Here is a 70,851-nt window from a genome sequence, read left to right as displayed (position 1 = left end):
TATACTATGAATTGCATCCACTACATTTTTTTAGTCGGCTTCGAAAATGACATTTCTAAAGCCTCTTTGACTGAATTCCTTGATAGCCTCTAGCACAACTACTGCTTGTCCTTCTATGACAGCACATACCTTGAATCCAAGAGCTTGTTCACATTGCAAAATAGTCTCTAACCGCCCCAAAATAGTCTCTAACGCACCCGACACTTGTTTTCCCAACCTCACTATGAAAGGTTGTGTTTACATTGCACTTGTACCACCCGAATTGCCACTCTACTGCTGTTGTTCGGTACTATTGTTGTTGTACGCACAACCTGCATTGTTTCCCATTCATGCCACACAGTTTTAAGGCCTAGTTGCTGGCCGGGTTCCCGCGCTTGATTCCACGCAATATTATTCCGATTGTTCCATAGTACCCAAATCAACATAGCAAATTGTTCCACCTATTTTACCATATTTAGTTCTTTAACTAGCTAGTACCTCTGAGACACTAGTTAGCATTTTTCTTAACTAATTTTGCAGTGTGTTATATTGTGTGTTCCATACTAAATTCGTTGAGGGTGTTACCATATTATAATTATAACTATCATACACAAAATAACAATCTTCTACCAACGAATAATTTTATAGTAACACTAATTTTGCACTATACAATATTCGTCTTACAATAATGAAAAAGATCGTGGCAACGCCGAGACCCATGCATGTGCACGGGTATTATACTATAATCATATCAAAGTAGCATTTTTGTTTTTGACAAAAAGTAGCAAATTTTATTGATTTCCTTCGTTTGCGTAAATAATATTAAAATGATAGTAAAAAAATAATATTAAAAAGACAAAAAGGTAATATTTCTTAATATTTATCTCTTTTGACCTGTTTCTTAATTTTGAAATCATATTATTAATTGATTTTATAAAAAAAAAAGGCATTTTAACAACTTCAACCATTTTCTTTTCCTTTCACCATCAGTTTAATCTGATTCGGGATTCAATTATAATATCAAATGATTTCAGACCCTCCCAATCACAGTTGTGAAACATTCATTTCATTTGTTGATGGACTTTCTAACCATCTTTTTTTTTACGCAGACTTCTAACCATCTTAAATAGTCTTTCTCTAAGCAAATTAAATGTTTGTCACCCATATATTGCCTTTGCAATTCTCTGCAATGCTTTGGTATTATCTTCGGATTTGAATTCTCTTAAAAAAATTGTGTTATTTTCTATTTTTTTAATTTAATGGCTGATAAATTACAAAGAATGAAAAAACACTTGAGAGGAGAAAGAATAAAAGTGAATAAATGATTAAAATTACAACAACTTATTTCGTGAGCTTAGCTCAGTTGACAGAGACATTGCATTATATATGCAGGTGACCGAGATTCGAACCCCGGTCATCCAACTTATCTACCTTGAAGGTAGAATTTATAATTATTAGACTACTTGATAAAAAAAAAAAATTACTACAACTTAATTAACACGAATTTTTTTTGGGAGAATCCAAATCAGATATCAATCTAATTTCATTCAATTTTGTTTTTTTATTAATGCTCACAAACAAAATTGAACCGCATAAAACGGGCTTAGGCCCTCATCATTATAAATAAATAAAAGGAAAATTACATTGACTTCTGTTGAAGTCTTCTTAACACAAACACCCCCTCTAATTTTTTTTGCATGACACTCACCTCCCCTCACATTGACACTGTTTAACTGTTAAGGAAAGAACATAAAATTTTGTTATTCGCTGTGATATTAAAAATACTAATTAATAAGAGACCTCGACAATTTTGATGCGATAACCAATTGACATGTTTTTCTGGTGGACTTTGTTAAAGTGGATATATTAAAAGTTTTCGATATCGACTTTTCATAATACCAACAATACCCTTTAATTCAATTTAAGAAAATCGGTTACCATACTATTTAGATAAACCAAAATCGGTTACCATACTATTTAGATAAACCATCACAAAACATTATGCACTTCGCGGATCACACAAACGGTTTGGCCGCTAGTCATCATTATCATTATCATTATAAAAGAAAAACAAAGTTGAACTACTGCTTTTAGCGCGAGTTTATTTTTAATCTACTTTTTTTTTTTATTAAGTAGAGGGCTAAAGCCCATTTTTATTATACTGTTTTCTTTTTTTGTTTTAATTTTTAATCTACTTTTAGCTTACAATAGCTTACAATTTAATCTACTTTTAGTTTTTGTTATAATTAATAGGAGAAATATGGTTTGACTAATTCAATAAATGATTGCATCAAGCTTGGGCCGTGTGATTCTATGCATTGGTGTTCCTTTTACTGTTGCATCATATGGACGATCCAATGCCAAGTGTAAGAAAAATTATCTTTACACCCCAAAATTCTTTTTTTTTTTTCCTTTAGAATTATTTGAAATCTCGTTGAGAGTGACTCAAAACTCTTGATTGACATGATTACCGGAAACTGCAATATTGGAGGGGTGACTCCAATTTTGACTTTGGATTGGCATGTCCAAGTTCGTCATACATGGCGGGAGGGAAACAGAAGTGCTGACTGACTTGCTAATTATAGCATTTCAATGAGTTCTTTTAGTTGTTCGATAGTGAAGTCTCCTACGAGTCAACTCCGTAGTTTGTTTTTTGATGATTTATCTGGGGCTTGTATGGCTAAAAATGTTAGGCTAGCTCTTTAGCTTTGTTTTTTGTTGGGCTTAGGCCCTATTTTGTACCAAGAAAAAAGAAAGAATTATTTGAAATCTAATTTTTGAAGTAAATTTTGTTAAAAAAAATTCAGATTCTAGAATCCCATTATTTTAATATTCTTAATGGGGTTAAAAATATATTTGCTGCATCGTAAAATGTTTATTAAATTATTGAATTTTCTGACATGTATGTTGTTAATTATCGGTGACTGCTCGATTGCAAGATTAGACGATCTTGATTTAAGCTTAGCATTTTAAAAATTATGAAATCTACTTTTGAAACATCATATCAAGATTGAAAGACCATTAATGTCCTAACTGTATGAATACGGAAAAATGCGACAACAGGAGATTTAGTTTCACAAACAGAACCTGACTTGAGAAGAGAAGCTCATTGATTATTAGAAGTATTTAACTCCAAATACAATTTGAAAATAGTAGCTTCATTAAAATCTCTCAAAGACCTAATACAGAGGCCCTCCTCCTTAATAGGAATGCAAACTTTGCGCAATGCCACGGTGCAAATTTTACATTGATTCACGTCCCTCACCCAAATAAAATTTCTTATCCATTTGTCAAAAAAAAATTATGAGACAAACCAAAAAAATATAAGGAAGTTGTATATCAACATTCCATGAATAACACTTTTCACAAGCTGCACTCTACCAACAATAAATAATAACGACACTCTCTAAAACCGACCCTTCTTCCAACCAAGGATCATCCCAAAAAAGAGAATGATCCCCATCACCCACTCGCCTAAATAAAATATTCTGAAATCATCCCGCAAAACTATTAAACACCCTAGCGCCTAACTATGTTTTTCCACCACTCTGATGCCTATCTCCCACCTTCACTAATCTCCCCATACTAATCTCCCCACACCCTTCCGTCCTCACTTTCAAATACCATTTGCCCAAAACACAATATTAAAATCTCTCATCCTCCTAATTCCCAAATTTCCAAGACTTTGATCTAAGTAAATTGTTAACCCATTTAATCTAGTGAACCTTTTGAGCCTCCCCATCCCCACCCCACAAAAAAGATTTAAAAAGAGATTTAATAATACCTTAGGGAGCCTTAAAAAGGAAATAAAATAAATCGGAAGAAATGACAAGCTAAGCAACTTTTAGAAGAACCAAGCGACCACCCATTGATAGATTATGACATTTCCAAGCTAACAACCGAGATTTAATTTTCTCAATAATCTCTAAAAAGAAAGTTTTCTAGAATTACCTCCAACAAACAACCCAAGATAAGTAAACATAACCTTTCCAATCTTGAAATGTAAAACATTTGACGCCTCCATTAACCAAGATTCCGACACATGCACTCCAACCAACAAATTTTTGTCAAAGTTAACTTTTAATACTGACATCATTTCAAATAACAACAAGATGAATTTGATAGCTCAAATATTCTACTAACTCTTTTATGCTACAATTAGAGTATCGTTGACAAACTGAAGATGAGATATCTTAAAAGACAAATCTTCCCCAATCGAAAAACCAGAGAAAAGGTCAGCCTACATAGAAGCCTTAACCATAACAGTCAATCCTTCTGCCGCAATAAGAAATAGAAAAGGCGAGAAAGGATCGTCTTGCCTCACACCCTCTCAAATTGAAATTCATCGGTTAGGCACCCATTAACTAAAGCCGGCGTTGAGGTTGTCCGAACATTTTGCAGGGATATCACACTATTTGTGCAGGAATCGATGTTCGAATCACGGACAATACACTTATTCACTTTAAGGTGAATTTTTTTTAGCCACTCAATTACTTGATAAAAAAAATATATATAAAGTTGTTACCAAGCCTTAATTAATTGTTCTTGTTGGAGAGAAGTAGGTTAGGTAATTTTAATTCCGTGTCTACTATGCAAAGATGTCGATTGAAGTTAACTATCATTCATTAGTGTCTAAAATTATCTTGCTATTTTTAATCTACCCCCTCAATTATAACCTGTTTCCATTAAGGGAAAACAAAATTAGTCAATAATCATTAAGAATTGCAAAATCTAAGTGGCCCCTAGCTCGTATATACATTTATAGCTACTACTTGAAAACTTGAGACTAATACAAAGGCATCCAATAAATGGAGCCATATACCACTTTGCAGCCCATAGCATTTTCTCAAATAATACTCAAGGAAAACTAATCTGATCAACATATAATTTGACATTGATGTTTGTTGTTTTTTCTAAAGTCAATTGTCATTTTTCCATAAACACTAACACGTGTACAAGTCATTGACAAAGTGAACTTTCTCTCTCTTTAAAATGGCTATAATACAACCTAATCTTTTGTTTTAATATCCTCTGTATATTTTTTATAATATACTCCCTCTCCTATTTAATATAAGAAATATTTTATTTTTTATTTTATAGAATAATTGATGTATTTAGTTCATATCATGCATAGATCAGATACATATCATTCAATATATTTTCAAAATAAGTTTCTTTTTTCATAAAAAATAATAATAATTTTTTATATTAAAAATTAACTAGAGAGAGTATATATTTGTGATCTATTAAACTATGATTAATAAATTTCAATTAAAGAAAAAAAAATTAGAGAAACTTGAATTATAATTTTAAATGGACTAATTTTTTATCAGATTTTATTTATCTTTAAATTATCATAACTCACTATTAGAGTTAAGAAAAATATATATACATATGAAAACTTTAAGTTCCTAATAGTTCCAATTTTCTTCTTTTCTTACTTATAAAGATCATTGACCTACTTTTCTATTAACCTTGCCTTATAAGAACTTGTTTCATTCTTTTAAGTTTTCTCTTGTTTTGTGTCTGCATCAGCATCTAAATCAATATTTTCTATCTTCTCAACAACTACTTAATTAGATAAAACAATCACCAAGCATGTTTGGATGTCCAGAGACAGGTAAATATTATTAGCAAACAAACATAATCTCCTAATTTCCTTTTCATTTCTTAGATAATTAAAAACAATTTATTCATGAGATGAAATATATATGATTTTCTATGTTCTTGGTCTCAATCGATTACTCGTGTAAACACGTGCTTTTTTCACAGCAGGAAATCCTGATCCCATGAAATAGATTTAGTTAAGGACAAGAGTACTATTTAACTTTTTTTTTCTTTTTGTCAAAGAAAGACTAGATGAAATAGGAAAAATCAATTCAGAGGGAGAAACATCATCTCAAATGGGAAGGAAGCATTTTCATGGCCAAGTTATTGGAACAACCTTAAACACAGTAACTCCTTGTGCTGCATGTAAGCTATTGAGAAGAAGGTGTGCTGAGGAATGCCCTTTCTCTCCTTACTTTTCACCACATGAGCCTCATAAATTTGCAGTTGTTCATAAAGTGTTTGGTGCAAGCAATGTCTCCAAATTGCTATTGGTTTGTTCCTAATTCATACCTCAAATTAGTTACTTTTATTTTTTCTTCAATATGACTAACAAATAATTATCTAATTTAATTTTGATAAACTTTTGGTTTAAAAATTTACACCGCAAACAAATCATAATCGATCATGTTTTTTTAACCTTCTCGTTTTTACAAAAAGTGGCTCTAGTAATCTGAAATTTAGCTGAGGGGTAATTAGTAAAGTTTGACTAAAAGTTTTTCAAACAATTTGTTCTTAACTGGAGCCCTTAAGTCTGATCACTTCGTTAATCGATCATATACGAGACATTAGAAATAGTTAGAATAAAGGTTAGTTTTTTTTTTTTTACAATAAAGCAGATGATCGAACTCATGACCTTATGCATACTACATAAACTCTTCACTACTAGATCAAATCTAGCGATTTTAAAAGTCAGATTTTTTAATGAAATGACGATAAAGATTTGTTGGCATGACTTGACTATGTAAAATATATTTACATGATATGGTGTATAAATTAAATTTCATAAGTAATAACTATTGTTAATTTGTTGTCAAATTTAAATTTTTTATATTTATTTTTAGGAGGTACCTGAAGGACAAAGAGCAGATGCAGCAAATAGTATGGTTTATGAAGCAAATTTAAGGTTAAGAGATCCTGTTTATGGATGCATGGGTGCAATATCAACATTACAACAACAAGTTCAATCTTTACAAGCAGAACTTCATGCAATTAGAGCTGAAATACTAAAATATAAATATAGAGAAGCAGCTTCTTTTATTTCTTCTCAACAAGTATCAATCCCTACAAATGCAAACTCACAAGGTCTTTCTCAACCTCTTGTTCTTCCTACTTTAGATCCTCCATCTCCTTCTCTTCCTCCACCACAAAAAGTATTAGCTTCTCAATCCATTATCCTTTCGTCGTTGTCTTCGTCTTCGGGTTCCTCTGTCTACACTACATCTAAGAGTACAATGAGTCATGGATCTATTTCTAGTGAAAATATTCCATATTTTATTTAGGTTTATTTGAATATTATTATTCATTTTATGTAGGAACAATATTATGCTTAATTTCTTAGAAGAGTTTCATGTATAACTTGACTCATCTTTTTGGTCATTTTTCTTTTTCTTCTCTTTTGTTTAGTTGAGAGTTTATTGAGAAGGGAAAGAAATTAGTCCTACTACATTGATATGCTTTTTAGTAGTATATTTTGTACTACTTTTATACTATTTCAATTTTACCTGATTTGTCTTTATTTGTAAGAATAATAATGCATTTTGAATAGCATAACTTTTTTTTTTTTTGATAAGCTTGAATAGCATAACTTCATTTATTTTCAATTATGCAAGATTTATGTTATGCAACTTCAAAAGGTTCTTTAAAGGGTGGGTTTTGTTATACAGAAAGATTTAGCAGCGTAATTTATTATCTGTCTACCTTTCGTTCATGTGTAATTATTTTATTTATTTATTTATATATATATATATATATATATATATATAACACAAAGGATTTTCTTTAAAAAAAATAATTGAAGTTGTGAAACATCAGAAGTCTTGTTATCAAAGTCTTGTTAACAAAAGGATTTTATTTAAATTTGCAGTTGTAGTGATGAGACATTTTTTTTATAAAAAAAAAACATGTTGAAATCTACATAAAATACGCCATGGATTCAAAAACGGATCTGGATTTCTGAAATTATTTATAGTTGATTTTATTAATATGAGCCGTCAATTATAAATAAACTATCAGGATTCAGACAGTGTGAAATTATATGTTTTTGTCACAGCAAATAATCACGATCCATTCGAAAACCAACCCTAATTAAAAATGAGGCATCCATCGCTAAGCTTCTTGATAGAGTACTTTTTTTATTGTGGTCCTAAGTGATTTAAGATATTACAAAAAATACACAAAATGGAAAGAAAAAAAACTAAGGTAAAAAAGTCAACTGAAAAATCTATAAATTGGTAAAAGAAGGTAGCTAGGAAGATCATAAATAAAAATAATACTCCGTGAGAAACGCATACAATGAGGAAGTACGATTTTATTATAGATATTGGCACAGAAGATCACATGAATAAAGTGATGAACAATTAACCATTGCACGTGGAGGGAATATTAATCTCAATTTGACTGAAACTTATATATTTGAGTTAATGAGTCTGTGCCAGCTGAAATATATATTTGAAGACAAAGTACGGTTGCATTGACGTGTAGATGTAGTTTCTGTTCCCTTGTGATTATAGTATATGTTCATATTTAGATCTAACTTATTTCAATCCTTAATATTAATTGCATGTTCATGATCAAATGTGGCTGATCTAGTTTCAATTGTGGTTACATTGAAATCGAAGCAAAAATTTCAAAAAAAAAAAAAAATTGATTTTGTTTTTAAGTGCATATTTCATATCATGATTAATTTTGATCAAATTGATGCCAAACATACAAGTGGAGAACTTTTTTTTTTAAATAAATGAATTCTTACTTTATTTCCAAAAATTAATGCTCTGTTTGTCTGTCCAAACATATACTTTAGAGTTTATAGCAAACTAGTAATAGACTTGTACTATCGTAGGGTCGTAACGTTACGACGATATATTTTTAAGTTATAGTTTGGTAATCAAAATTGGAAACAAATGTTTTTAAAATTCAGATGTAGTTAATAAGTATTTAGAATTTTGTTGGAAATATGCAAACAAATATATTTTTTGCAAAGTGTTAATTATGAATTTTGATTAGTTTTGTTGGTGTTTTTGTATGTTGGCCCAATTTTGCTAAAACAAATATACTAGCAAGATGTTGGATTGAATGCTTAACCATTGAATACAACATCCAGTATGCGATGCTTTCGCATTTTTAATCTCGTGTGGCATTCTATTTATGGAATCTCGCCTTTTTACTTGTGCACCAGGCAGTGAGCCTTGTTTTAGAAGGCGGTCGTGACCTAGTTTGGTTTCAGAATGCATCAACTATTTTAGAAAACAAAACATTTGATTCAAGAATATTCCTTGATGGTTCTTTCGGACCTGCTGCGTTTTTTGAAGCTCAATTCAAGATCTAGCTCGTGCTAGCTCAGGCTTTTTAAAGGAGGACTGAAACCTTGTGCAAATAACCGAAACTATTGTTCATCAAGATGTAGTCTTTAGGGTTTCGTGTCTTGTAGCCATTCTCTAGGAGAGTTGAATATTGTACTTGGAGGAAGCTTGTAAGCAACTCCAAATTGTGAACTTAGTCAAGGGTGTTGGCTAGGTATTAGTTTTATGGGAGTGTGTCTCCTTGTAGATTGTTATCGATTGTAAACACAAGTTGTGTTGATTGAGGGAAGTGAGCGGAGGTTCTCATATCTAGGAGTTCCTAGGTAGAATTTGTACGGGTAGTGTCTAGGTGATAAGTCATAAACGGGGCGTTTATTGAGGGCTTTGAACTGGAACTATTATAGTGGATTTTCTTCCTGGATCGGTATCCTCCCGATTAGGTGACGTTCTGCACCGAACTGGGTTAACAACTCAACTGGAATTTATCATGTAAAGATAGTTAATTTGGAATTTATATAAGTTAGAACTTATCTCGTATAAAACAAGTTTTGTGAAATTTTTATAATTTAGAAATTGTCTCACATATGATAATTAGTTTAAAATCTTTATAAGTTAGAATTTGTCCCGTATATGATAATTAATTTGAAATTTATATAAGTTAGAACTTATCCCGTATAAAAGTTTTTTTTTTTTTTAAATTTTTATAATTTAGAACTTGTCTCACGTTTGATAATTTTTATTCTCCCAATTTTTATAATTTTTTATAGAAGTTAATGAAAAATAAGTGATGAGGGGGAAAAAATTTGAATTTGAAATTTGTTGAGACATTGAGATAAGTGAAAAGATGTCACATGTATTTGTAGCTTAGATGACTTAGTTTTATTCAAACTGAAAAAGACATAAATGACTTACTGACTTGGTTAGAATGGAAAATATGGTTTGATAAAACACTTTTCCACTCACAAATGCCCCAAATGGCTCATATGGCTTGGTTTCATTTAAAAAGGAGTGTACTTTAAATTCAACCATCAAATTTTTGGACATCAATTATCCTCATTTGAGACACATGGCAACACCTTAAACAATGGTAGTTTAGACTTATCCAAAACAGTTAACTTTCTTATATAGATTAGATAATTTATATAATTAATATAAATCGATCTGCTTGGTGGAACTTTTTCTCATGAAATTTTTTTTTTACTAATTTGTAATTTTTTCTTATAAATTATTTTAAGTAGCATTTGAATTTATAACTTTTTTTTTCATCTTACGGTATGGGTTTGAGGTTATCATTTTTATCCCTGCTCAAATTTGGGATGAATTTGGGGAAACCCGAACTTTATGGATTTAGATTTGGGGAGGGCAAAATCCGTCCCCTCCCCGCCCCATTGTCATGCTTAATCTTATCGATCATTTTGTATCTTATTGAGGAAAATAAAAACTACACATAAAGATAACTAGACTAAAAAAAAAGAAATATTTCACTTCAAATTCATGAGCTAGATAGCCAGTCACCCGTTACTTTTATCGATCCTTTCATTTGCTATATTAACTAACTCATAGATGTATGTAATTTATCGAGGCGTGGGCCTGCTCCTCAATTTCCATTGTTGGTTAATTGCGGTTTTCAATTACATGAACTTCTCCAAGATCTGTTGGGTCACTCGTTATTGGGTTATCCACGATATATATTTATTCACCAAGCTCAATAGTACTAGACGCGAAGGGCTGTGTTAAGAAGTAGACGCAATTCTCACCTTACAAGCCGGTTTATAAGGTGATGATTGCCTCTACTTCTTAACAAATACTTTTTTTTATAATCGATCCGAGGCTTGGGTTTCAAATTAAATTTTGAAGCTCTAAAAATTCAGCAATCGAGTTTCGAATAGGACAGATAAAAAAACTAAATCGTGATTTTATTCTCTTAAACACACATTCTTGTTTTTGTTTTTATTTTATATTTTTGAGGGAAAATATTGAATCCTAGCTAGTTTATTTTAATGTATATACCAAGTTAAAGATATTTAGTGAACTTATACTTTTTTATTCTTGATAATAGATGCGAGACTTAAGGTTAATAGATAAATATGATATGATAAAATAAAATAACATATTTAACTTGCAAGCATAAAGTAAAAGATTTGGAAATACGTTCTCATTACTAAACTGAAGATATTTATAATACGCTCAAATAAGTATCACATAATAAGACAATCAATATTACATTTGCTTTCATTAAAACTAGTAAACATTATTTTGCTAGCAAATCAACATTAGCTATTTGTAGGTTGGCTAAGTAGAGATGAACTAGGTGTTTCAGTAGATGAAATGGGTGATTCAGAAGGAGAATTTGACGATTCAAAAGGTGAACTTGATGATTCAGGAGGCGAACTTGGTGAATTAGAAGGTGAACTTGGTGATTCAGGAGACGAACTGGGTGAATCAGAAGGTGAACTTGGTGATTCAAAAGGCAAATTAGGTGATTCTGTTGGTGAGTTGGGTGATTCTGAAGGTGAACTTGGTGATTCAGGAGGCGAACTAGGAGATTCAGAAGGTGGAAGTAATAGAGGTACACATGGCCATGGTATATCTGGAAATATTGGTATGCATGAAATTGGTGGTATGTCTGGGAATGGAATTTTCGGTTTGCATAGAATGCCAGGTATTAAACATTCAGAACTTTCACCGTCCATATTATTTTTCTTTGCAGCAACCTCAACTGCAAAAAACATAAACCACAAACAACGTCTCAACTTATGCGTATCTTCCATAAAATTTACAATTAAAATAGTAATTTATGAATAATAAATACAATTTTCACAAATTTTGTTAATCAGAGTTTGAATTTAAAGAATTAAATAAAAAAACTCATTTTAGAGATTAGAAAATCTTACCCAATTTCCTAGCTTCCCCGATGGAGGCGATCAAAACAACCATGACCAAGAGGCCTTGGATGAGCAAAGCTAGTTTAGAAACCATTTTTATGAATTGTAATTAAAACTATAATAAAATAAAGTTTGCTGATAATAATTTGAGTCAGAAGGTACTATATATATATACATGATAGAAGATTAAAAAAATTAAATTTGGTTATGTTTGATTACTAAAGATTAAATTTGATCTTATGCTAGAATTGTAAATTATTTTTTATTTATAAAACATTATTTCTAAGTTATAGTTATAAACCTATAAGCATAAAAGGTAAGATATAAAAATATTTTTGACCTTTGAAAAAGATAATTATTATGTTTGACTAAAAACTTAAAATCATTTCCAATCTTTTTTTTGTTTATATTTCCATAAAAACTTATATTGTATATTTATTTTTGACATATTTTATATTCTATATTAAAATGTCCTTATAAAAATTATCACAAAAAAAATGTCTATATAAAATAATCATACTTTTTAGTTTTGCTAAGTTATAATTTTATACCTATAAGAGTAAAAGGTAGATATAAAAATACTTTTGACCATTGAAAAACATAATTATTCTGTTTGACTCATTATAAACCTAAAAAAAAATTATGTTTTGGATTGGGCCAAAGGCCTAACATACGTGGTCCTAATGTTCTGGATTCAGTCCAAACAACTCCTTCATGGAAGCTCTCATGAAAGCCAACGGTGATGGATACGTTAAGTATATAGTACACCTCCTGTGGTGAAGACTCATCCTTCCATGCTCATCCGACCGTTAAATTCATCTCAACGACCATCATCATCCCTAACGACCGATGTTGTCAGTTGGCACATACGGTTATAACCGTCTTCAACTATCGAAAGGCAAGTTTTGGTAACAAGGTACACAATTCAATCACTTTTCATTTTCATTCCTCCTTGATCATATACTAACTTGAACAATAGAATACTAACATGTTTTGTAGGTATCTTTCCCGCCGTGACGCAGCGTACATGAATGCTATCACATTCAGAGTCATCTACTTTTGCCTTGCACATATCAATTTCCAATCCTTTTTTTGGTAGAATTTTTTTTCCAATCATTATATATCCATAAAAATTTATATTGCATATTTATTTTTGACACATTTTTTATTGGATATTAAAATGTCATTATAAGATAGTAATATTGTTTTATTAAAAACAACAGTAATATTATATTCAAATAAATATTTTAAGTCATAGTTCGACTAGCAAAAAAATGTCGAAATTGTTAGGTTGAACGTTATGACCAGAGTTCGAACCTCCGCTCCCTTACTTGTGTGTGTGAAAATTTATATTGGCTTTGTCATTTTGTCTATAAAAAAAAAATAAAAAATTCATTGTATACTTTATATATGAATGGAAATGATAAGAAGTGGAAGCAATCCTCACCTTGAGGGGTTGAGTTAAGTTCAACTCTCAATTTTAAAATGCTATGATAGTCTCCTTCATGATTCGCTAGGTCGCCTTCTACCTGCAGGTTTCTGAACGGGTCATCCATTATTTATATATGCGCCTTAAGCCAAAAATGTTGGCCGCGAGGGGGTGTGGTAAGAAGTCTCACATCGATTGCGAGATAGTCTGAATATATGTTTATAAATTAAAGGAAATCATCACCTTACAAACCAGTTTTGTAGGGTTGAGTTAGATGCAATAATTAATTCTAATACGGTATCAGAGTCTATCGAACCACCCACAATTTAAATCACGTATTATTTAAAAATAAGACCTGACTGAGTTTTTAAGTAAAGACAATCACCACCTTACAAGTCGGTTTTGTAAAAATGAGTTAGATTCAATATCAAATTCTAATATTTGTATTTATATATACATATTTCCCATTAAAACAAATTACGTAATTTATCAGCAAAATGTGATTATTTAATGTAAAAAAGAAAAAGAAAAAAAAATGATTTGAATTGATGGTGGTACTCCCTCCGTCCCAAATTATAAGGGAAAAATCTCATTTTCTTTGTCCCAAATTATAAGAGAAAAATCATTTTCAAGAATTTTTTTTCCTTAATCTCATAAAATTAAATGCAAATTGCATTTAATTTTTTCTCTCTCCCCTTTTCTTAATAAACAACAACAAATAAAAATTATTTTTACATCTTCTCATGCAACTTATTCTAAGAAAAACCCACAAAAACATATTTCAAATTATTATGTTTTATACTTTTTCTTAATAAGTGTGATTTTTGTTTTTTTTTCTTTATAATTTGGAACGGGGATGGAGTAGCTTGGAAGTGCAATCTAGAATAAACTAGATTTTTTTTTTTTTGAATAACCAGCTCTCGTTTAGTGGCAAAAGAAACAAAGCAGCCCCAATAGTCAAAGCTACATACCACGTACATACATACATGACATTACAATTCAATCCTAATATATAAAATTTAACTACAACAAAATCATTGATTCAACAACGAAAATTAGAGTTTAAAAAGAATGAAATTTGTCTCTAATTACTACAACATTATCAAACTTAGTGACAAAATCAAAATTAACAATATGGTTCCATTTTTATATAGTATAGCTTTCATTGCCAATTCAATTTTTATAATACTTGGATAGCTATATTTTTTTTTCTCACTTTGATGCAGTCTTAGTCCTATAGCTATTTCCTAGCTAGCTATTAGGAATTCAAAAGGCTTTGAGAACCCCATTGTTCTTGGGCAATAGAATAAAATAAAAAATTAAATACCATATGGTTGAATCCTTTTCTTGCAAAATTGCTCTATGTAAATAAAGGTGAGCAATCTAAGTCAATCATTTTACCAACAAAATCTCTCAAGATTCTTTGACGTATAAATCTCATAAATATGTCAATTTTGAAAGAATATATAAATATATATAGATGCTCCATTTGTATTGTTTAGTCTTTTCATCCATTTTTTATCATTTGGTGTGGTGGTGATGTATAAATATGACATATATAGATTGAACTTGGTTTTGTCACCATTTGCACAAAATATATTCGCATCTTTGTCTCAACGCTGCAATTAGTGATTAACTCATTTTACTACTTTCTATGTTGAAACTCGATATGTCATGGTACATTTTTTTTACTAAAACTTGATATTTGATATGTCATTTTAAATATGTGCATATATGTTGAAAAATGTTGTAAATAAATACAAAAATGTAACAACTTGTAAAATTATCTTTATAAGTTATTGAAAGTTAATTGTTTTCATAATGTGGAATATATCGTTAACTTATGGATGATGCGCAGAATATTAATTAATTTGTGGAAAAAATTGAAATACAATAATACATTAAAAAAATATAGGCTTAAATGCAGTTTTACCCCCCCTATTTTGAAAAATGCAGAATTTTACCCCCCCTATTTTAAAATGCGGAATTTTACCCCCCCTATTTTATAATTTGTTGGATTTTGCCCCCCCAATAAAATTTTGCACAAAATCTGCTTCTAAGCCTCAAGTTCAAAGCTACGCACATAACTCAATTTGGATCAATAATTCACCAAACTGGTACCGAAACGACCGCAATCGAGTTAGTTTTTCAAAGAATCAAACTCCACTAAATTTGGAGTTACAGAGAGAGATTAATTACTGTTTTAGTGAAGGTCTGTTCAAATTAATTATCGTATGAAACTACTACTGGTATTCTCGTCATTCCTCCCACCCTGTAGCTCATTTTTTAATACTATTTACATGTATGGAAATCTAACTAAATCACCCTTGTTGGCATTTCAATTTTGTCGAATTTGGAGTTACGATGTGTTCGGTAGACGATGTTGAATTTGAAGATCACAAGTAGATTTCTGCAGAATTAATAATTGGACAGACCTTCACTAAAACGGTAATTAATATCTCTCTATAACTCCAAATTTAGTGGGGTTTGATTCTGTGGAAAGTTAACTCGATTACGGTCATTTCGGTAGCCATTTGGTGAATTATGGATCCAAATTGAGTTGTATGCGAAGCTTTGAAGTTGTGACTCGAAAGCAGATTTTTTGCAGAATTTTGGGGACATACCTTCACTAAAACGGTAATTAATCTCTCTTTGTAACTCCAAATTCAGTGGGGTTTGATTATGTGGAAAGATAACTCGATTACGGTCATTTCGGTAGCCGTTTGGTGAATTATGGATCCAAATTGAGTTGTATGCGAAACTTTGAAGTTGTGACTCGAAAGCAAATTTTTTGCAGAATTTTGGGGGACATACCTTCACTAAAACGGTAATTAATCTCTCTTTGTAACTCCAAATTCAGTGGGGTTTGATTATGTGGAAAGATAACTCGATTACGGTCATTTCGGTAGCCGTTTGGTGAATTATGGATCCAAATTGAGTTGTATGCGAAACTTTGAAGTTGTGACTCGAAAGCAAATTTTTTGCAGAATTTTGGGGGACATACCTTCACTAAAACGGTAATTAATCTCTCTTTGTAACTCCAAATTCAGTGGGGTTTGATTATGTGGAAAGATAACTCGATTACGGTCATTTCGGTATCCTTTTGGTAAATTATTGATCAAAATTGAGTTGTGTACGAAGCTTTAAAGTTGTGACTCGAAAGCAAATTTTTTGCAGAATTTTGGGGGACATACCTTCACTAAAACGGTAATTAATCTCTCTTTGTAACTCCAAATTCAGTGGGGTTTGATTATGTGGAAAGATAACTCGATTACGGTCATTTCGGTATCCTTTTGGTAAATTATTGATCAAAATTGAGTTGTGTACGAAGCTTTAAAGTTGTGACTCGAAAGCAGAATTTTAGGGGGGGCAAAATCCAACAAATTATAAAACAGGAGGGGTAAAAGTCCGCGTTTTAAAACAGGGGGGGTAAAATTCCGATCTAATCAAAACAGGGGGGGCAAAACTGCATTTAAGCCAAAAATATATAGAGTGAAACTTATTTTAGCACATTAATTTTTCTTTTACTATTGTGATACTTGTTATAAGAAGCACGAGCTAGGTATTATAAGAGTTTAAGCATATTTAATAGTTGAATTCACAAACATCGGTATTATTAGGATGAACATTTTTATTTAGATTTGAATTGGAATATCGTGGTTGCACGTGTGAACTTTTTTATAGTGATTGTCAATTATCATCTAAATTACGGGACAAATCGTCTAAAAAAACTTGAGAAACTTCATCTTTCCAACAAAACATTGTCTTTCTTCTGTAAAAAAAAAAACATTGTCTATTTAATGTCAAACAAGCATCCATCAAGCATGAAGTTTTCATTTTTTATTTTATGTTGTTTGTGAAGAGAGAGCAAGAAATAATGTTACAATACGCAATTCAAACTAGTTGGACAAGTTGGTGGAAATAATGTCATATTTTAACCAATAATATTCAATAAAATAAATAATGAACTGATATCGCATTTATGTGAGGTTGACAAGTTCTAATATGTGATATTTAACACCAAAAATGAGTAAAATATGTTCTTGTGAGGATTTCCATATACATGTATATAAATAATGATATATAGGCCTTTGGATCTATATGTGATTAAAATATGAATTGATTTGTTTAGTCAAAGATGCATATCTATTAAAGCATTCACATGGATATATATTAGGTACATTAATTAAAATTAATCAAATTGTGTCACTGTAGTTAATCAGAATACAACTCCCCAATTTCATCGTAAACCAAAAAAAAAATACAACTCAATTGGGTAAGATGAATAGCTCAACTGGTTAAACTAGTTCAGCTAAAGGTTAAGGAGCAGGAAGTTCAGGGTTTAAGTCATTGACAAAGAAGAAAAAAAACTAACATTATAATATTAACAACTAACATTATTTATATAAAAAATACAATTAACATTGTAATATTAAATAAAATAAAAAAAATACAACTCAATTGTTTGTTTGTATTAATGGGTCTTCACATGGAGTCATCACTACAAGCAAACAACTAGGATGGCAAAGCGGATTGAATTTGTTGTCCAGAGGTTTTTTTAACCTGTTGTTATTTTAAAAGGGTTTAATATCATTTTTGGGTAATAGTACACCACTTACTTACTTGATATTGTGACCGATGTTTGACAATGGGAGCAAAAGTCGGGTAACCTACGAATTTTCACATAAATCTTTCTTCTTTTCTTAATATTTATGTTATTTTGGTTTATATCAACCGAATTTTTTTTCCATGTTTAAAAATTTCGGTTTGTATAAACCGAAATAAATTGGCCAAATTTTTTCAAACCACAAAGGGCAAAATAGGATTTTTGGAAGGTATAAAAGAAAGGCGGGGAGTCGGGAGAGAAAACATCATTTTCTTTCTAACAAACTCTCTAAAAGTTTAGTCGACCCTAAAACCTTTCAAGCCTAAATGGCCAAACCTTTTGACTAGTAATATGGGCCCAATCATGTTAACAAACCAACAATATATAATCGATATTTTCTCTTTAGGCCCCCCACGTTTCTTTTATACCCCCCTTACTTACGTTTTTGCCCCTGCACGGTGTTTCGGGTTATACGAATCGAACTTTAAAAAAATTCGGTTAATAGAAATCGTTCGCTTTTCCCTTCGAGTTTTGTTAACCGAAGTTAACTGATATAGAAACAGAAGCTTAACTTCTCCTCTCAGTTACGTTTTTTCTTCTAAACACCAACAACACCACTCCTTCTTCTTCTTGAGAGCGATTTTGTGGAAAACTTCAACATCCTACCTCAAACCATTCTTAATCAAGTAAGTTTCATGCATTTACATTCACTCTTTTCTCATTCCATGTTTTTCTTATCACATTCACTCTTTTCTACGTTTTTTTCCCTCCCTGAGTAATTTTCTATCTCAAAATTCTATGTTTGAATTGTTGAATTAATGATTAGTTGTTAGTTTAGTTAGATGTTAACATGAACAGGTAACATATTCAAATTTTCTATATATAATCATATTCAAATTTTCCTCAAAACAGAACAGGTAACAACAACATTGCTCCGGCATCCTCTCTGCTGACAACAACTTTTTTTTTTTTTGGTAGTTTTTTAAGCAATGTTGAACTAAACATGGTTTTTAACTAGAAATAAATAAAAAATAATAGTAGAGTATTTAAAAGATAGTAAAAGCTAATTGAACAAATATATATGTATTCATTTTAACTATTGTGATTATACAATAGACACATCCTTAAGGTGACAATTTTTGTCACAACATTGCTTTGCAATTTAACTTACATTGAACTTGAATAATATTTAAATTAAACTTAGCAACAAGATAATTTTCCAAGACACAAGAAAACACTATAAAACAAATAGATTAACTAAAGAATACCACCACTTTTGGGGTATATATGCACTTATAAACACAAACATGACTTGATTAATTAATTTATATCCTTCTATGAAACACTAACATCCGACATCGATACTGACACATAAACACGATCTATGTATCGGTGTCGGACACCAGAAATATCTTTAATCTGAAATGTCAGTGTTTCTTAGATCGATCCCCTTTAATTGGCTCTCCTGCATTGCTTCCTAATCTCCCCTTTTGATCCAGTAAGAGGCTTAATATTTCCCATCTTAATTATGGCATTAACAAAATCATATTCAAAGGCTTTTGGATTATTGCTATAAGCTTTAACCAATGAATCAGTAGATCCTCCATTGTAAAGTACTTGATCAGAATGGAAAAGTCCCTTTTTGTTAATGAGATTCTTGTAGTACACGTTATCAAAATGGTTTGGAGTTTTGAAATCTAGAACAGCTACATTGTTGTCTTTTATTGTACCACTTGTTCTTGGACAGTTTCTTTGTCTTGACTTTGCAAATAAACTATCAATGTTTGTATCATTGTAAATGTGATCTTTGTAAGTAATACACCTTGCCTTCCCAATTGTGTGTGCTCCTGAAAATTAGAAAGAAAACATTATATTAATACAACTATTCTAGTTAATGTGAGTTATTACATTTGTGACAAGCTAACTAGCTAGTAGGAGTATATAAATCCGTGCACGAGACTAAAATCAAGCGTTATAATTAGTGTATTTGACACTTCGGCGACTTCACTAAAGTATTTGCATAGTTTTATCGTTTAAATCGAGTGCGATCCTATAATATCTACTATCTAGTTTTAAGTTGCCATATGCAACCGTAATTATGGTTTCAATATGTATATTAGGAACTATAATTGCGATTGCAACAAATCTCGTTTGTTTGCATTTTGCAGCAATATCAAGCTTCCCGACATAAACACAAATATGATTGCAACTGCAATTTAGAGTAATTCGTACTAAATGCAGAAATATTATAGATTTTGATCTGCACGTCAACAGATAATCAAAAGTTCGTGTATAGTCTTCTATTATCTTACACACTTTGCATGACAAATTAGTTTCATATGTATTCACTTGAATTTCACTTGTAAAATAATAATTATATTTTTTTACGAAATAATAATTATATTTATTAACCTATAGTATTTAAACATAACCAACCAATTATATGATGTATAATTTTCTAGGTTGGTTAAACATGTTCTTTTTTGTTTTCTTTGTGAAGTCAAAATTAGAACAAAACGAAAAGTAAGCATAACATGCAGTGTACGTGGTTGTTTAAACATCACATCCAAGTCCACCAAATGTGTCATCTCAATTCTCAAGTAAAATAAAATAACAGAAAAGACATTGTGTTATAATAATAATAATAAATTAATAATGGAAGATATATAGAAGAAAAATGTGCAAATTAGATATAATAAGAAAAGGACATGTACCAGATAAGGCCACCATGTCCTTAGTAGAGAGTCCTTGGGCTTTAAACCTATTGATAAGGTTACTAAGGGTAGAAAAGGGAGGTGGAATAACACCACTACTTGCATCGCTAAAGCTGGCTGTCTTTGAATCCCTTCTTCCAAGTTTAACCTTCCAAAGAGGTCCTCCAAGCTGCATTTAATCATGTTAGATATACAACATATAAGTATCTTAAATAGTAAGTTTTTGTTAAAATTTTATGAAAATGTGTGAAGTCAACTTATTGGAAATTGAAATTTTCACTTTTTGGATAAATTATTTCTTTAAATTAAATGCTTAAAGAATGTCTCGGGAGCACTGTTTAGCCAGACCCATTATATATTATACATTTTTTTTAAATTAATATTTTAATTGGAGAACAAGTCTCTTGTGCAATCATAAAATAAAGGCAAAATTACACTGCAGGTCCTTTATCTTATTTTTTTGTAACGCTTTGGTCATTTATTTTTTTTTTGTAACACTTTGGTCCTTTATCTTTTTTTTTTGTAACACTATGGTCCTTTATTATTTTTTATTTGTAACATTTAGGTCCTTTATTTTTTATAAATAAATAAGATAAGGACCAAAGTGTTATAAAAAAAAGATTAAAGTGTTACAAATAAAAAAGATAAAAGACAAAAGTATTACAAATAAAAGATAAAGGACCAAAATGTTACAAAAAAAAATAAAGGACCAAAGTGTTACAAAAAATAAGATAAAGGATCTGCAGTATAATTTTGCCTAAAATAAACTAAAATGTGTATATAACTTTGGAGTGTTTGTAACCATAGAGCTAGTCAAAACTTTTTGGATATTATAATATACATGACACCTCACAAACTTGACTACATCCTAGTTTAGTAGTCTCTACTCTCTAGTCTCTACATTGAGGCTGCTCTGAATTTCGATATTTTATACTTATTTTGTGGATATATAATTTTGTAGGTATCTTTAAAACATTGAGCAATCATTCTGTAATCACAAGAATTTGGTTACTTACTTACTTTTATGTCACACATTCAAAAAAAAATCACATAATATTATATCTTATTTAATTATTATTTTTTCCAGTTTTTTTATGCGCGGCAAAAAAACGTAACTAAATTTTTATGACCATCTAAAAATTATCTTAAAACATACGGTAACAAGACTTGCAAAATATTTTTGCATTTATTTTGAACAAATAATTCTAAGAAAATTTAAAAAATTTCTTAAAAAATTGAAGTATAGAAAAGAAAAGAAAATATAAAACATGTGTCTAATTGATATTGATCAACTCACATTTGCAACAGAGTCGCGAGCAGCAATGGCTAGAATATCAGCACATGAGACCACACCAGGGCATAATGACTCCACCTTAGACTTTATGGCATCAATCACTTCAAAACCTCTCAATGAATTATTGTTGGGGGGTGCAGTCTTCTCTCCTTTTGTGGAGGAGGTGTCATCAAGTAACACCGATCCATCACAACCCTGTTTTCAATAAGCAATAAGTGATTAATAGAGAAGCATTTTAATTGCAAAACTTTATATAGTCAATAAATTCATCAAATTAATCTTATGTTTACTATGTTTTAGAGCAATAGTAGATAAATAGAAATTTGGATTGCATGCAGAAAAAATCTAATGACTGCATGCAATTGGTTATTTTTAAATCGTTTGATTAAAATAATTAGATAATTCCAAAAAATTTAATAAAGTTTGATGTTTTAAATGGGTCAGGATTGAGTGCAGTCAGTGATTTTTTACTGTACTACATTCGGGCACGTCTGAATTGTTCAATGTCAGATTCGGACAATTAGATTTAAAATTCAATTTTAATTTTAAAAAGTAATTAAAAATTAAACTTAAAACTCAATGTACCAACTGTATATAATTGACTGCAGTGAATCTATTTCCCTTTTAAATAGATGACTACATGCACTCACAAACACACATCCATAAAGTAGTTACTTGTAAGCAATATGGGGTGTATATTTAAAGAGTCTAAAGTTGAATATAATTGTTAGTTAGTACACTTACAAACAATAAACAAGTTTAAACATCAAGCCTCAAAAAGGCATTTTGGAATTTACTGTTTGTTTGGAATATGCTTATTCTATTCCAATGAAAGATTAAATGAATGGTTAAAACTTATGAATTGACATAGTTGAAAAGTTGAACTCCTGCACTATATCAAGCTACACAAATTTGGTAATTTTTTTATTGGAATAAGCATATTCCCAACAAACACAAACAAACAGTAAAACATAAAATTGACATAGTTGAAAATTGAACTCCTACACTATATCAAGCTACACAAATTTGGTAATTTTTCTCTTTCTTTTTGTTTTACAAAAATTTGGTTTTATTTTTTTAGCCTAGTAATTAGAATTGCATTTTTAAGATGAATAAATGAAATTTTTGGAGTTCGAACTCCAACCTCTATGTATAAAATATAATGACTCCATCAACTAAATTAAATTAATTGAAATAATTTCATTATTTTTCTAGATAGATACATCCAACCTAATGTTGGGATGTGGAAAATTGCATAATCATGTAGGCATTAGAGTAAGGTCATTTTTTTATTAGAGCACGGTCATTTTTTTTTTTTGTCAAGAAAGTTATTTTACTTCAATTTTTAATATGCTTGAAATGTTTCATTATTGGTACCATAAAGTCAATCACTAAGGCTCCTTGAAAGAGATAGGAACAGAATAAAAATTATATAAATAGTCAATTAGCTTAACGACATGAAAATAGTATATAACTCCTATATTATTAATTTATTATGCAACAACTAAGATTATCTCACTATTAGTCAAAAGAAGAAAAAAAAAACTAAGATTATCTCACTAATCATATTTACTCCAAATATCAAACTACTAAAAAATAATATATTAGTGTCCTCATGACCTTAGCTCGGTTGGTAGGGACGTCGTACTATATATACAGGAGTCGAGGTTCGAATCCCGGACACTCCACTTATTCACATTTAAGGTGAAATTTCTAACCACTAGACTACTTTAACCAAAAATAATAATATATTAGTACTTCAATTGTTGAGTAGCCTCGCTCAAAATTGTTACTCAATGTGTTGATCAAATTCTGTGAGGTTTCCACCTCTTGGCCCTACAATTGTTGCTCAATTCTCTCACTAAATTTAACCGTCCTCAAAATTGTTGTACCATACAGGTCCCATAAAATTATTTAACGAAAAAATATACTCATTTTATAAACATTTTTTCCATATAATAAAAAAAAATAAAAATTATGTGAATAACAAGTACTTCTTACAAACTTTGGGCGCTCTTAAGGGAAATAATATATGTATTCATCCATTAAAAATAAATGAATATGATATGAGCAATTGGTGATCACATGGTTCATATTAATATTAATGATATATAACTATAAAAATTTATAAAAAAAAATGGAAAAAGAGTTAGTTTGAAGAGTAAGTTACATTGACAAAGCAATCATGAAAATGAAGGCGGAGAAGAGATCCTCCCATGCGAGGTTCTTTAGCGACAGCGGAGTGAACAACGGAGTTGACAACATTGAAAAGATTTGGACATTTCTTAGCATAGAAGTTTTCAGAAAGTTGAGCTGAAGAACTTCCTAAAAGCAAAAACATGAACAAAACAAAGCAAAACTGTAGTAAAGCTTTAGAAGAAAAAGAAAGTGCCATATTGATATGTAGTATAAGGCTTTAGAGTTTAGAAGATGGATGGCTTTGGTCTAAGAGAGTGAGTGACAATATATAGAGATATGAGATGTCAAGTTGGCAACTCTTACCTTCACCTAATCCTAAAGACTCGACAAATAATTAGTGCATGCATGGCATAGAACATTTCTAATTATAATTATTAAGTTAGGAATGCATGTGGATTGAATTGACCAATTGATAAGGATGAAAGTTAACAACTTTTTTTACTTTTGTAATTTGGGAAACATGTTCCGGTGAAATGAACTTTGTCCTTAATCATTACATTTGTTGGCTATTTTGATTAATAGAATATATGCCAATATTGACAATTTCAAAAGTTGCAAAATAAAGCCCCCAATAATCCATGTTGTATAGTATTTAATATTTATTAAAAAATAAAGTACTATTCAAAGAGAAATGCTTTTCTTTTTTAAGCAAACAAAGAGAAATGCTATTTGTATTGCGCTTAGAATCAAAGCTAAAACAGCTAAGATCTATTATATACCCTACATATAGGTGATGATCGTGAAGATACCATGCATGCTCCGAAGGACGGGCACCAGTTTGCGTAGGACATCCTATATGATCGATGACATTGTGCAGTCGCATATTTCTGATAGTTATCGGACAGTCCGTAATAAAAGTATATTTTTATTTTATAAAAAGTAAAGTTTTAATATCTAAATTTTGAATCATTTGATCTCAAAATTGTATGACTGGTCAAAGACTTCACCTAGGATTTAAACTCTATTTTGTACGGATTTTTCTACACTACCCCTTGAAACCACTAAATGAATTTGGGTGAGGGTATAGTCCGAATTCATTCATTGATTTTCGTATTTTTCTCTCTTCTCTTTTTTTTTTATCTCAAACCAAACACACCTTTAAAGTCGTTAACCAATTCCAAATTATTTTTTTAAAAAAAAATCCAAGCATTAACACACAAAAATATGTGTGTAGTGATTCGGATATACTTGGTTTATTATACCATGACAAAAATCATGTGTTGTCGCGGATACTTTCAAGACTTTGTGTGGCTATAATCACACCAACCTAACCCATATTATGTTTTTATAGTAAAAATATATTTTATAAATAATTTTAAGTCATTCTGTATACATATTTGTATAATATATTAATGTAAGTATTAGTTTAGAGTTTATTATTGATGACGGTAAGTCTCTTGTACATATAATGGTTTAAGTATTAGTGCAAATAATAGTTTATAGTCTATTATTGATTATTTCAAGTCGTTCGTTATACATAGATTATTATTTTAAGTCATATAATTTAATTTTATAATAATCAACTTTGACTTTGTCAAAAATTGTGGAACTAATTAAATTAGCTTATCAAAATAAATTATAAGCTAGTATAATTTTGGGTTTTATATATCTTGTGAAACATCGAACAATAGTAATATGCATGATTTAACAAATATTCCCTCCGACCTTAGTTATAAGCAAAAGTTACTTTTTAGTTTTTAGATTCATTGAACAATTGATGTTTCTAGTCTATATTTAAGCTAGATACATTAGTTGTTCAATAAATCTAAAAAGTAACATTTGCTTATAAATAAGGCTGAAGTGAGTATTAATTCAATAAGCTATAGTTATTTATTTTATATTTTTCGAATAGAAATTTTGTGGTTTTTTGAATATAGTTTGTTGATTTTTTTTTTAATAAAAATTTTCTCGTTTGTTGGTTTGTTGTTCTTTTTTTATGGATATACATGTTGTATTATAGTAGTAATCTTATATATTGTTTTGTTTTACTAAATTATCAGGATGGAGATTTTTTTCTTCAGTAATACCTAAAATTTATAGCCCCACTGATTATTCGTGTCTGGGTCTCCTCCTGCTGTCAATTTGTAATTGTGAAAAACATGTCACCTCCAATCCACGATCCATTTACTTAGTTGTATCATTCTCATTGTTTTTTTCCCAAGTTTGTATTGGTTCCTTTTTTTATAAATATCATATCAACAAAAGATACTAAAATATACACAAGCCAACATTGACTAAATTTGAAATTTAGATAGGCTGTTTAGTCAACAAAACGAAAATACAAAAACGAACAACCATGCATTATGCATATATTATTTTACATTTGTATAACCATGTTTATCCATAACTCAAGTGGCTACCCTAAAATTAAATAGTTTGATTGAATTTTGTTCACCTTTTCCTTACCACACACTAACCATGAAACATTAATCTTATTTGTTTTTCATTGAAAATTTATCACTAATAGTCAACAAAATTAAATTAACCTACTCAAAGATATATATATTTTTAAGTAAAAAAAAGTAAGCAATTAGCAACTAATTACAATAATAATTAACTACTCAAGTGACCAAAGAATACATTCATTATATGATGTACACAATGAAAATGATGTTGTTACTGCAATTGTTTCTGATCGTCCGATCATAAATGAATGGCTAAGATTAAATTTTATATAAAATTAGTCAAGTTAAGTATATAGATTAAAACGGTCCAATTTATTTTAGGTGATTGTGATTGTCTACTGCGCGTATCAGTTGCAGAGGAGATCCAAATTTTGTACACAAGGATGATTGATTACACCAATTTCCCTTTGTACTGTAGCTTACTATATGCCAAATGATTGCATGACGGCTGAAAAAATTACACCATTCAGAAAGCCTTATTCAAAGGTTGAATTCAACTGCCAGTTGGGATTCATCACCCTCTGCTTTTTTCTTATATTAATTATATGATGTAAGTAAAAGATATGATATAATGGGAGCTTCTAATTAAGGTTAGATAGTTTAGAAAAGTCATATATTCCTTCTGGTCTTTAATATAAGAAAATTTTCACTTTTTAAGTTTATAGAATGATTGATGTATTTGGTCTAAAAAATGACTAGATACATCAATCATTTCATGTATCTAGAAAACAAAAATTTTCTTATATAAAGGAATAGAGGGAGTAGAAAATTAAGATTTTCACATTGTCCTTTAATTGTACCAACTCTACTGTCTCTTAACCTACTCTGCTTGATTGGAGGAGAATGCAACGGAGGGTCGAGGGATAGAGGAATCGTTTAAAATTTAGTTGTTTGAAATAAATTTGTGGAGTTTAGGTAGGGAACCGGTGGATTTTGATTTCCTAAAGCCATATTTTTTTATATTTTCTACATCTAGATAAAATGTTAGGGTATATTTACCAACATAGTGTAACACAAGTAGTAGATATTTGGGTCCTTAATAATTTGGTCTCGGATTCGATCTCTGGCCGGTGTGTATGAAAAAATGTTAGGGTATATTTTTTCTTTACAGCAAATACAATATTAATGTTGATCATATCCTTATTTAATTTAAAATAGGCTTAAATGCACTTTTGATCCCCTTATTTTCAAAAAAATGAAGTTTTGGTCCCCCTATTTTAAAAACCAACTTTTTAGTCCCCCAATTTTAATTTTTTTTTAGTTTTGATCCTGTTAAGAAGTCCCACATCGGTTGAGAGATGGCCTGACTAAGTGTTTATATACTAGAGGCAATCCTCACCTTACAAGCCGGTTTTGTAAGATGAGTTAGACCCAATACTCAAATTTTAAGATGGTATCAGAGCCTCTCCACGATCCGTTGGACCACCCGATATCGGGCCACCTACCATTTATATCCGCGTACCAAGCCCAATAGCGCTGGACGCGAGGGGGTGTGTTAAGAAGTCCCACATCGGTTGAGAGATGGCCTGACTAAGTGTTTATATACTAGAGGCAATCCTCACCTTACAAGCCGGTTTTGTAAGATGAGTTAGGCCCAATACTCAAATTTTAAGAGATCCCCCATTCCATTTTAAGGCTAATTTTGTTGATGTGGCATTGCCACTAATGCATATCATCATCCAACTTTATATAAAACCAATCTAGAATTCAACTTCAAACTTAAAACAATTTCTGGATTTTCATTCAAACTCATCCAAAGTCATAATTAGTTTGAAGAGTATGAGTAATTTCTATTGAAACACAAAATCATCTCTAATTTCTTTTCGTTTTTAAAAATCCAGAAATTGTTGAGTTTGAACGGAAACCATAGGATTGATGAAATCCATACGGAAGGATTCTCTCTGACGGTGAATAAAATTCTAGTAATTGAAGGTTTGATAATTAAGGTTTCAAATTTCATATATTTTATAAGATTTAACAATTATTATTTCAGTTGAATATATAATTCTAATAATTAAAATATTTTATAAATAAAGTTTTATTGAATTTAAAAATATATAATAATCACATGGATATTAAATTTGTCCACATGAATGTTGGCATATCATTAGTTACAAGGCCACACCAACAAAATTAACCCCAAAATAGAATGGGGGATCAAAACTAAAAAAAAATGAAAATAGGGGACTAAAAAACTGATTTTTAAAATTGGGGGACCAAAACTTCATTTTTTTGAAAATAGGGGGACCAAAAGTGCATTTAAGCCTTTAAAATATAATACTAATACTATATTTGGAAGACCATGCATCTTTGAAGTTTGAACATTAATAGAATGTTGGTCAACATTGGTTTGTCTTTAAATTCTAATACTTGATTGAACTCTCCTCCCCTTCAGGTAGTTGGTACTTTTGCTAGGAACAAATTAGGGTTTCCTAATTTTAGATTTTGCTTAGGCTTGAAGGTTTAGACTTTATGTCACCTTCACTTTTGTAGTTGTTTTTTTTCTTCTTTCTTTTATTAATATATATTATAAAGGAGGGATCTGTTGACGTCAAGAGTAAGTGTATAAAGTTACTCCAAATCTTAACCATTAATTTTATTTAATCGGACTGTTTCACTCTATTATTACACAGCTGTCGGCGAGAAAGAGTAACACCGCCGCTCCAAGTTGAACATAACCTCAATAAAATGCATCGTTTATATAGTTTTTCTTTTAGATTTTAATCCACTTCTCTATGGAATTTTCATCTATGTGGATAACAGGGAATTTCTAGAAAACGTCAATGAAGAGATAGATGAGAGTCGTGAGGTGCTTGAAGACCCGTGTCACAGGTAAATTGAATTTGCATATATCTAAATTGCAGTGTTTTTTGTGGTATAAACACAATGAAATTGCACTGTTTTTGGTATAAAAAAATAAAACATGGGAATTCAATGTTATCCGATGAGAAAAGGATCAAAATTGTTGAAATGTAAAAGAAAAAACGATGTAAAAAATGCATCGAATCCAGAATTTCATCAAAGAAAATGGATCAGAGGTAGAATGGGGTTGTGTTGTACGGGTAGTAATTAATTAGGACAGTTAGATCAAATAAAATTAATGGTTAAGATTTGGAGCAGCTTTATATACTTACTCTTTGAATCAACGATTCCCTCCTCTATATTATATAGTATATATTAGGGTTTGCAGATAAACACTACAAAATTTTAGAGTTTCACAATATAATTTTTTAACTTAAAATTATCAAACTAATGATATCTAAAGATCATACTAATGAATGTGTCAAAAAAAAAATCATAATAATGATGTCATAATTTTTTTTTCTTTTTTTTTTTTGGTATACTGATGTCATAATTTTTTTAAAAAAATATGTGACGTTAACTTTTATAAAAAAATAAGACTAAATTATTATTCATACATAATATAAAGATAATAAGGAGAAATATCTTATTCATATATATATTTTAAAAGATTAAATATAATTGTGGTCACTTTTTTTGTTGTTGTTTACAACGGAGTAAATGATTGAACTCATGACTTCATGCATACAATTCCTTCGGTTCTTATTATAAGAAGAAGTTTACTTTTTAGATTCATAGAATGTTGGAGGTATCTGATCCATATTATTGCCTAGATACATTTAACATTCCATGAATCTAAAAAGTAGATTTTTTCTTATAATAAAAGACCGGAGGGAGTATACTATCCAAGACCATCACCATTAGACTTAGTAGTTTACAATTTAGTCTGATTTTTGACTTTTGTAGTTTTTTTTTAAAATTAAATTATGGAAAATACTAACTAGTGCCCCTGAGTACTAGTTAAGGAGCTAAATAAGGTATGAATGTATTGAAAATTGTGTAATTTACTTTTTATACGTATAAAAAATGTTTTTTTCAATGAAAAAATTACTCCTTTTGGTATCCTTAACTAGTGCCCCGGGGGCACTGGTTAGCATGACCCTTGAATTATTAAACTAACGATTAAATAGTTATGTTATTAAATTAATGATGTTTTGAATACCAAAAAAAAAATTAACGATGTTTTAAGGAATTAACAATTTAATGGGAATGGGAGTAATTAAGGGTGTTTCAAAGGAAAAAAACGAAAAACGCGTTTATATTTAAGGCAAAAAAATTCGAAAAACGCGTTTCGAAATATTTATTTAAGTGTAAAAACGAAAATTCAGGGTGAAGAAAAGATTCGTGTGGATGAGAATTTTTCTTTTTTTTTTTTTGTGGTAATTTTCCAGTTATAGTGAATGAGAGCCCATCAACGAAAATACATATGTTCTTAACACAAGGAGATTTACTAGCTCCTCTTGTTTTTGTTGGTTGCGAAGGGTTTTGGTGGTTTGATGTGAAGAACAGGAGATTTAAAATATTTTTAATCTTCAATATGCGGATGACAATTTGTGTATAAGAGAGACATTCATGGCAAATCATTGGACCATTAAAGCCAGACTCCGTGGTTTTGAAATGAGCTCTGATTTGAAAGTTAGTTTTGTGTATTTGAATTTCGATAGTCCTTAGTAGTTTGTTATCTATATCTATAATATATAATATATATAAAGATGATAGAAATATTTTTGGTGTCGATTTTTCATAATACCAACAATACCCATTATTTTTTTTATCAGCAAAAATATTTTATTAACAAACTCACTGTAATATTCGTAACATGACATTTTTTTTCTTTTTTACATAAGTTAGACGCGTTGAATGTAAAAAATAAACACAAAAATGAAATAAAATGAAAAATAATACAGGAAAAGCAAAACTGAAACAAAGTCACACTAAGTTGCATAATCCTCTAAAAATTGAAACAAAGAAGTGAATGGAAGAACGCAATGTTACTATGGACAACACAGAATCAAAGGGATTGGAAGCTTCTTTACAAAATCTAATTCATCTTCACCATCACAAATCTCTCATACTCGCCAATCAATCCGGTCAATTTCCCTTTTCATCATTCAAAAATTCAATTTTTCATTCATTCCAATCCCTAATATTAAGAAAGTGTTCATTTTTTCATTTGGGTATTATGTGTTGTTAAAAGCAGAGAAATCGAAGAAAGATGCAATTAGAAAAGCAGAACGAGTTTCTGATCTGTTGGTTGAAGCTGTGAATGGTGGTGTTCAAGATTCATTCATTTATCAGAAACGAATTGAGCTTGAAATTCGTGCTCTTTCTGCTACTATTACTAGCTTTACTAAACAAACGGATCAGTGGCTTAATGCTACTCATTCTCTTAACACAGCTCTCAAGGTACTTTCTTTTTTTTGAATTTTTTGGCGTTTTGTATATTTCCTCAGTTTTGTGTTTTTTCATTGTTTTTTTTAATGGATTCATTGTTGTGTTGAACATTGAAAGAAAAAAAAAAACTGATTTTGCATAAAATTTGGATTGAGGCCAACTCAACGTTATAAACCAGCTTGTAGTCTCCTCTAGTTTATAAACACAATTTTAGGACACACCCGTCATGCCAAAGACTGGATGTTTGGAGCGTGACCTGATTTTAGGACACATTTTTAGGTCATATATCATGTAATGCGAGACTTTCTGTTGAGATATATCAAGTGTGAGTTAAGCCCCGCATTAGACGGAAGAATTGAGATTAAGCAATATATAAGTGAGAGGCCCATAAACCTAATGGCTTAAGGTTTTGGGTGAAAGTGTGGTGTCAAAAGTCACTTGTTTGGTTGCTCTTGGCCCAATGCGTTGATCCAACCTAGTGAGGCTCACCTTACGTTCCAACACTTTCAACCCCTTTACGCCCAGGACATGGCATCTAGAGCATGACACACTAGCGGATGACCTAACTTATATTGGATAAAGTGATAAACTCTTATACCATCTTAAAATTGGATTTAGACTTAACTCAACACTACAAAACCAATTTGTAAGGTGATGGATGATTTCCATATACAAACACATCTAATGTGAGATTCTTAACAAATAATCGAGTTCAATCATGTTAAACTATAATAGTCGTGTGGATAACCTAATGTTGTTGCCTAGTAAAAATAAGTTTTAAATAGCTGTTGTGGTAATGATCAGGGTTGCAATCTTTGACATTCTGGATTCTTTCTCTTCCAAAAAGGTAACAACTTTGGCGATGTATATATAAGGGCTCTGTCAATCATATGCATTTCTTTTAGCAAAATGAAAGTAGAAAGAAATATAGGTATCCTTGGAAGACAAAAACTTGCATTTTCATTTAGAACCATCAACGTTGAAGAAGATTTTCAGTTTGATAATTTAACTGCAAGAGTTGAAGAAAGAATGCATGACTAAAATTAACTATTGAACATTTATGACAAAATAAAGGAAACTGTATGCAAGAAAGCAGAAATACATCTAGTTATGAAAAGATCATCCCAATGGCTATTGGATAAGGTATTAAAGTTTTAGAAACTCATCTAATGAATTGCAAGGTAAAATATATATTGAGAGTGATAATTTAAGACTACATCTAAATATCACATTGGTCAGCAATCAGGACTGATCAATAGCAGTTACGCAATCAAATGCAGCTGATGCGATCTCAATCAAAGTTGCAAAGAGACATCACATATTATGATGTCGCAACCCTATCACGGTCACAAACCTATATTTTAAAACCATGAATGGATTATGGAAGCATGTTAGGTCCGAGAATATGTTTAGAGATATTCTTTACTGAGAGGTCCCTACTTAGATGCCTTCTCCAAAATAAATTGCTTGAGGAGAGGTTCTACTGCAGTTGGTTTGTTGGCCTCGAACATGGTTGCTCTGATAGGAAAGTACATGTGAATTTCATCTAGAAAGATAGTTGTGTGGATCAAAAGACTAAATCTATTTTGGTTGATATTGTTGGTGTGGCACTTTTGGGTTATTCTAGAATATATGATTTGTAAATGATTATCGTTGTCATTTGTTCCAAATTATGGTGCATCGCACATTAAAAACTGTGATTTATATGCCTGCTTTCTCCGTTGATTTACTTTTCAGCAAAGGCATTTCTTCTCGTCAAACTTTCATTGTGCTTTTGTTCGTCTCTTTTATAACATTGACAGAAGAAAAACTTGTGTGTTTTAGTTCTATTGCTTGTACATGTTCCTAGTAAGGTTGTTGAAGTTTCAAGGATGATGTAGGAGTTTGATTATAGAAATAGGTGGCACCATTACCAATCTTGTTCCACAGAAACAGAGATAAATTGAAACAAGATAAATGGTTTATTACCAAGAATCTTTTCTTTTTTAGAGATTCCTTGTGCACAATCATATGTGCAAAGAACAAAGATGGAGATAGGAGGAGAATGTTAATTTCTAGTGTCTTATTGAATTTTGCATATATATTATTATAATCTGTGTATTGTATGTTTTCTTTGGAGTGCATGGTTAATGGTCAAAGTCAAGTCATCACTTTCCAAATTGTGTTTACCTTATTATTTAATCATTTGTTTTGAAAAATGTGCTGAACTTTGTGTAAACTTTGATCTGAACTCATAGGAAATTGGAGACTTTGAGAATTGGATGAAGATCATGGAATATGATTTTAAAAGTATCAATGCAGCTATACAAAACATTCACCAAGAGTGATCTTGCAGGTTGTAGCATGTTTCCGTGTAAGAGTCATCATGTAATTCTAATACCTTTCCATTCATTTTCCTATTCTAGGCATAATTCCCAATATCATGTAAATTTTTATTAGATAACAGCTTGTTTTTCAACAAAATAAGCAGCATAAAGTAGAAACAACCTTGTATCCTTACTCTGAATTTAATTTATCTAAGTAGTGGGTCACATATTAGATATTAAACAGATAAATTGCAATATTTGTAAACAATACTTTTAAATAAGAAACGAATCCTAAGCACTAAGAAAAATTATAAATCATATATTCTAATGATATCTTAATAACGTCTTAGGTTAAATATAAATTTAAAATGTTATGTGAGCATAGCTCAGTTGATAGGGACATTTCATGCTTTATGTAGGGATTGGAGTTTGACCCCTAGTACTCTCTTATTCATCTTAAATATGTGAAATTCTTTTTTTTTTGGTAAGTAAAAAGGTGAAATTCTAGTATTAAACTACTTGACCAAAACATAAAATATTAATTTAAAATATATTTAAATGCAAAATCTTCAAAATATATTTAAACATATTATTCTCAACAACAACAAGCAACTAATCATAAATTAATAGCAGAAACAACCATTGATGCAATCTAGAACCAGGAAAAAAACAGAACAAGAGTGGAAAAGGACTAGACACAGCGTTAACGCGATAATCATTCTCAGCTGTCTCATAAAAAATGAATGGCTGAGATTAAAATTGTGTTTAATCTACAATACTAATCAGCATTGTCTGATCGCTCTTGTCTTCGGCTCATCACATTGCTAATTAGTGGTGGCCTACCCATCAGATCACTACTCCCACGACCAAAACTCTGATTTGGCCCCAAGATTCGTATAATTTCCTCTTCTTTTTGTGTTTTCTTTTTTGATAGAAGTTCCTCTTCTTTCTGTTTTATTTCTTGGTTAAATTGGGTAGCCTGATTTTTGAACCAATCATCTCCTAAAATAGTTCCTAATTCACACTCTTTAGCCTTTTGAACAATGTATTCAACGTTTCTGATCAAGAATCGTAGAGACAAATCAGTCAGCCTGTTATGGAGTTTGGATTCGGCTATCAACTTGCTCTCTAATAGCCAAATAATCAAACCCATCTGCCCTGAGAGATTGGAATAGGAATGAACTCTATCCTCAATTTCAGGATATTCCTTCAATGGATCCCCATAATCTCCTTCAAACACTTGCTCCAGGGTCTTCCGTGACCGACTAGCAGCACAGAGATAATTTATCATGTAACTGGTGATCGGGTGAAGTTCACCTTCGAGATTCACTTTGAAATTTGCCGAATCAGATTCGTAAATCCATGAAAATACCTCTGATCGCTTCCCCCAATATCTTCCAAACTGTGGTTGCTTTGCTTCGCAGCAACCCACTGGATTGATCACGGAACATAGACTCAATCTCTGGAATTAGGTGATCACGCATTGTTTCAAACATGTTGAGGACTCTAGGCAGCCGTTCAGGCGATTGGCTTTCAATAGCAATAGCATCCCTGAAATTGAGCAGCTGAAGTGTGGATTCCCTACAAACATCCGTAAACGATAAATCAGCAGTGGAGAAGAACCCAAAGAAAACGCAATCACAGGGTTTGCATTCAGCGGGTAACAATATCTTCAAAGCCAAGTTGGAAGCTTTGATCCATCTTTCAATCTCATCTTCGATTTCTTTCCATGACAACATCTGAAGGTCTTCAACGCTGAGTTTCTTGAACCCTAATCTTGAGAGGCTTTCAACCAAACATTCCATCTGGGAACTGCTTTATACATCCGAGAGTTCACTCTTAAACCCGACACTAACCATCCACTTGGCTGTTTTGTGAATGTTGTCGATTGTTTCAGTTGGCAAGGCGATGATCATGAAGTCGGTGTCAGACACATTAAATCCACTAATCCAGAATCATCACTAGGGTAATCTTTCAACTTTTCCATCAGCATTTCGAAGAGAGTTGAATTTGCTTGCCGAAGTGCCTTCACATAATCACTAGTTTTTTTCAGAATACTACTTCCGATATAAGTAATGGCCAGCTGTGGTGAATGTTGATCGACGATAACGTTCAGATTTTGATCTTGAAGACTAGTAAGATATCCATTATCAGTAGTACTGAGCAATTGTGGTGAATGTGACTCAGCTTGAATTGCATCATTTATAGAAGAGAAATGAGAACAAAGAATAATCAAGTAACCGAAACCTACTCCTGGAATGCATAATAGCAATTTAATCTTCATGAGTTGCAGAATTAGACTTCCGAGGAAAAAATACATAAGATCGATTTCAAATCCAGACAGAGTTGTCCATTATAAAAAAGATATAATTATTTTATTTTAAATAATAATAAATTATAGAGGGTAAAAGTGAATTTTAATTAAAAAGTAAGAATAAATATGATACAAAATATGATAAACTATTAGCAATAAGCTCATAATCTACTTAAAATAAAAACAGTTATAAAAAAAAGTCTTATGTTCTTTTAAGCTTATAAGCAACTTTTTGACCTGGCAGAAAAACGTTTATGTCTGCCAACTCATTTAAATCAATGGGATGTGAGGGAAATAGGCCAGGTAGATTATTGATGAACCAGTTATCTCCTAAAATAGCTCCTAATTCACTATCTTCAGCTTTTTGAGCAATGTACTTCCTGTTTGTCATCAAGAAACCAGAGTGCCACAGAGGTAACTTGTTATATATCAATACATTTTCATGGTATTTGGCTATAGCGGCCAACTTGTTCCATAATAGCTTCATAATCAAACCCATCTGTACTGAGAGATCGGAACAGGAATGCACTCTATCCTCAATTTTAGGATATTCCTTCAATGGATCCCCATAATCTCCGTCGAACACTTGCTCCAAGGTCTTCCGTGACCGACTAGCAGCACAGAGATGATCCATCACGTAACTGGTGATCGAGGGAAGTTCATCTTTCTGATATATTTCCTCCGTTGAATCTTGCGAAATCTGATTCCCAAACTCTATGAAAATGCCTCTGATTGCTTCCCCCAATCCCTTGCAAGTTGCCATTGCTTCGATTTGCAGGGATCCACTGTATTGATAAGGGAACAAAGACTCAAACTCTGGAATTATTAGGTCACGCATTGTTTCAAACATGTCGAGGACTCTAAACAACCGCTCAGGTGATCGACTTCCTATGGCGATAGTATCAGCGGAATCCAGCAGCTGAAGTGTGGATTCCCTGCAAACATCCATAAACGATAAATCAGCAGTGGAGGAGAATCCAAAGAAAACCTGATCGAAGAGTTTGTGTTCGGCGGGTAACAATATCTTCAAAGCCACGTTGGAAGCTTTGATCCATCTTTTAATCTCATCTTCAATTTCTTTCCATGACAACATCTGAAGGTCTTCAATGCTGAGTTTCTTGAACCCTAATCTTGAGAGGCTTTCGACCAAATATTCCCTCCGGGAACTGGTATATACGTCGGAGAGTTCACACTTTAACCCAGCACGAACCATCAACTTGGCTGTTTTGTGAAGGTTGTCGATTGTTTCAGTTGACAAGGCCATGATCATGAAGTCTGGGTCAGACACATTAAATCCAGAATCGTCACTAAGGTAATCTTTCAACTTTTCCATAAGCATTTCCATGAGAGTTGAATTTTCTTGCCGAAGTGCCTTCACACAATCACTAATTTTTTCCAGCATACTACCTCCAATATCAGCAGTACTAGTACTGGCCAGTTGTGTTGAATGTGGATCGACAATAACATTCAGATTTTCATCTTGAAGACTAGTGGGATCGTCATTATCAATAGTACTGACCAATTGTTGTGAATGTGACTCGGCTTGAATTGCATCATTTATAGAAGAGAAATGAGAACGAAGAATAAAAATTAAGTAACCGAAACCTACTCCTGGAATGCATAATAGCAATTTAATCTTCATGAGTTGCAGAATTAGACTTCCGAGGAAAAAATATATAAGATCGATTTTGAATCCGGACTGAGTTTCCCGCGACAAACTCAGTGACATGATAGCAAAAGCAGCACATGAAAGTAGACTATATGCATCTGGTTTTCCCTTCATTAATTTATCGAAGAAGAATGAGTAGAGTGTAGTGATTGTTAATACCAAAAAAGCTGCGTGAGCTTTAATCCAATGACTTGTTGAGTGTTGCCATTTGTTTGCAAATAAATTCAAGAAGCCGATGATGAAGCTGAAAAGGCTATATAGAACAATCTTCAAGACATTCCAATGTCCAAAGAGATAGTTGAAGGAAGAGCTGAGGATATTTTCTCTTTAGGCCCCCCACGTTTCTTTTATACCCCCTTACTTACGTTTTTGCCCCTGCACGGTGTTTCGGGTTATACGAATCGAACTTTAAAAAAAATCGGTTAATAGAAATCGTTCGCTTTTCCCTTCGAGTTTTGTTAACCGAAGTTAACTGATATAGAAACAGAAGCTGAACTTCTCCTCTCAGTTACGTTTTTTCTTCTAAACACCAACAACACCACTCATTCTTCTTCTTGAGAGCGATTTTGTGGAAAACTTCAACATCCTATCTCAAACCATTCTTAATCAAGTAAGTTCCATGCATTTACATTCACTCTTTTCTCATTCCATGTTTTTGTTATCACATTCACTCTTTTCTACGTTTTTTTCCCTCCATGAGTAATTTTCTATCTCAAAATTCTATGTTTGAATTGTTGATTAATGGTTAGTTGTTAGTTTAGTTAGATGTTAACATGAATGCATGTGATATTAGGTTTAATTTGTGTATGCAATTAGATGGTATTATGGTGTACACTAAGTGTTTGACAAAATGTGTAAGTAAAATTCAATATGCTTCCATATGAATAATGTTAACCATAGGTGTTAGGATTAAATGTTGATTGAATTATAGTTTGAATTTATCATAGTTTATAAGATTGTATTGAGTGTGAAGATATTTTTCCATGTTAGGATAAATATGGAAGAAAATGTTGGGAGAGGTAGACATGGCAAGCCAAGCAATGCAAATGCTTCCGCTCGTAGAGAGCTTGCTGGAAATCGCTCTGCCAAACGAGGTCGTAGTAAGCAACAAGGACCAATTCCGGCGCGAGGGGCACATGATGCTGAGGCGGGTGGTTCGCGTACGCGTACACGGTCACGTTTAGGCCAAGCACAAAATGCTGCTGAGGATGATGATTTTGACGCGGATCAATTTATAAATCAGGATGCCGAGTATGGCGAACCTGAAGAACCGCAACCTGATGAACCGCAAATTGAAGAACCGCAACAACCACCACGACGGAGACCGCAACAGCGACCACGGCAACCACGACGAGATGCAGCAAATGAGGGTTATGGAGGAGGACCAAGTGATATGTCATTATTAACACAATACGGAAATCATAGGGCGGTTCCGATATGGGATGCAGAACCAGATGATCACGAGGTACCGTTAAGTGTATTAATTGTTTTATTAAATATATTAATTGTTTTAAATACTGTGATTATGTTAATTAAGTTTTCAATGTTTTGTGTTGTTGGAATTTTTCAGGTTTTAAAGAGGACTCTGCGTTGCCAAGCTAGCGGTAAAAAGGTTATAAACATCGTCAAACCGCCTCGTAGTGAGAGGTGGTTTTGGGATCCAATTGAAGCATCGGGATTGGAGCCGCTTACCCGTGTCAATTTTAGCGTACTTGACTATGGGGTTATATGGGCATTTGTTGAAAGATGGCATTCGGTGAACTGACTTATCAACATCTTATTTATCGCTTCCCATCCTTTCACCAAGTCACCGTTACCGTCCTTCAAGTAACCTTTCAACACACCATGACATGATTCAGCTCTATTCGTGGTGTGATTCCCCATGTGCATATGTTGGTCTACCCAAGCATTGACAACCCTTTCTTTATCAGTGTCTAGGACAGTCTCTTCAACATAACGCAAAAGCTTTGGCCATCTCGCACAAAGCTCCCTAAACACCATAACATTGTCAGCATATTATTTTTCCGTTGGCGACTCCAACACATCATTAAAAGCATCGGTGATTTGATCCCACACATCAGTCTGCTTCTCATTCTCTCCATTCTTGATTTTCACAATTTCCTTCATCTTAGAGCTCACGTTCTTTTTTACATGGAAACGACAAACCATTGCAGCCGATGTTGGAAATACCTCGGAAACTGCATTCATCAGAGCCAAATCCCTATCGGTGACAATCACCTTCGGTCTAACATCCTCATTCCTTAAGAGACTGACACACTGCTCTAGAGCCCAAGTGAAGTTGTCTTCTCTTTCATTGGTAAGCCAAGCAAATGCAACATTGAAAGATCTCCCAGTTGATGTGAATCCGACAATCTCAAATAACGGCATTTTGTATTTGTTTGTTTTGTATGTCGAATCCATCAAAAGCACAATAGGAAAAGAATTGAACAAACTTATAGATTTAGGATGTGCAAAGAAAATGTCTTGAACATGTTCGGATCCGTCTGCAACAACCGTTCTATGTTTGAAAAAATACCCGGTCTCGACAAGTCTTTTGGAGAGGTGTTGCATTTCAGTCATTGATGCCCTCATTTTAAGTTTTAATCGATGACTTAAATTGTAGAGTTGCTTTGCCGTTGTCTTGTTGTTTGGATCCCTATCTTTCAATGTGGACATTATATTCTTAGGCGGAACCAGATTCCTTGACATTTCCTCCATACATTGCCTTTCTTTCGGTTTGAGACGACCGACAATGAGATGACCTTCAACTGCCTTGTCCAACTCGTGGTTATGTTTTCCGTTTACAACGGTCAAATGCCATGTTTTATCGGCATGACAATAACCACAGAGTCGAAATGGACAGCCGCATTTCCTCGTGCCGGTTTGATCAGATTTTAGCTTCTTATTTGTTGACACGTACCGGCCTCCCCGCTCGCAATCCAACCTGAAATATTGCTTCCTCTTATCGCTGCCGTTGTCGGATTTGCCAATTACAATTGCAAACTTTAGCTTTAAGGCAATCTCCCGAGCCCATCTAATCAACTCATCTCGGTCAGGGGTTGCCATTTCAGTGTAAAAATGATCCGATGTATCAATCTCATATGCAACAGGTCTAGATGGAGGTTTATCAGGCGGAACCTCAACAATTCCCGGGGCACAGATACCTAGCACAAGCTCTCGTTTGCCCGCCATAACTACATAATATAAGAGGGATAAACACATAATTAGCCACATATAATACTTAATACATATAAAATTGGTAGCACATTCTATAATCCATAACAGTCAAGGCAATGCAAGCAAAACAGATAGACCTAAGGCAATGCAATGCAATGCAAGCAAAACAGACAGTCAAGGCAAGTAAAGACAGTGCAAAAATTAAAGTTCCAGTAATTTCGGTTAGTATCAACCGAACGAATCCTTCGGTTAGGCTTGGCAAGCAAACACGTTTAAACCAACACAAAACCAAAAGTTCCAGTCATTTCGATTCGTATTAACCGAAGGATTCCTTCGATTTCTATAAATCGAACGATTTTGTGTCAGAAACCTACCAACCTAGCATATATGACAGTTGAAAATAAAAGAAATTAAACGGAAGATTACCTTAATATTGTGCTTCAAATCGCGTTCCAACCCTTAGCAAACGTTCCAAACTTGATTTTAAGCAGCGATTTGAGTGAAAAACGGATTGGATTTTGGGATCTCTTTTGGTAGTGTGGGGATGAAGTATTGAAAGTGATGAAGAATGTGAGAGGTTGCTTTCTATATAAACATACTTTGATTCGTAAAACTCGAAGGACGAAGCGAGTGGTTTTTAAAAACCGAAGTTTTTATTGTTTCGATTCGTAAAACCCGAATTCGCTAACCAAAAATTTGGTCATTTTCGAAGGGCAAACTGGGATTTAAGGGGGGTATAAAAGAAACGTGGGGGTGGGGAGAGAAAATATCAGAGCTGAGACCATAAAAGAGCAGTCCAATAACAGCTGAAACAGAACCCACAAATCTCCACACCTTTGGCTGCATAACCCATCTCCAAATTTGGATTAGAGTATTCATCATGTTGTCAGAAATTTGTAAGAATTGATTTCACAGCAAGAATGAGAATGAATTTGTGTTGAGATTGTAATTTTTATAAATGAAATGGATCACTCTTTTTCCATACAATATTAACTAAAACGCGTCTCACAAAAAGTTTCCTTTTTTCAGAAAGGTAGATTCGTCCCTACTTCCTTCCTCCTTTCTAAAATAGATGACAAAAATAAAATAAAAATTTGTTCTAGAATGATTGATATACTCAACTTTCAATATAATATTTTACGATAAGTCACTAGGTTTGGTCTAGTGGTGAGTGATTTTGGTAGTATGCTATAAATCCTGGGTTCGATGCTCAGCTCATTGTAAGCAAAAAAAATATATTTTACAATTATTTGTATCTCTTATAATATAAAGTTTGTTCTATAATATTTTTGGTTTGTAACCAACACGAACACAAAAGTCTCTTTTTAGAATTATTCTAAGAGAAAGACTTGGATAGGCACACGCCCAAATCATATTTTATTTGGTCACACACTCAAAAATTTAAATCAAAAGTAATATAATCACATCAATCAGCATCATTTATTTCTTTTCTCTTTGATTTTTGCTTGTTTATGTGAGTGTGCCTAACACCTCATATTTATATCTGTGTCTATCAAAGAATTTCTCTTATTCTAACTACCTTGGAATAAGCTGTTTGGATTTTTGGAGATTGTTGGTTCTGTCTTGTGGACTTGTATAAGTTTCTGCTTGTATAACAGAAGTTTTTGAAAATGCATTTTAAAAATAAATTGAATACTTTCAAAAGAATAGAAATTACATTCTCTCTAGCCAACTTCTATAATCTTTCTATCAAAATTAAAAAGAAAATTCATAATAAAATGTCAAACCAGCCACCAATATACAAAGTAAAATTGAAAATAAAAAATTGCAAATGTGCTTCAAAAGTAACATGGCATCAGAAAAAAACACCCCAAACATATATACCAAAATCAGAAGTTCAAAAGTGCTTAACTTTTTTTTTTTTTTTATTTTTTATTTTAATGTTTGTATTGGTTGGTTCACATTTGATAGCCAACAATACACTCAATTTGAAAACAATTGATGCAGTCCTTATCAGAACATGAAATAACACTTTAATATCATGGTGTGGTTTTGATCTGCAATTCGGCATGAAATCACTAAAACTACATAACTTCTTCCAATGTTTTGCAATCTACCTTTTACATCTATGTATTGTGCTTCTCTCTACACCTTATGAACATAAATTCATCTCAGCAAACCATGTATAAGGAGATCAATAATTAGAGCGAAAAGGCTAAGCAATAATAAAAGACAATTTAGTAGTAGTAATAATATAATGTCATTCCAATGAAACCATTAATGAATCTCAAGCCTAATACAAGTTTTTTTCCTTCCAAAAGTCACAACTAGAGCATAGAAAAACCTAAAATTGTGATATAGCATAAACTTGGCAAATGACAATTACTTCTAACGAGGTATGCTTTTCATCATATTCAAGATAATAAAGATTATATAAACTTGCCAAGTTAAAAAGCTTAAGCTAAGTAGAGAACTTCATTCTTCAGGAAATTTGAACATTGCACACCTATACAAAATAAGAACAAAATTAGGAAACTCATGATAAAATTACAACATATAAGCAACATCACTACATATAATTGTTAAGTGACAAATGATATCAAAATTCTTATGATTGTTAAGGAAACATATATTCAACAATCAACAAAAAGAAAAATTTAAAAAAACATCTTGAGTTCCACAAACTAGAAAGTTGTTTGGTCGATTATTAGTGTCATAGTAGATAAACCCTTTCTTTGAACAATACTCCAATATACAGTATCCATTATCAAAGTATTTTAATGGCCAATATAAACTAATATCGCTATACAAAAGCCTTAGTCCACAAAACTCCAGTGTCATCATTCTTCATGATCCACACACACATCCACTGAACTAGGTAAAGATGCATTGCATACATAAAGAGAGTCCCTGAATGCTCCCATGCTAATACTATTATGCATGAATCCATGTCGAAAGAAAGTTGGAGATGGCAAACCTATTAATTGCAACTTTTCAGTTTCAAAGTTGAAACACAAAATTCAATATTTCTTATCCGCAAAATATATCCAATGAAGTGCCTCATTCACAAAAGTGGGATATTCGAGACTTTTTATTGAAGAAAAGTTACCATCAAATCTAACATTCTTCCATGTTGGTGTTCCTACCACATTGATTTCAACATTCAAAATTCTATATACAAACCATTGCAAGAATTCACCACATCAAATTCATCATCCCACCAATCCAGTTCGCCATCACGAAGGGGAAGCTTGAATGTAGGTTCAAGCTTCAAAATATTGCTGCATTTACTGTCAAGTTCTGGAAGCTCATCCTCAAGAAGGTACATGGTTCTCGAGACTAGTTCTCGATCAGGTGCACGAATCAGGAAACCAATCGTGACCGGTCAACGTGCAATTTGGCAAAATGTGGGTCTGAAATCAATGTGTTCCAAGTTCTACAAACATGTTTACAAATGAGAACAAACTTGATCGGATGTCGAAGAAGAATGTCGGCGGTGATTGGCAATGGAAGATCAGCAAAAGAAGGGTCAAGTTCTCGACTTTCTATGTCATCAATTTTTTCTTTCCCCCTTTTCCTTTCCATAGCCACACACTGAGGTACAAAAAAAAAAATATAAAGCACACGAATGTGGAATCATATTTAATTGAGTCCATTTAATTTTCTGTTTAGGAAACAAGTGTAATTAGGGTCTTTGACATCCTAGTTGTTCCGCATAGTATCATCATAAGCTTGAGTATTTTGGACCAGTCATGGCACTAATTTCCGCTAGGGTTATGGCCTTCCCAAGAATGTGTTGTGCGGGGATTAGCTAATTAGACTAACCATCAATTAGGAATTCAAATTTCAACAATCAAATATGTTTATCTCATCCCGCACTTGAAAGGACAAGTGAATAGTTGATACTCTATGCTTCCCTTGGGTGTTTACAGCTGGTATACAACTTACAACAGCTCATTAAGCACGTTGGCTTTATCCACACCGGTGGAGAGAATGGTCTCCAACATTCTGGAGAATGGTCTCCCAGATTTTTACACTTATGTGGCAATCTTATCCGAACTGATCTAATATTTTTTCCACACATGGCCAAAGGCTTTGCAACGGATATATGTCAGAAACAACTCATTACAGTTGGCATAAAAAATATCTTTGCCATCTTGTAGTGCATCACAATCAGAGACCATTGAAAGAATGATCTCCTGAAGCATCTAAAGGACATATTCACATGGACTGTTTTGTTTCTCTCACAACGACTATTTCTACACTCACAATAGATATGTGTGATGTCCAAGCAACAAAGGATCATCTCCATCTATAAATAACACGTTCAACCAATTTGAAGAGCAAGAACTTGAAGCACACAAAGGAAATCATACTTATTCAATCTTAAGCAATCAAGCTCTTCTTTTTCACTCATACTCCAAGCTCTCTAGAAATCTAGGATCTATATTCTTTTGAGTATTTTGAGTGTATTTCATTTGTAAGCTTCACAACCAGTTTAGGATTGTTTTAAGCTTAGATCCAAAGAACTCTTGCTAAATCTTTAGATCTACTTAAGTCAATTTGTTAGAATTGTTTGAGAGTACCTTGTTAAGGTAGACCAGCTTGTGACAACTGGATATTTTATGATCTCGATTTTAGATCAAACGGAAGATTGTAATCTTGGTCTAGATTATAGTGGACAATCTCACGCAAGTGGGGACTAGAGTAGGTCATACTATTAAGGGGTGAATCAAGATAAGATTCTTGTGTGATTCTCTCTTCCCTTAATCTTTTATTTTTACAAACACTTTACACACAAATCACTTATTTACATTTGTGTTTTGAGGAGAATGTTCTCGTAACAATCTAAAGGCTTGCTATTGTAGTTTGTTATTTATCTAACTTGATTTGCAGATTAAAATTTTAAAAGGTCACAATTCAAAACCCGCTTTCTTGTGAAAAACTTTGTTACATCACAAACAACCACCCATCACCGGAAAACCGGAAAGCACCGATCGGAACCAGCCAGTGGCGAGCTTGAACAACTAGAAAATGACCTGAACTGGGTAGGGCAAATTCGAGCGGTGGAGCTATGAGTGTGGAAGGACTTGAGCGATGGTTCTGTTAGGATGAAAGGATGTGATGCAGTGGTGAGCTAGAGAACAAGGAAGATCGGCACTCTACTTTTTATTTTTTTAGGGTTTCTCTTTGACATATATCTATTGCTCTCTATTCTCCCCCTCAAAAAAGTAATTGAATATTGTGTGACCCACTACATATTAGATATTAAAGTGATAATTGCAATATTTATGAACAAATACTTTTAAATAAGAAATAAATCCTAAGCTATTCTAAAAATAATTATAAATCATAAATTATGTGCCCGTGAATATAACTTATTTGACAGTGACATTGCATGTTATTGCAGCAATCGAGGTTCGAACCCTCCACTTAATCACACTTTAAAAAGTAAAATTTTAGTCACTAGACTACTTGTAAAAAAAACATAAATTATACTGTAATATTCTATGAATAATTATAAATCATAAATTCTATCATGTGTTAATAATATCTTAGTTTAAATAAAAATTAACTAGCGCACCGGGTGCACTATTTAACATTTTCGCAATAAGTATAAGAAAATTACATGTGAATGAAAGGCGGACAACAAACTATACCGCCTTTTTGAATAGCAAAACCAATTTTCTATTAAAAACAACATTCATTGTTCAGTTGACACTGACATTGCATTACATAATTGCAAGGATTAATGTTCGAACATGGTATTGTCAACCTCTTCTTCTAAACACTTGGGCCATTTGTGGTAGCTTAACACCGGTTGACAGCAGTACTTCTTCTTTTTGTTTTTGCTTTTTCAACAGCAGTTCGTCTTGTTTTTGTTTTAGCTTTTTTGACAGCAGTTCCTCTTCTTTTTGTTTTATCTCTTGGTTAAATTGGGTAGCCTGATTTTTGAACCAATCATCTCCTAAAATGGTTCCTAATTCACACTCTTTAGCCTTTTGAACAATGTAGTCAACGTTTCTGATCAAGAATCGTAGAGACAAATCAGTCAGCCTGCTATGGAGTTTGGATTCGGCTATCAACTTGCTCTCTAATAGCTCCATAATCAAACCCATCTGCCCTGAGACATTGGAAGAGGATTGCACTCTATCCTCAATTTTAGGATATTCCTTCAATAGATCCCCATAATCTCCTTCGAACACTTGCTCCAGGGTCTTCCGTGACTGACTAGCAGCACAGAGATAATTCATCACGTGAATGGTGATCGGGTGAATTTCCGCATCGAGATTTACTTCCTCAGCTGAAATTTGCTGAATCAGATTCGTAAACTCCGTGAAAATGCCTCTGATCCCTTCCCCCAATCTCTTCCAAACTGTGATTGCTTCCTTTTGCAGGGATGCACTGTATTGATCACGGAACAAAGACTCAAACTCTGGAATTATTAGGTCACGCATTGTTTCGAACACCTTGAGGACTCTATGCAACTGCTCTGGTGATCCGCTTCCAATGGCAATAACATCCGCGAAATTCAGCAGCTGAAGTGCGGATTCACAACAAACACCCATAAATGACAAATCAGCAGTGGAGGAGAACCCAAAGAAAGCCCGATCGCAGAGTTTCCTTTCAGTGGGTAACAATATCTTCAAAGCCACGTTGGAAGCTTTGATCCATCTTACAATCTTGTTTTCGATTTCTTTCCATGACAACATCCGACGGTCTTCAATGGTGAGTTTCTTGAACCCTAATCTTGAGAGGCTTTCGACCAAACAATCCCTTCGGGAACTGCTGTACACGTCCGAGAATTCCCTCTTAAAACCGGCACTAACCATCAACTTGGCTGTTTTGTGAATGTTGTCGATTGTTTCAGTTGGCAGCGCCATGATCATGAAGTCCGTGTCCTCGGACACATTAAATCCACTAAATGCAGAATCATCACTTAGGTAATCCTTCAAGTTCTCCATAAGCATTTCGATGAGAGTTGAATTTTCTTGCTGAAGTGCTTTCACATAATCACTGAGTTGTTCCAGCATACTACTTCCAATATCAGTACTGGTCAGTTGTGTTGAATGTGGATCGACAATAACATTCAGATTTTCATCTTGAAGACTAGTGGGATCGTCATTATCAGTAATACTGGCCAATTGTAGTGAATGTGAATGTGACTCAGCTTGAATTGCATCATTTATAGAAGAGAAATAAGAACGAAGAATAACAATTAAGTAACCGAAACCTGCTCCTGGAATGAATAATATCAATTTAATCTTCATCAGTTGCAGAATTAGACTTCCAAGGAAAAAATACATAAGATCGATTTTGAATCCGGACTGAGTTTCCCGCGACAAACTCAGTGACATGATAGCAAAAGCAGCACATGAAAGTAGACTATATGCATCTGGTTTTCCCTTCATTAATTTATCGAAGAAGAATGAGTAGAGTGTAGTGATTGTTAATACCAAAAAAGCTGCGTGAGCTTTAATCCAATGACTTGTTGAGTGTTGCCATTTGTTTGCAAATAAATTCAAGAAGCCGATGATGAAGCTGAAAAGGCTATATAGAACAATCTTCAAGACATTCCAATGTCCAAAGAGATAGTTGAAGGAAGAGCTGAGACCATAACAGAGCAGTCCAATAACAGCTGAAACAGAACATACAAATCTCCACACCTTTGGCTGCATAACCCATCTCCAAATTTGGATTAGAGTATTCATCATGTTGTCGGAAATTGTTAAGAATTGATTTCACAGCAAGAATGAGAATGAATTTGTGTTGAGATTGTAATTTTTATCAGGAAGCTGAAATGAAATGGATCACTCTTTTTCCATACAATATTAACTAAAACGCGTCTCACAAAAAGTTTCCTTTTTTCAACTCTGATTGCGTACACATAGTAGTAGTACAAATATTTGCGGTCAGCTGCCTCCATTTGAAGAAAGGTAGATTCGTCCCTACATCCTTCCTCCTTTCTAAAATAGATGACAAAAATAAAATAAAAATTTGTTCTAGAATGATTGATATACTCAACTTTCAATATAACTAGTAACCGACCCGTGCGATGCACGGGTTTGGAAGAACGTCATATGTATAACAATTATGATTGTTGTCAATCATGGATGCTATGAGCCAAATGAAGTTAGTCATAAACATACGAAAATTAATCAAATTGGTTCATTTGGTGGAACGCCAAATTTATTTCAATCATGGATGTGATGATAATCAGTCATTTGTTAATTTTAATTGCAATTTCATTGTAGTTTAATAAGTTTTAGGTAGAATGCATGGTCAAAGAAAAGAAGATTGGAAGAAAAATGACATATCAAGAGTTTGAAGACTAAAAGATCAAAAGAGGAAAAACACTTAGAAAAATTCCAAGTATGTGAGCCGATTCTCGCCCTACTTCTCTGTTTTTCTCGCGTTGCTATAATGATCAAATAGGGGCGCAATTAGCTGCTGCGCGTGTACATGACATCAACCACATGATTTGCTCCTACGCTGACACGTCATCATAAGAAAAGACAGATTATGCATTATAGGGACGCGATCTATTCTTAGTGCACGATGGGTACTTGCTTTTCAACATGTTATAGGGAGATGATTCCTTCATTCCTTTAAGGGTTGCGATTTGTTCCCAGGGGCATATAAAAAGCAACTTTCTTTTGTAACCTAATTGACGCAGACTTTGGGAGAAAGAAGAGAAGGAACAGAACGCGACGGCAGTGGCAAGCAACATAATTTTTGGTTTAATTTCTTCTCTTATTTACTCCATGTTGCTTATTAATTTTATTATGAGTAGCTAAATCTCTATTGATTAGAACTAGTAGATGATCTTCCTTGAATTGATTTGAATCATGTAAATTGTTGAGGATCCTTGGGACCTTTTTAATATTATTGTTATTCAGTTATTTCTGTGCTTAATGCATTTTATGAATTGACGAATTTATGAATTGAATTTAGGAATCGAATGATTACTAACCATAACTTTTGAAACCCGAATTTGAAATAATTGTTTGGTCAATAGTCGTTTTAGAGATATCGGATTATTGTACTATGATAAGGAGAATTAACGAGCATAAATCTTTCTATGAATTTGAATTGACCTAAGACATTAGGAAATTATTTTTATGGAAAAGGGTTCTTAGTCATTAACACTGGTCTGAACTATTTAGTTAATTCATCGTGACAATAAGAGTGAAAAGGTAGCTTAGGACCGCATTTACCAAATCATGAAGATGAAGTGAATCGAAAATTCTAATCATCTCTTTAATCGTTTGCAATCATCACTTTTAATTTTAATTGTTTTATAAACCAACTTTGCTTAGCAAATCCCCCTGCATTTACATTCCTAATTACGATACAATTGTTTTGCCGAGATTGGAACAATCCCTGCGGTCGATTATTAGTGTCATAGTAGATAAACCCTTTCTTTGAACAATACTCCAATATACAGTATCCATTATCAAAGTATTTTAATGGCCAATATAAACTAATATCCCTATACAAAAGCCTTAGTCCACAAAACTCCAGTGTCATCATTCTTCATGATCCACACACACATCCACTGAACTAGGTAAAGATGCATTGCATACATAAAGAGAGTCCCTGAATGCTCCCATGCTAATACTATTATGCATGAATCCATGTCGAAAGAAAGTTGGAGATGGCAAACCTATTAATTGCAACTTTTCAGTTTCAAAGTTGAAACACAAAATTCAATATTTCTTATCCGCAAAATATATCCAATGAAGTGCCTCATTCACAAAAGTGGGATATTCGAGACTTTTTATTGAAGAAAAGTTACCATCAAATCTAACATTCTTCCATGTTGGTGTTCCTACCACATTGATTTCAACATTCAAAATTCTATATACAAACCATTGCAAGAATTCACCACATGAAATCCATCATCCCACCAATCCAGTTCACCATCACGAAGGGGAAGCTTGAATGTAGGTTCAAGCTTCAAAATATTGCTGCATTTACTGTCAAGTTCTGGAAGCTCATCCTAAAGAAGGTACATGGTTCTCGAGACTAGTTCTCGATCAGGTGCACGAATCAGGAAACCAATCGTGACCGGTCAACGTGCAATTTGGCAAAATGTGGGTCTGAAATCAATGTGTTCCAAGTTCTACAAACATGTTTACAAATGAGAACAAGCTTGATCGGATGTCGAAGAAGAATGTCGGTGGTGATTGGCAATGGAAGATCAGCAAAAGAAGGGTCAAGTTCTCGACTTTCTATGTCATCAATTTTTTCTTTCCCTCTTTTGCTAGCCCTATCAGAAGGGATTGAGCCCCTTTTCCTTTCCATAGCCACACACTGAGGTACAAAAAAAAAAAATATATAAAGCACACGAATGTGGAATCATATTTAATTGAGTCCATTTAATTTTCTGTTTAGGAAACAAGTGTAATTAGGGTCTTTGACATCCTAGTTGTTCCGCGTAGTATCATCATAAGCTTGAGTATTTTGGACCAGTCATGGCACTAATTTCCGCTAGGGTTATGGCCTTCCCAAGAATGTGTTGTGCGGGGATTAGCTAATTAGACTAACCATCAATTAGGAATTCAAATTTCAACAATCAAATATGTTTATCTCATCTAGTTGGAGTAACCGTGACTTTCCTACGAAACTATGCTCCGCCCTCACAACCTCAGAAACCAAGTGCGGGACGCGGATCATTAGGTTTATAGGCGGAGATGAAGAATAAGAGAATCAATAAATATGAAAGATGAACAAAATCATCTGAAAGAAATCCTGAAATAGAATGAAAAGGCTAACGAATCATCGCCTTTTTCTAAACCTAGACAATAGTAATATAATGTCATTCCCATGAAAGCATTAATGTATTTGAAGTCTAAGACAAATTCCTTTTGTTCCAAAAGTCATATATCTAGAGCTAGTCAAACAAGATAACACAAGTTATAGAGGTCGCAAAAGCAATCGAATGCACAGCATCAGTATGTGCCTGACCTTACAATACCTTGCCAAATCAAATGTCCATATCAGATCACATTTTAATATTACTAACACTACATAGACTTTCTGTTACACAAGAACATGGAATCCAACGGCAAAAAAACACCAAAAAAGCATAGTAACACCCAAAGTTATAGTCTTTCTACAACCATATAAACAAACACTTGCACAAAAGAGGATATAATTCTCTGGCCAACAACATAAGCTGAGCATAGCACAACCCACTAATAACAACACATGATTCCGACCTATAATTACAAGTACTTAAGCAACTGGTTTTCTTCTTGGACTTAACCAGAACAATCAATCCAATAAAATGGCATGGAATTGTACTCGCTTATAAACTCATGCTCGGAGCATCTCTAATCCAATATCTCATCCAATGTAGGACTCTCTAACACTAACCATTCCCCCATTTTGAAAACAATTGATACAGTCCTTATCAGAACACATTTTAATACGATGCTTTCGTTCTTAAATTTGGCTGCAAATTACTAAATCTACATAACTTCTACCAATGTTCTGCAATCTACCTTTTACATCTATGATTTAATTAGTTATATAGTACTTCTCTCTACACCTATGGACATAAATTCATCTTAGCAAACCATGTAAACTATGCATCAGATTGGCAAAAATAACCAATGCAAATACATATGCTAGTGTCTGCAATTGTTTATTTGAACTTTATCAGATACCAAAGCCAATACATGGTTCATTATATCACACAATAAGATATTCAAAATCCCTTTTATAGGAAGCGATAAGAATAAGAGAATCAACACAAATATGAAAGATGAATGAAATCGTCTAAAGGAAATCCTGAAATAGAATGCAAAGGCTAACAAATAATCGCCTTTTTCTAAAGGAAATCTCAGCAAACCATGTAAATAGTCCATCATTGGCAAAAGTAATCAATTCAAATTTCAAATACAGATGCTTGAGTCTATAATTTAGTTGAATAAGAAATTGATATATGAAGCATAGCAACCTTAAGTAACAAAATAACATCTAAATTGATATGATTCTTAAGGAAACATTCAAAATAAAAATAGAACGATACTCCAATATAGCAGTTCCTTGATCCATAGTAAAAGCCTTAGTCCACGAAACTCCAGTGCCATATTTTTCCATGATCTATACATCCACAAAACTAGGTAACTATGCATTTCCTACATTAAGCGAGTCCCCTAATGCTCGCATGCTAACAACTTCTTTGCGTCAAATTCCATTACCATAGGAGCAAGGAGAAGGGAAGAACTTCAACTTCTCACTTTCAAAGTTGAAATACATAATTCAATATCTCTAATACTAAAAATTGATCCAATGAAGTGCCACAATCACAAAAGTCGGATATTTAAGATTTCACTCCATGTTAGTGTTCCTACCACATTGATTTCAACAGTCATATTCTTAAATATATCGGAAACATAATTGTTCCAAATTCTTATAACCGAGTTGCAAACAACTAAAAGGGTCTTTGTTGATTCAATCACACAAGCAAAGAATTTCATTGCAAGAATTCGCGACATCAAATTTACAATTTTTTTCTTGCAAACAAGCAAGCCATGTTTCTCGTTTGTTGTAAAATTCTCGAGGCTCACTCATCTTCAAGAAGCTACATAGTTCTAGAGACTAGTCTTCATCTCTTCGATCAGATATCAAAATCAGGAAATCATATGGTGACAACTCAGGTGACAGCTCAAAGTACAAATTGGGAAAATGTGGATCCGAAATCATTGCGTTCCATGTTTTACAAACAGACTTACAAATAAGAACAGACTTGATTGGAAGTCGAACCAGAATGTCGGTAATGATTGGAAATGGAAGATCGGCAAAAGAAGTGCCAAGTTCTTGACTTTCTACTCCATCAACTTTTTCTTTCCCTGTTTTTCCTCTTTTTCTAGCCCTAGTTGAAGGGATTGAGTCCCTTTTCCTTTCCATAGCCACACACTAAGCTACAAAAACAAAAATAAAGCACACAAAAAGGAAATCATGTTAATGGGTTCCATCCATTGATTTCATATTTCATTTTTACAAACCATTGGAAACTCACACACAAAGTGGAGGACCGAAATTCGAACAATGGTCATGAATAAAGCACACAAAAGGGAAATCATGTTAATGGGTTCCATCCATTGATTTCATATTTCATTTTTACAAACCATTGGAAACTCACACACAAAGTGGAGGACCGAAATTCGAACACCGGTCATGAATAAAGCACACAAAAAGGAAATCATGTTAATGGGTTCCATCCAATGATTTCATATTTCATTTTTACAAACCAGTGGAAACTCACACACAAAGTGGAGGACCGAAATTCGAACACCGGTCATGGCGTTTGACCTAGCAATTTCGGCATTGCTGCCGGCTGAGCTAGAATTTCATATTTCATTTATCTAAACAGAATATTAATCTTTAATTGGTAAGCTGAATATATTATTCAAATCAAACATTAAAAAATAAAGTCTGAATTTTGCAAAATTAATAAAAAATAAAATAAAAACTTCAATTAAAGAGATTTGTTGGCTAAACTAGGGTTTGTGAAAACTGAAAAATACAGTAAAATAATAATGTTGATATGAAAGTGTACCTGAGTGATGAAGAGGAAAAAGCAGAGGAGTTGTTTATATGCAAATGTGTTGATGGTGAAAAAGGAAGAACAAGTTGGAGAAGTCACAAAAAAGAAATGGATTGAAGGGTTGGCGGCGTTTGAGTTCAATCTGTCCATTAAAACGCCACCAATTTCAGTAAAATTGTACGTCTTTTGAAACGAGTAAACCTCCATTAGCTGCTGTTTTTGGCAAATAGGTATTTCTCAATTTGGTTTTACATCTGTTTCACATTAAGTTATTAAGTTTTTGTCTTCATTCACTTTGGGTGTGTTTGACGAGTTCACTAGTTTATAATTTGGTTTGGCAAGCTTTTTTTTCCAGCTTATACAAACAGCTTATGGAATTTTTTATGTATTATTATAAGTTTGTCAAAGTAGTTTATGATAAAATAGCTTATAAAAATACCATTTTGGATAGTGTGAGCTTATAAAATAACATAAAACCTAATTTATATTGCCAAAAGTTGTTTGTATAAGCTCAAAATAAGCTAGGCCAAACGAGCTTGTTGAACTAACTTATAAGCTTGTTTGATAAAAATAGACGTGTTTGATAATAAACTTATCTAATTAGCTTATATCGTTTTTTGAGATGAAATTTAAAGTAGCAATATGAACTCATAGCTTATAATTTTTTACATTTTATATCATTTTTACCCTTTTTTCATTTATTATTTCTCTATTTTTTTTAAATATAATAATTACCCATTAATCGTGTATTTTTATGTCATTTTGTATTTATAACAACTAAATTTGTCAAACACTTTAATTTCATTCTACTAGTTTTCCAACTATAAGCTATCAATCATCAACTATCAGCTATCAGCTATGAGCTAACTTATAGCTTATTTTTACATAATAGAGCCTTTATATTGGTCTCTAACATTTTCAACTTACCGTCAAATTATTCTTTGTATTTATCAATTTTTTTTATCAAATAGTCATTGTTTTACTTTGAGGGTTGACTACTTACTGTTTAAATTGTGTGATGTCATTGTTCACCTGACACTTAATACTCCACTAGTTTGAGATATTGAATGAGATATTGAAAGAGTCAATAAGTTATTTAAGAGGGAATTATAAAGACAAATCAATTTGGTGGTTTCCTCCTTTTAAAAAAGTCTATGTGAGTATGAATATTAAAAAAAAATATGTATAACTATTACAAAATTTGTTCAAAGAGTATGTTAGGGACTAAATTGGGGATAAATAATTAAATATAAGAATAACATTGATATTCTAATCATTTACCTTGATAGCAAATGAACTGAACCAAACCATTTATATAATTCAGTTCAGTGTATATGAACCTAAAAGATTGTACGCGGTTAAATATGGGAATCAATTTAAAAGTTTAATAGACTCAGCCAATCAGAGGCCTTTTAAAAATATTCATAATCTTACGGATCTATTTGAAAGTGTATGAGACTTACTTGATGGTTTATGTAAATTTTATCTACTTTTTTATATGATCCTCACTACGGCTCTGTTTGGATTGATGATATATAATGGAATTGAGCGGAATGGAATAGAGTGGGGGGGGGGGGGGGGGGGGGGGGGGGTGGGGGGGGGGAATGAGATGGAGCGGAATGAAATAATTCTTCTGTTCCATTGATTGAATATTTTAAAAAGGAGAGGAACAAAATTGAAGGTAAGTGGTGGTATTGGTCGGACAGAATCCATTCCATCCTATTCCATTTCATTCTATTATTATTTTACAAATCCAAACAATGGAACATTATTATACTCCATTCCGTTTCATTCCATCGCATTCCATCACCACACACCTCTACCAATACCTTGATCACTAAGCCACTCACCATTTATCCGACGGATTACAACCCGCCTTCACTCCTCCCCTGCTCGCACCATCCGTATTTAACTCGTGGGGTGGGGCACATTTTACGTCTTCAATTTGATGCTTAGCGTATAAACAATTTTTTGCTAACTTCATAATTGCTAGCCAAGCCGCAGGAGACCTGGAAATATCCTGGTAGTGACATGCTAGTGCCCTGTGCCCATAATGCATTCCAATGTCCCTGCCAGTAAGAATTTTTCTTTCAAAATACGAATTGAAGTTTCAATTTCGTCTAAATGCATTTTACTCTTTCTAAAATTTGTCATAAGGTTACCATCATGATAGGCTAACCAAATGAAGGATTATGATCCTCATCATTATAACTATTCAACAAATTATAAGTGCTGCAGTTTTCGCTTCATTAACCACACAGCGTTCATTATATTGAGGTTTCTCAACCCCAAACCTCCAAATCCCTTGGCACGAGTAACTATCTTCCATCTCAAGGCATGAACTTTCTATCATGATCATCAGCCTAAATAAAGGATCGTTGCATCCGATGTATATTCTACAAACACAACTTTAGAATAGCATTTGTCATCATAGGATAAATTGGAATTGCCTTATAAATTATTTTGCAAATGTTACTCTCCCGGAAACTGTTTGGCCTTCCGCGACGCAAGCTTGGTACTTATTTGATCAATGATGTAATTAGAATCTGCTTTCTTTGGAGTTCAACTCCAAGGTATTTCCCCAAGCATGTCATTTCTTTGAAACCTGAGACCCGAACAATCTTATTAATATATTAGTCTTCACCACACTAATATTCTGGCCTGACATCTTGCAAAACAGCTCAAGAAATCTATTTAAATGACGAAATTGCCTCTATGTTGCCTGTCCAAAAAGTGGTAAATCATTCGCAAACACAAGGTGCGATATTATTGGACCCTCCCAACCAGCTTTCAACGACTTCCAATGACCCTCCTCCACGGCTTGAGAAATAATGTGAGATAATTTATCCAAACAAATAAATAAGCTTTCAACGAAATTAATCATTTTTCAAAAAACCGCACACAACTTAAATAAGACACTTTTAATAAGACGGACGGAATATTTCATATAGTGTCATAGTTATGCTGTGACATCTATTTCTTTTCTCATTCTTTCTTCACTGTTACCCGATTTCGAGATAAAAAAGAAATAGTAAGTGATAAAGAAAGTGGCAAGATAAATTGAGTTGCACTACCTTGGAAAGTATAAACTAATAATGATTCATATTTGTAAGCTAAAAAAATTGATGCAGTCCTTATCAGATCACATTTCAACTTATGAGGAGTAGAATAAAAAGGCTAAGCAACAATCATCCTCTTTTTCTAAACCTAGACAAATAATGTAATATATCATTCCCATGAAACCATTAATTAATTTGAAGCCTAAGATAATATTGTTTTGTTCATACAAAAGTCACAAACAGCTAGAGCTAGCAAAACCAAAAATTGTGATACAGTATGACAATTACTTCTTAGATCGTATACTTCACCATATTCTACACCATCAAATTAAGAGAAGTATAAGCCAATTCAAAAATCTTGAGCCAAGTAGAGAACTTCATTTTCTTCTGGCAATTTAAACTTTGCACACCTATATAAAACAATACCAATATTAGTAAATATTGTTAGAGTAGTAGTGGGGTCATTATAGTTTCCAGCTTCTGTTTTTACTCTCTCTTTATGTCTACTATTTGATAATTACAGAAGATCCAAGGATAAAGAAAGATTAATAGATGTAATTACTAATTAGAGATGAAGTTTGTGTCCACATGAATTTTTTTTTATTCATAAACTGCAAGAGTCAAAATGTAATTGAATATGGTAGATATGAACAAACTATGAAGCATAGACATAGACACAGACACCATGTGTCCGACCGACACCGCGACACACCTAATCCGAGGACTCGCCACGACACGACTCGGCAAGGAGTGTCTGTGCTTCATAGGAAGAGTAAAGGGAGGGGACACACATTGTCACAGTGTAAACTAATTTTACACTTGACGTTTAATGATAATATAATATTTTGCAGTTGTTTCTAAATTTGGTTAAAAAGTGGAATTATGTAGCAATATAATGAGTTTTTACTAGATGTCGGTTTAAAACTAATTTACATCGATAGTACATCCCCATTAAACTTGTGAAGAAAACCTAAAATTCTAACATATATATAAACAATACCAGTACCACATAATGTTTCTACCAAATGACAAGATATATAATTTAGTTGTATAAGCAATTGATTGATGAAGCACGTGTAACCTTAAGTAACAAAATAATACTATCAAACATGTTATGATTGTTAAGGAAACATTAGATTCAATAATCAACAAAAATAGGAATTTTAAAAGCTATGCCCTTACCGCGAGTGGACATTCAAGTTCAACACTTCAATATTATCTCCTTTCACAACATCTTTAAGTGAGATAAGACTTGGAATATGAGGAATTACTTCAAGTAGTTTTGCTTTAGTTCCGCAAACTAGGAATCTTTTTAACCGATTCTTTTCAGGTTTACAGTAGGTAAACCCTACATCAGAATGATACTCCAGTAAGGCAGTAACCTTTTCAAAGTGTATTACTGGCCAACATAAACTAATATCCCTATGAGGTGCACCAAAAGAATGATTGCTAAAAACCTTAGTCCATGATTTTTTAGAACCATATTTCTTCATGACCCACACTTCGACATAACTAATTAAATTTACATAACATATGTAAAGAGAGTCCTCCAATGCTCCCATGCTGACACCCTCTTTGTGAGGCAGCGGAAGTCCATTATGTGTGAAGGAAGGAGAAGGGAAGAGTTTCAACTTCTCAGTTTCAAAGTTGAAACGCAATATTGACCATCTCCGACTGTCAAAAAGTATCCAATGAAGTGATCCATTCAAAAAAGTGGGATGTTCAAGCCTCCATGTAAAAATACTACGATCAACTCTAACATTCCTCCATGTTGATGTTCCTACCTTATGAATTTCAACAGCTATACCTTGAAACACATAGTTATCATAATTGTTCCACATTCTTATCACCTTATATTCATTAGTTTTAGGTTGGAAGCCAATACCAGAACATATTGGTCTCTGACTTTTCTCCGGCGTCCTAGTGACCTTAGGAAGTCTTATAAACTCACTTGTAATTGGGTTGCAAACAATTAAAGGATCTTTGTTGATTGGATCACACAAGCAAAGCAAGCCATTGCAGGAATTAGCGACAACAAATCTATGATCTTTTGGTTTGCAAACAAGCATGCCATTAGCCTCATCTCGTTTGTCTAAAACTAATTTGGCATCACGAAGAGGAAGTTTGAACGTAGGTTCAAGCTTCAAAATACGATCCCATTCATTGTCAAATTCATGAAGCTCATTTTCAAGAAGGCACATGGTTCTTGAGACTAGTTTTGGATCACATGTCCGAATCATGTAACCAATTCGTGACAACTTAAAGTGCAATTCGGCAAAATATGGGTCTGAAATCAATGTGTTCCAAGTTCTACAAACACGCTTACAAATGAGAACAGATTTGATAGGAAGTTGAAGTAAAATGTGGGTGGTGATTGGAAATGGAAAATCAGAAAAACAAGAGCCAATTTCTTGACTTACTACCTCATTAGCTTTTTCTTTCCCTCTTTTGCCTCTTTTTCTTGCCCTAGCTGAAGGGATTGAGTCTCTTTTCCTTTCCATAGCCACACACTGAGGTACAAAAAGGGGAAAAAAAGAAACAAAGTGAAGAGATAAATTAAACACAAAAAGGGGAATCATATTTGATTGAGTCCTTTAATTGGTTTTTTCCTTTCATTTCGTTTATCTAAACAGAATAATACCCTTCACTTGATTGAGAATTGGGCAAACATTTATTTTGGTCCTGAAAGTGTAATTTACAATCAAATTAGTCTTTTTTTTTTTTCCCGATATTAACTATCTAGTTCCCAGCAGAATAAAATCTGACCAATAATTGTTCCCACCAGTACTCGAACTCGGGTTCTCCCAAACCATTCGTTCTAGGGAGAGCTCATTAACCACTCGAGCTCAATGTCTTAGTTACTATCAAATGTATTGAAATGGCAAATACATCTTTAACATATCTTTTTTTTTCCGGGGTAAACTGGGTCTCAAAGTCAGAGGTTGAACCCAGGATACTGGTTAAACTAGAAGAGACTCACAACATTTCATCTAAACGCTCTTGGGTACATCTCTAACATTATTTTTTTGTTGGGTGTAAACTGGGTATCACCGCTGCAAGTCAAAGTCAGTCATCGAATCCAGGACATTGATTAAGCTACAAGAGACTCGCGACATCTCATCTAAACGCTCTTGGATACATCTCTAACATATCTTTTAGTAGTAACTTTAATGGACTCAATTGACTACCTAAGAAAAAATTTGAGGATTAAAATGACTAATAAAAGCAACACTCGTGAATGTATTTGCAATTTTGATATTTTAAAGACCATTGTCGGAGCAAATTACATTTTCAATAACCAAAATGGTGGTTTATCCATTGAGAATTTGAAATAAAAAGAATCAAAGCTACACAAAAGATAAGTTTAAGGGGTTTGTGCAAAATTACAGCAAAATATAATGTTGATAAAGGAAGAACGAAAGTACCTTAGTTTCCAGAGATTCTGAAGTTTGGTGGGAAAAAGTAGAAAAAAGTTGATTGAAATAGAGAGGTTTTGTGTATACAAACACAAGTTGGAGAGATCACAAAAACAATAGATTGCACAGCGTAAGTGACAGCGTGAGATGAGCTAGTAAACCGTGACAACAACTGAGCTAGTTGATAGTGATACTCTTTGTTTTTTTTTTTTTTTTTTTAATTAATGATCATTTTTATGAATTAAAAAACGAGAATGTTAACTTGTGAAATGTGGAAAAAAATTATTGAACTTGTGGTGTATTCAATTGTCTAAACATTAAATTTTTTGTATCATTAAATGTTATATTTCTATTTTTAGGTAGCTTAACATGTGTCATTAGGGCATAAGTTAACATTACCCATCAAAAAATTATTTGTCAACTATTGTATAAAAGTTTTTTTTTTTTTTTTGACAATAACAAAATGGTATTCATTCATTCATTCATTCAAATTGATAGATTACATCAAAAACAACCACATAATCAACATCACTAAAAACGTAAATGATGAATCTGCGAACAAAACTCATAGCATCCGAGTTAATAGCATACAACGGCAAAATGCCTACAACAAATAATATGATAAAGTTAAAGTCACTGAAGTATCCATGCCTCCGGATCTGCAGCGTTGAAGCCCAAATCATTGGTTGAATCTGTAATTGACTGAAACCGATCTTTTCAATAGAAATCAAATGAATACCGCACAATACGGGACAACAAAAACGTCGCAGAAGACGACGAACAACACAACGCCGCACTCAGACGACGAAATCACAAAAAAGAAAACACAAAAGAAAAACTTGATCAATGTGAAGATCACTTATTTAAATAAAGAAGAAAAGGAAAAACAATCATGAGGGGTGATTTTGGGTCAAAAATTGACCCTAAAACCACCACTCCTTGATAGATCAAGAAGAAAAAAACTAGGTTAAGGTGGGGTATAAAAGTTTAATTAGTATATTCTGTCGGTGTACAATTATATACACATATATCTAATGATATGTTGCCACATCAATTAATGGATATGACAATTCATGTGTTTTCATATTCATCAGGTGGAGACATGTATGCAGTTAATAATTATACACATACTAATTAAATTAATTGTATAATAGAGAAATAATTTTATAATTTTTTTTTATTAATCCTCTAATTCTAAGAAAAATGGGGCGCGATTCAGAGTTCGGTTGCGAGTTAAATAAAGTCTAACCAATAAATGTTCTCACCAAAAGTCATATTCGAGTAAGCTACTAGATTTGATCTAGTAGTGAGGGGTTTACATTGTTGTCAATGGTGAAGGTTTTTTCTCATTGATTTCTAGAAAAGAGGGTTTTTCTGTTAAAATTATTGACATGCGTACTACCTACGTACATACATAAATAAAAAATCATATTTGTGAACTTTGAAGATCATTTTTACGTAAAACTTAAAGATCTGTCTTAGAATTGAGTATTGGGTCTAACTCAACCCTACAAAATTGATTTGTAAGGTGATGATTGTCTCTACTTTATAAACACTTATTTAGGCCATCTCGCAAGCGATGTGGGACTTCTTTAACACACACCCTCGACGAAGTGGCCCACCGAATCGTGGATAGGCTCTGATATCATCTTAGAAAATGGGTATTGGGCCTAACTCATCCTTACAAAACTGACTTTGTAGAGTAGAGTTAGGCCCAATACTCAATTCTAAGATGGTATCAAAGCCTTTTCACGATCCACTGGGCCACATGTTATCAGGTTTCCGTTATTGGGCCACCCACCGTTTATATCCACGCACCAAGCCCAATAGTGCTGGACGTGAGAGGGTGTGTTAAGAGTCCCACATCGATTGCGAGATGACCTGAATGAGTGTTTATAAGCAAGAGGCAATCCTCACTTTACAAACCGGTTTTGTAAGGATGAATTAAGCCTCTCACCTATTTCTAAGAACCTATTTGTATCTTAAAAAACTTAAAGAATTTATCTCATAGACACTTAAAATTTAAAAAGACTTATACATACATGCATTTTGCCTTAAAAGATACAATATTAGTTTAGCTCACAAGAAACAATCATGTCTCTCGAACAATGTCAAGAGGTTAACTTTGATCCCAAAATAGATTCCATTATTATAAGAGCTTTGTGATTTTTCCCTTTTCTATCATGAAAGGATAAAATATAAATATTTTTTGGTAAAAAACTGAATGATAGGATAAAATATAAATATTATAAGAGCTTTGTGATTTAAATATTATAAGAGCTTTGTGATTTTTCCCTTTTCTTATTTGATTTACTAACTAAGGTTGCCAAAGGGCAAACACAATATGTTGATATACGTAAAGAATATTTAACAATGATTCATGTTATATGAATAAATATTTATAATTTCTCTTAGAGCTAAAAAATATTTAATCGATGTAAAGTGTGTTTGAGATTTGTACATTATATAACAATTAAATTATATTGTATTAGTTATATACAAATCCGAAAAATATGGCTAAAATTCTCAAAAAAAATTATACCGTAATCATCTTTCTTTTTATATTTCTTATTGTGGTGGACATTGACGAAAAGCCAACCGGTAAGCCATTGTTTCATCATTTACAGATTTTCTTATTTAATTCAAACAATATTTTGTATCCATATTATTAACATTTTTTTTTTGTATCCATATTATTAGTTAAAGCTTTCTTAAAGATATGTGAACATGATTCCGACTGTCTAAGAAGTATGTGCAATTATCCAAAAATTGTGAGATGTATTAACAAAAGTTGTGAATGCGTTCGTATGATGTCACTTTTTCTATGAGTATTTCTAAGAGGTCATTTGGTTGAGGATTCGTTCTTCAACTTAGAGGTTTTCGGTTTGAGACACGACACCGAGAAAGAGACGAAGAGATAAAGAATGGGTTCTGGTACTAGTAATCTCTTCCACTATACTATTACTCCATGAGCTATCATTAATTTATTGTGCTGGGACTTAATAATTTCATTTATTTTTCATTTTCTAATTTTATTGAGTTTGTAGTTTTGAATATAGGCTATTATATAGGGTAAAGAAATTAAATAAGGGAAAGAGAACAAATTATTCAGATCTTTCTTATTCTGTATAAACTTTGGGGGTATTATCATGACCTCCAATTTTTTATTCACTTTACATATCCTTTCCAGCACCACCTATAAGACTATAACTGTATTTGATAGTTGAGTTAAATAAAAATTGTTACTTGTAGCCTATAATTTTATAATTATATCATAACATTGTTATAGTGCTTTTTATTTGTTTTACACTTCAAATTATATTTCTTTTTGTCTTTTATACTCTAAAATAAATTATTTAACTTTTTTTTTCCTAAGTTAAAAGAATAGTGATCTTTAGGAATACCAGTCTAGGCACTTCCAAAAACCCTCATCGTCTACCATATTCCCATAATAACAATATTTAATAAAAGGAAAAAGAAATTACAAGAGAAATCATTGGGGGACATAGAACCTGATCCAATAAAGTGCAGGTCAGCCCAAATGCGTGAAGTTTGCTGAATGAGAATTTTTTTTTCTACCCCAACATTTAACTATTTACCCCTATACATATTTTAAAATATTCTCATTCTGCCTTTATTTTACTATATTATTTTTTATCATTATTTATTTTGTCATTTTCTGACTTTTCCGGAGGATGTTGTACACCGGTAAACTCTTCCACTTTTCCGGTTTGTCGGTTACCAGAACACTTCGAAAAAAAGTGTTCAGGTATGTAAAAATTTTCTAAATTTTTTTTTGGTTACTGGAACACTTTGGAAAAAAGTGTTCAAGTATGTAAAATTTTCTATTTTTTTTTAGTTACCGGAACACTTTGGAAAAAGTGTTCAGGTATATAAAATTTTTCTAGAATTTTTTTTGTTTACTGGAACACTTGTGACCGTAAATTTTTTCTAAAAACTTGTGACTATTCTCGGCAAACATGTCCGCTTGTGATGCCATAAGTAATCAAATACTTTATTCCTTTGTTCAACTGATTTCTAGTGGCAATAGATTTGGACTTAGATTTGGGTTGAAATCTTCCATTTCCTTATAATTGGTGAGATTCTGGTATTGAGTGGTTGAAACTATGAAGTAGCTGTCACCTAGCTTGATTGTATAAGTCAAATTTGCGAAATAGCGATTTCTAGCACAACCGCAAGTTACAGGTACTAGTAAGGAAAGGCTTGGCTTGGAATCAGCTTTTGCAATGGATAAAGGACTCATATCAAATATATCAGATATGTTTGTTAGGCTCAAGAAATTTGGAGATTTGGCAAAATATGTCACATAGGTTTCACATTAAGGAGGTGAATCGGCCTTGCATGAAAAGTTTATTTCACTGATTTGTAGAGCTGCAGCTGAGATATTAGTGACAAAAAAGCAACATAAAAATAGGTATATATAGTAACGTTGCATATATAGTAACGTTGTGGTCCAGTTTGGTCCAAATTTGGAGATATAGTAACTATTGCAATAGTAGAAAATAGGAGATAATACCTTAGGCAAACAGCATATATAATACCATAGTAGAAAATAGGTCAAAAATGGTATATATAGGGTCTGTTTGGTAAAAATAAGCTATAAGCTAGCTGATAGCTGATAAGCTAGCTGATAGCTGAAAAGCTAGCTTATAGCTGATAGCTGAAAAGCTAGCTTATTAAAATTAAAGTGTTTGGTAAAATTAGCTTTTAAAGTGGTTATTAAATATAAAATTACATAATTGATAGTGGGTAGTTTATTTTTTAGAGTGGGTAGTTATTAAATTAAAGGGTAAAAATGGAATAAAGTGTAAAAAGCTATAAGCTATAAGCTCAAATGCTACTTGAAATAGCATCTGAAAAAAAGCTATAAGCTAGTACAAAAAGCTTGTTACCAAACACCTCTAATTTTTTGAAACAAGCTTATAAGCTCATATAATAAGCTATAAGCTAGCTTATTTGTGTTATCAAACAGAGTCATAGTAATGTTGTGGTCCAGTTTGGTCCTTATAGTTCCGTGTTGAGCAGCAGTCTTGGAGTATGATACACGGAATTGGATTTGATGCAGTTATTGCATCAACGCAGTAACTGTTTCTAACCCCGATCCGAAATGAATGGCCAAGATTATAATCTATATAAAATTAGTTATTTTATCAGGAGTTTCTGATCTGTTGTGTGCAGCTAGGGGTGCTCAAATCCAAACCAATCCAAATAAAAACCGAAAACCGATCCAAAAAAACCGAAAACCGCAAAAAACCGAAGTTTTTTGGATGTGTTTGGATGTTCTTTTGTGAAAACCGCTGGATCGGATCGGATTTCGGATTGATTTCTTAAAATCGAACCAAACCGCATACATATATTTTAATATTTATTTATCTTTTTATTAGTATAAATATATATATTGCATTAACCTTTTTTTTTCATTTTAAATTTTGTTAATACTATATGTTAGTTTAATTTAATCTATTTTTTTTACTTTTTATATCTTTCGAATATAATTGGTAATTGTCATTCCAAAATATTAATTTTCAATATATTATATGTTATATTTTACATCAAACTTAATATTTATTTTGTCAAAAATGTCAAACTATTATTTTGTAGCGTTTTTTATAATATTCATATTTATTAAAAAAAATTACAATTTAAAATTTGGATATCCAAAAACCGATCCAAATTAAACCGCATAATATTGGATCGGATTAGATCGGATCTTTTTTATTTGTCATCCAAAACCGAACCAAACCGCAAATGAATTTATTTTTGGATCGGATGAGTTTTTGCCTCAAAACCGATCCAAACCGAACTGCGAGCACCCCTATGTGCAGCTACCATTTTGTGGGTAGTGGTTACTTCAGCCGATCCAAATCCGAATGATACCGGTACTACTCCTGTTTATGTTTTGATGTATTCGTGTCAAAGTACCGGTGTGGTGTAGACTATTTGATATTTTAAAAAAAATAAATAAAAGAATAACATGATATTATTAGAAAAATTAAAAAGACGAAACAGTTGCTTGTTGCACAAAGATCAAATGCTCTGGCTCACATCAAAACAACATCTAAGAAAATGGCAAAATTTTTAGATCACAGTAAGTAATCTAACTGATTGTCTAATCCATCATCCTGTAACCATGGCTGCTTAGCTTATCCGTGTCGTGCAATATCAAATGCTTTCCCACTTCCATGTAGCATTGATAGTGCCCAATGTGCTTGAAGTTACAATCTAATGTTAAAAAAATAAAGTACTCATTAGACTAGCGGTGAAAAAGCGAAACACGAAGCTCACATAAGCTCACATAATTAATAGAAATGAATTCGTAATGTTCACAAGTGAATCAATATCCATATATGAATCCAGTTAATGAAAATATGTTATAGCTACAAACAAATAAATATGTTAATGAAAATTGAAGTAAATGAAATCATTATGTTGATACCATAGTCACATAATTCACTTAACAGACCGTGAACCGGTTCACAATGCTTTTTCGAATTCGGTACATGCAAATTCATGAAGAATTCACTAAAAATCGCGTAACAAGAGAAAGTGTGCACTTATTTATAGTGTTCTCAAACTTTAAAACTTGTGAAACTAAGCAAAGTGGGACTTTTTTCCTCTTCATACTCCTTTGCATTCCTTCACCTTTCACAAAGCTCATTTTATTAGTTTGTACTATTGTTTATTAGTAGTTTGTTTATTTTTGAAAGGTAGTTCCTTCACTTATATTTTCTCGAGTGGAAGCGAATGCGCTGGACATTCTGAAATAACTATCAAAGTTGTGCATAATTGGTTGTGAAAGATAGAAGAAATAATTGAAAGTGATGATGAGAATGATGCTTCTTCTGAGATAGCTTTTAAGAAATTGGACCATCTGCATTTGAGTAACTTACCAAACTATCAAATAGAGAATGGGCAAATTGTAGTTTGTTACTATTTTGTTGGATTTAGTTACTGATGTACTATTTTGTTGGATGGACTTTTTTTTTGGGTAAGGTGTTGGATGGTTTTAATATTTTTTATCATCTATTTTTGTTAATTAATATATTCGAACGGCTGTATACCCCCGCGTACCTAATTCTTTGAGAGTGCTTACCGACATGAATTGCGAACGGTGTGACTATGGTTAATACCAATTTCACTAGCTAAAATAGATTGTGTGAAATATAATAAGAAGGAAACAAATTGAAAATTGATTGATGAAGTGAAAGCATTATATGTCATGGTATGACAGAAGTAGCAATAAGAAACTTAGATAAGTCAATGCTCAAAAATTAGAACAATCCAAACATAAAATTTCTATTATACATATTTCTAACTATCATATCGTTTCAAACTCGATACCGAAGCACAAGATTACCCGGATAGGAGCCAAAAAGATACACACCACTGCACTACCAGGCAGAGAAACAAGAAAAAATTGCCCACACACACCTAAACTTCAAGTAACACAGAAAACAATAAAACCAGTTTGACAGTAACATACTTAAAATAAGACAGAACAAACCACAGCACAGCCACAGAGTAAATTGAATAATGACAAGGATACATACAGAGCAATTGAATTAACATAAATTCAAATAAGCAAATTTGTAAGAGAAACTTACTCCCAACAAACTGAAACCAAACTTTCTACATAATCCTTTGCTTCTTCGAACCACCGTATGTTGTTTCTACATTTAATTCTCTCAACTGTTTTATCATTTAAATTATAGATAAATGCCTGGTAGCGATCTTTCCGTGATTCATCTGCAAAGATAGCCATATCACCATTTACATAAAGGCACGCCAATTGAAAACTAGCATGCATTTGAAGATTCTGGTAACTAATCTTAAATAATTGAGTCCAAGACTCTCGAACCCCGTACTGCTTCATTTGCCATAAAACAAATTCAGTTTTGTTGGAATCATGATAAAAACATAGACAGTCCATCAGAACCCTAAGAACCGGCTTAAAAAGTGGCACCTCATCATCAAAACCTGGAGGCATCAGAAACTGCTTGTATGTCTCTGTTGAAAGGTATAGCGAAACAATAGAGTTGTCGACAGCCAACCAATTAACGGTGCCACTAAAATGCACACCATCAGTAATACGTTGTCTATGATAATAAGTATCAAACCAATTAAAAGGAACCACAGGAAAGCTCTGAATATTTCTCCAACAATTATCACCACCACCACCTACACTGAAAACTTTAACCTCGCTTTTCCATGAACCTTCTTCTTCTTCATTATCTTTAGCACGAAACGCTACAACCTTGTAATCTCTGGTTGAAGCAGTAGCATCATAACCAAACGTGAAGTCAAAATGGCCTAAATCAGGGTTGCGCCCGTGAGGTAACAACCCTAATTTTTTAGATATTTTTCTAGTGGCAGGGTTCCACAAAGAGAACTCAATAGCAGTTCTAGAATAGTAAAGCAAGCAGAGCAATCCGTTACAGGAACCAACAAGCTTGATATGGTCGATGGATGGAATTTTTGGTGAGTCATAAAGGTTTTTGATGGATGGATTTTTGAGTATACGATACACGGGGAAAGGTACGACATTAAAACATGATAAAGCTGGATACCAAAACAAAGTGAGGTGTGGGTTTTGTGATGAATTTTTAAGATGCTTATCGATGAAGTTTGAATCAGATATGAAAGAAAACCATGACTTGCTTAGGCATTTGAGTCGCAAGATTGTTTTGACGTCAAAGAATGGTAGTATTTCGGCCAGGAGTTCTTCGGGTAGAAACACCATCGGCGATGAGGATGAGTTCTTTCGACGACGACGTGGCTTTTTTCTTTGAGTGTCGTCCATCATCGGCGGCAGTAGTGAGCGTTTGTTTTGATGAAGAGAACGATAAATAAAGAAGGTAGTAAGAAGAAGCAAAATAATAGGAACTGTCGTTTTGGATTTGGTTGAGATTGCGTAATTCAGGCGCTTCTTTTGGTTTCATTTTGCTTTCTAAAATTTCAAACTTCATTTTGCTTCCTGAAATTGAGCTATTGGTTGTTCAATATGGATCCTCGGCTGCTAAAATTTCAATTCTTTTTTTTTTCTTCCACTTTTATCTTATAATTTTTATTAAAAAATAATACAATTTTGTTTTGATTAGGATTCGAATCCGCGACTCATTAATGCAAAACAATATTTTCAACCACTAAAGCAAGTATATCAATTGTAATTAAAATTATGTGCAATAACTGATAACACCATCGATTTTCCGGAACTCTTTTTTACAAATTTTCCGATTTAAATTTGTTATCAAAAAACTTAGGCAAAGTGTTCCGAAAGATGTTCAGGTTAGCTACGGTTTAACCCTGGCTAAAAGTTCAAAACTCATTTTTAAAATTTTTCGAAAGAGCTAATATAGGAATATTGATTTGTTTGTAGGACTAAAGAGATAAATATAACGGTAGAAAAAAAATTCACAATTTTATTCGTAACCTTCCAAATTGTCTTTTTACCCACAATTTGGATTTGTTTTTA

General features: G+C 32.6%; 10 protein-coding genes, 1 long non-coding RNA gene and 1 pseudogene across 15 annotated transcripts; 4 read left to right on the top strand and 8 right to left on the bottom strand.

Moving 5' to 3' along the window:
• Positions 1–5,416: 5,416 nt before the first annotated feature.
• LOC123923262 (LOB domain-containing protein 13-like) lies at positions 5,417–7,353 on the top strand. Of its 3 annotated transcripts, none has more exons than XM_045975949.1 (3): positions 5,417–5,599; positions 5,830–6,080; positions 6,651–7,353. In XM_045975949.1, the coding sequence occupies exons 1-3, from the start codon at positions 5,578–5,580 to the stop codon at positions 7,086–7,088; spliced, it is 711 nt and encodes a 236-aa protein (XP_045831905.1). In that variant the 5' UTR covers positions 5,417–5,577; the 3' UTR covers positions 7,089–7,353. The 3 variants fall into 3 exon arrangements, with proteins under 3 accessions (XP_045831905.1, XP_045831906.1, XP_045831907.1); XM_045975950.1 differs by having other exon boundaries at positions 5,430–5,599; positions 5,834–6,080; XM_045975951.1 differs by having other exon boundaries at positions 5,435–5,597; positions 5,827–6,080.
• Positions 7,354–19,094: 11,741 nt separating this feature from the next.
• Positions 19,095–24,570, bottom strand: LOC123920877 (peroxidase 4-like). Its single transcript, XM_045973206.1, has 4 exons — positions 24,206–24,570; positions 22,039–22,230; positions 20,742–20,910; positions 19,095–19,874 (listed from the first exon to the last, which is right to left on the bottom strand). The coding sequence occupies exons 1-4, from the start codon at positions 24,428–24,430 to the stop codon at positions 19,480–19,482; spliced, it is 981 nt and encodes a 326-aa protein (XP_045829162.1). The 5' UTR covers positions 24,431–24,570; the 3' UTR covers positions 19,095–19,479.
• A 6,829-nt stretch (positions 24,571–31,399) lies between these two features.
• Positions 31,400–34,523, top strand: LOC123920878 (biogenesis of lysosome-related organelles complex 1 subunit 1-like). The gene is made up of 3 exons (XM_045973208.1): positions 31,400–31,591; positions 31,702–31,907; positions 34,133–34,523. The coding sequence occupies exons 1-3, from the start codon at positions 31,477–31,479 to the stop codon at positions 34,220–34,222; spliced, it is 411 nt and encodes a 136-aa protein (XP_045829164.1). The 5' UTR covers positions 31,400–31,476; the 3' UTR covers positions 34,223–34,523.
• Positions 34,524–34,979: 456 nt separating this feature from the next.
• On the bottom strand, positions 34,980–36,006 carry LOC123922528 (exocyst complex component EXO70B1-like). Its single transcript, XM_045975239.1, has 2 exons — positions 35,574–36,006; positions 34,980–35,530 (listed from the first exon to the last, which is right to left on the bottom strand). Exons 1-2 carry the CDS (start codon positions 36,004–36,006, stop codon positions 34,980–34,982), a joined length of 984 nt encoding a protein of 327 aa, XP_045831195.1.
• A 593-nt stretch (positions 36,007–36,599) lies between these two features.
• Positions 36,600–38,827, bottom strand: LOC123920875 (exocyst complex component EXO70B1-like). The gene has a single exon (XM_045973204.1). The coding sequence runs from the start codon at positions 38,296–38,298 to the stop codon at positions 36,718–36,720; it is 1,581 nt and encodes a 526-aa protein (XP_045829160.1). The 5' UTR covers positions 38,299–38,827; the 3' UTR covers positions 36,600–36,717.
• Positions 38,828–39,181: 354 nt separating this feature from the next.
• LOC123920876 lies at positions 39,182–39,949 on the top strand. The gene is made up of 2 exons (XM_045973205.1): positions 39,182–39,649; positions 39,755–39,949. The coding sequence occupies exons 1-2, from the start codon at positions 39,182–39,184 to the stop codon at positions 39,947–39,949; spliced, it is 663 nt and encodes a 220-aa protein (XP_045829161.1).
• A 251-nt stretch (positions 39,950–40,200) lies between these two features.
• On the bottom strand, positions 40,201–41,376 carry LOC123922527 (protein FAR1-RELATED SEQUENCE 5-like). Its single transcript, XM_045975238.1, has one exon. The coding sequence runs from the start codon at positions 41,374–41,376 to the stop codon at positions 40,201–40,203; it is 1,176 nt and encodes a 391-aa protein (XP_045831194.1).
• A 5,448-nt stretch (positions 41,377–46,824) lies between these two features.
• On the bottom strand, positions 46,825–50,245 carry LOC123920873 (exocyst complex component EXO70A1-like). Its single transcript, XM_045973202.1, has one exon. The coding sequence runs from the start codon at positions 49,035–49,037 to the stop codon at positions 47,094–47,096; it is 1,944 nt and encodes a 647-aa protein (XP_045829158.1). The 5' UTR covers positions 49,038–50,245; the 3' UTR covers positions 46,825–47,093.
• Positions 50,246–53,695: 3,450 nt separating this feature from the next.
• LOC123922526 lies at positions 53,696–54,638 on the bottom strand (annotated as a pseudogene).
• A 3,281-nt stretch (positions 54,639–57,919) lies between these two features.
• On the bottom strand, positions 57,920–61,558 carry LOC123919653 (F-box/kelch-repeat protein At3g06240-like). 3 transcript variants are annotated; one of them, XM_045971627.1, is made up of 3 exons: positions 60,366–61,558; positions 59,125–60,252; positions 57,920–58,352 (listed from the first exon to the last, which is right to left on the bottom strand). In XM_045971627.1, the coding sequence occupies exons 1-3, from the start codon at positions 60,368–60,370 to the stop codon at positions 58,292–58,294; spliced, it is 1,194 nt and encodes a 397-aa protein (XP_045827583.1). In that variant the 5' UTR covers positions 60,371–61,558; the 3' UTR covers positions 57,920–58,291. The 3 variants fall into 3 exon arrangements, with proteins under 3 accessions (XP_045827583.1, XP_045827581.1, XP_045827582.1); XM_045971625.1 differs by having other exon boundaries at positions 59,125–60,452; positions 61,368–61,558; XM_045971626.1 differs by having other exon boundaries at positions 59,125–61,558.
• A 2,094-nt stretch (positions 61,559–63,652) lies between these two features.
• On the top strand, positions 63,653–64,617 carry LOC123923485. Its single transcript, XR_006814410.1, has 2 exons — positions 63,653–63,959; positions 64,059–64,617. It is a non-coding gene; the product is annotated as an uncharacterized LOC123923485 (long non-coding RNA).
• A 4,362-nt stretch (positions 64,618–68,979) lies between these two features.
• Positions 68,980–70,119, bottom strand: LOC123922525 (F-box/kelch-repeat protein At3g23880-like). The gene has a single exon (XM_045975236.1). It carries the CDS (start codon positions 70,117–70,119, stop codon positions 68,980–68,982), a length of 1,140 nt encoding a protein of 379 aa, XP_045831192.1.
• Positions 70,120–70,851: the final 732 nt, after the last annotated feature.

The sequence above is a fragment of the Trifolium pratense genome, linkage group LG4 (assembly GCF_020283565.1).
Source record: "Trifolium pratense cultivar HEN17-A07 linkage group LG4, ARS_RC_1.1, whole genome shotgun sequence".
NCBI lineage: Eukaryota > Viridiplantae > Streptophyta > Magnoliopsida > Fabales > Fabaceae > Trifolium > Trifolium pratense.
The sequence above is the reverse complement of the archived record's forward strand: the minus strand, read 5'-3'. Positions and strand labels throughout refer to the sequence as shown.

Bases quoted from the DNA above. Each gene is read 5' to 3' on its own strand.
- LOC123923262 (XM_045975949.1), top strand. From the start codon at position 5,578: ATGTTTGGATGTCCAGAGACAG. The intron at 5,600-5,829 runs GTAAATATTATT...TTTTTGTCAAAG, and splicing joins GTTTGGATGTCCAGAGACAG to AAAGACTAGATGAAATAGGA. The intron at 6,081-6,650 runs GTTTGTTCCTAA...ATTTATTTTTAG, and splicing joins ATGTCTCCAAATTGCTATTG to GAGGTACCTGAAGGACAAAG.
- LOC123920877 (XM_045973206.1), bottom strand. From the start codon at position 24,430: ATGGCACTTTCTTTTTCTTCTAAAGCTTTACTACAGTTTTGCTTTGTT. The intron at 20,911-22,038 runs GTGAGTTGATCA...GATTAAATGCAG, and splicing joins CTCGCGACTCTGTTGCAAAT to CTTGGAGGACCTCTTTGGAA. The intron at 19,875-20,741 runs GTACATGTCCTT...TCTAATTTTCAG, and splicing joins GGACATGGTGGCCTTATCTG to GAGCACACACAATTGGGAAG.
- LOC123920878 (XM_045973208.1), top strand. From the start codon at position 31,477: ATGGAAGAACGCAATGTTACTATGGACAACACAGAATCAAAGGGATTG. The intron at 31,592-31,701 runs GTCAATTTCCCT...TGTTAAAAGCAG, and splicing joins CATACTCGCCAATCAATCCG to AGAAATCGAAGAAAGATGCA. The intron at 31,908-34,132 runs GTACTTTCTTTT...CTGAACTCATAG, and splicing joins CTCTTAACACAGCTCTCAAG to GAAATTGGAGACTTTGAGAA.
- LOC123922528 (XM_045975239.1), bottom strand. From the start codon at position 36,006: ATGGAATGTTTGGTTGAAAGCCTCTCAAGATTAGGGTTCAAGAAACTC. The intron at 35,531-35,573 runs GTATTTTCATGG...CAAATTTCAAAG, and splicing joins ATTGGGGGAAGCGATCAGAG to TGAATCTCGAAGGTGAACTT.
- LOC123920875 (XM_045973204.1), bottom strand. From the start codon at position 38,298: ATGAAGGGAAAACCAGATGCATATAGTCTACTTTCATGTGCTGCTTTT.
- LOC123920876 (XM_045973205.1), top strand. From the start codon at position 39,182: ATGGAAGAAAATGTTGGGAGAGGTAGACATGGCAAGCCAAGCAATGCA. The intron at 39,650-39,754 runs GTACCGTTAAGT...GGAATTTTTCAG, and splicing joins CAGAACCAGATGATCACGAG to GTTTTAAAGAGGACTCTGCG.
- LOC123922527 (XM_045975238.1), bottom strand. From the start codon at position 41,376: ATGGCGGGCAAACGAGAGCTTGTGCTAGGTATCTGTGCCCCGGGAATT.
- LOC123920873 (XM_045973202.1), bottom strand. From the start codon at position 49,037: ATGATGAATACTCTAATCCAAATTTGGAGATGGGTTATGCAGCCAAAG.
- LOC123919653 (XM_045971626.1), bottom strand. From the start codon at position 60,521: ATGATTCCCCTTTTTGTGTTTAATTTATCTCTTCACTTTGTTTCTTTT. The intron at 58,353-59,124 runs GTAAGGGCATAG...TGTTTTATATAG, and splicing joins AACTTGAATGTCCACTCGCG to GTGTGCAAAGTTTAAATTGC.
- LOC123922525 (XM_045975236.1), bottom strand. From the start codon at position 70,119: ATGGTGTTTCTACCCGAAGAACTCCTGGCCGAAATACTACCATTCTTT.